The 70,722-nt window shown below is 40.7% G+C and overlaps 3 protein-coding genes and 1 long non-coding RNA gene across 9 annotated transcripts; 2 read left to right on the forward strand and 2 right to left on the reverse strand.

Moving 5' to 3' along the window:
• Positions 1 to 4,168: 4,168 nt before the first annotated feature.
• Positions 4,169 to 4,635, reverse strand: LOC131230527 (uncharacterized). The gene is made up of 2 exons (XR_009164037.1): positions 4,462 to 4,635; positions 4,169 to 4,357 (listed from the first exon to the last, which is right to left on the reverse strand). It is a non-coding gene; the product is annotated as an uncharacterized LOC131230527 (long non-coding RNA).
• Positions 4,636 to 4,653: 18 nt separating this feature from the next.
• On the reverse strand, positions 4,654 to 7,914 carry LOC131227763 (uncharacterized). The gene is made up of 3 exons (XM_058223569.1): positions 7,584 to 7,914; positions 5,187 to 5,247; positions 4,654 to 5,092 (listed from the first exon to the last, which is right to left on the reverse strand). The coding sequence occupies exons 2-3, from the start codon at positions 5,213 to 5,215 to the stop codon at positions 4,654 to 4,656; spliced, it is 468 nt and encodes a 155-aa protein (XP_058079552.1). The 5' UTR covers positions 5,216 to 5,247; positions 7,584 to 7,914.
• A 6,961-nt stretch (positions 7,915 to 14,875) lies between these two features.
• On the forward strand, positions 14,876 to 36,274 carry LOC131237637 (uncharacterized). 2 transcript variants are annotated; one of them, XM_058235520.1, is made up of 11 exons: positions 14,876 to 15,005; positions 16,741 to 16,933; positions 17,064 to 17,149; positions 18,409 to 18,493; positions 21,104 to 21,182; positions 21,810 to 21,946; positions 22,044 to 22,130; positions 22,897 to 23,009; positions 26,816 to 26,946; positions 27,789 to 27,913; positions 36,001 to 36,274. In XM_058235520.1, the coding sequence occupies exons 1-10, from the start codon at positions 14,950 to 14,952 to the stop codon at positions 27,899 to 27,901; spliced, it is 1,080 nt and encodes a 359-aa protein (XP_058091503.1). In that variant the 5' UTR covers positions 14,876 to 14,949; the 3' UTR covers positions 27,902 to 27,913; positions 36,001 to 36,274. The 2 variants fall into 2 exon arrangements, with proteins under 2 accessions (XP_058091503.1, XP_058091504.1); XM_058235521.1 differs by having other exon boundaries at positions 27,789 to 27,902.
• Positions 36,275 to 38,205: 1,931 nt separating this feature from the next.
• On the forward strand, positions 38,206 to 60,650 carry LOC131237639 (acyl-acyl carrier protein thioesterase TE3, chloroplastic-like). Of its 5 annotated transcripts, none has more exons than XM_058235524.1 (6): positions 38,209 to 38,483; positions 50,744 to 50,844; positions 51,966 to 52,075; positions 58,990 to 59,085; positions 59,164 to 59,295; positions 59,620 to 59,950. In XM_058235524.1, exons 1-5 carry the CDS (start codon positions 38,275 to 38,277, stop codon positions 59,281 to 59,283), a joined length of 636 nt encoding a protein of 211 aa, XP_058091507.1. In that variant the 5' UTR covers positions 38,209 to 38,274; the 3' UTR covers positions 59,284 to 59,295; positions 59,620 to 59,950. The 5 variants fall into 5 exon arrangements, with proteins under 5 accessions (XP_058091509.1, XP_058091507.1, XP_058091505.1 ...); XM_058235522.1 differs by lacking the exon at positions 59,620 to 59,950 and adding an exon at positions 60,229 to 60,650 and having other exon boundaries at positions 38,210 to 38,483; XM_058235523.1 differs by lacking the exon at positions 59,620 to 59,950 and adding an exon at positions 60,075 to 60,220 and having other exon boundaries at positions 38,210 to 38,483.
• Positions 60,651 to 70,722: the final 10,072 nt, after the last annotated feature.

Genomic DNA, 70,722 nt, shown 5'->3' on the forward strand with positions numbered 1-70,722 from the left:
TATGTTGTTTCCCTGATAAACAATAAATACAAATTTTAAGAGGCATACCCATCACGTCTGGAAGGAGCCGCTTCTTTGCTAGTAACTGAAGCCCTTTTTCACTCATGTGACCTAGACGCTTATGCCACATGTCAGTAGCTGAATCTTCCACTACGTTCAACTCACCCTTGCACATATTGACATTTGCCTTGTAAAGGGTGCAACACTTCTTTCCTCTGGCCACGATCAATGAACCCTTGATGAGCTTTCAGCGCCCACCAACAAATCAGCTTTCATAGCCATTATCATCCAACCTTCCTGTTGACATCAAGTTGAGGCGAAGGTCTGGAATGTGCCTCACATCCCTGAGAACCAATGTGTAACCCATATCGGTCTTCACACAAATATCACTGACTCCTACGATCTTTGATATGCCAGAATTTTCCATATTCACGGTCCCAAAGTCACCTGACTTGTAGCTAGTGAAGAAATCCCTGTGTGGAGTCACATGAAATGAGGTTCCGAAGTCTATCACTTAGTCAATGTCCTGACTCGTAGCCATGAGACAAACATCATGATCTGCTGAAAGAATAACTACAACATCGTCATCTAAAGTGACCGTAGTGGAATCTAATTCATCTTCTTTCTCCTTTCCTTTTCTTTTCTTGTCATTCTTCTTATTACGACATTTATGCTTGTAGTAGCCCCTCTTAGTATAATTTTATCATTCAACATCCTTCCTAGTACTCGACTTGCCTCTTGATTTATCTCAGGCCTTCCCGCCCTTTCTGTTCTTTCCTCTCCCCCGATCTTGTGTCACAAGGGCCTCTTGTCTCCTCATTGAAGAGATAACTAGTTACATGTTCTATGGACACCTTTCCGTCTGGCATGGAGTTACTCAGAGACACCACTAATGTCTCCAAACTATCAGGCAATGAGCTAAGCAATAACAAAGTTTGTAATTCATCGTCTAGGACCATCTTCACAGCGGAGAGCTGGTTCAATATATTGCTGACCTCATTCATGTGCTCAGCCACATAACCACCATCTTTGAACTTGAGATTCACAAGTTGTCTTATCAAAAAAATCTTATTGCCGGCTGTTTTCTTCTCATACAACCCTTGCAATTTCAGTCATAGGCTAGCAGTTGAGATCTCTGTAGACACATAGTGGAATACAGAATTGTTCTGCCATTGTCTAATAAGCCACACCGCCTTCCGGTCTAATTTCTTTCAATCATCATCTGACATATTCTTAGACTTTGTTGATATACCTAGAATTGGAGCATACAAGTCCTTGCAATATACCAAGTTCATCTTAGCTTTTCATATGGTCCAGTTAGAACCATTAAGACTGATTATCCTTGATGAGCCACCTTTCATAATTCAGAACTGATCCCACTCCATTCAACCAACCTGAATGCTTTGATATTACTCTGTTGGGAGCCGTTGCACAAAACCTTAGGATCTAACCTCACAAAACACCAGAATTATAGGATAATAAAGCAATGAAATAAATCAAAGCACAAACCACACGACACAAGAGATTTTTATGTGGAAAACCCTCAAAGAGGTAAAAACCACGGAACCTCGTCCAGAGCAATAATTCACTATGAAGTAGAACGTCATAATCGATCACAAGCACACATTGCTTGGATCAAACCTTCTTCACTCACGCAGGAGTGAATGAACAATAAGAGAATAAAGAAAACAGAGAGATCTCACCGATCACGAGGACGTAGGAGCACTGAGACATCGACTACGGAATAGATCACCTCTACGAGAAGAATCTCCCTTCCACAAGCTTCCTCTCTCTCTCACCTTTGATAGCCCTAAACCCTTTAGCAAACTCTTGCAGAGCTTTAGGAAACTCTCTTGCATTACCCTATAATAACCCTAGGACCCCTATTTATAGTTTAGGCAACTCCCTTTCGCACCTCTTACGAAACAGCTTCAAATTTACGCAGTCCGCACCAAATCTAGACTGAATCTGCGTAACCTTGACTAGTCGAGCAGGGTTCTCGACCGGTCGAGCGGCCCACTCGACCGGTCAAATAGCCCACTCGACCAGTCGAGCAGCTCGGACTGAGGAGGTAAAATCCTATCACATAGGTGGTCATGACCCAAATACATCATTGATTGGACAACCTCAACCTTTTGATTTGTATCCTATAAATAGATATGATCAGGTAGAGAAATTAACATCCCATGATTTGCCAAAACTTCTGAAGTTATATTCTACTATGATGGATCACTACAAGAAAAGGAGGCTTTAGCCTCAGTTCAAAACTGTAGCTGAAAAGGTTAAAAACTGAGGCTAAAGCCTTTAGCCTAAGTTTTGCCTCAGTTATCCAAACCGAGGTTGAAACCCCCGTGGCTAAAGGCTTTAGCCTCAGTTTTAGCAACCGAGACTAAAATGACTTTTATAGCCTCGGTTCTTCAAGTGAGGCTAAAAGAACCTTTTTAGCTTCAGTTTTCTCGAAATGAGGCTAAATCAAAATTTTAGCCTCCATTGTTTCTAACTGAGGCTAAATCCAAATTTTAGCCTCAATCGCCTCCAACTGAAGCTAAATCTATTTTTAACCTCGATTCCTAACAACCGAGGCTAAAGCCTTTAGCCACGGGAGTTGTAGTCTCAGTTTAGGTAACTAAGGCAAAACTGAGACTAAAGATAGATTTAGCCTTCGTTGGCATCAACTGAGGCTAAATTCAATTTTTAACATCATTTATCAATAATTGAGGCTAAATCTAGTTTCTATCAACAAAAGCTTATTATAATCAACCAATGATTGAACCTATACATGTTTCACCCATTTAACATGCATCAAGACAACAATCAACAAAACAATTAATGGTTTGTTTAAAGTTTTCAAAACACGCAAACTGCCACATAGCCTTCCACATGAACTGTTTCAGCAAGGTCCCCTTCCACATGATTATTTTCTCTCGAATCGGATCAATCGGTGGGTTTGTAGCCTGAGCAAACATCTGCTTGAAATACTCAAATGTACGTTTCTCTCTGTTGGACATCACAGCCAAAGGAGCGTCATTTCCCATTGAGCCAAGAGCCTCAGTACCATCTTTTGCCATGGGCAACAACAGCATCTCCACGGCTTCTACAGTGTATCTGAATAAGGAAACTCAACAAAAGCAATTTCACCCATTGTCAACAATAGATTAATGAGAAAACATTTTCCCATGATGCTAAAACGGCTAAGAATTGTTGCTATTTTAATGAGAAGAGAGAACTAACTCACAATGTCGAGAGACCAGTTAGTTGTCCACCAAATTGGCCACCTAATTCACCTTGAAGTTGATTGCGACTCATGTTTCTACACTCACCACCAATACCATCGTTTAATTCTCAGGTTTCCAATATAAATTCATAATATACTTAAACAAAAAAGGTGTCAAACTTACAATCAGTGTTCAAAGTATTAACAAATTTTCCAAGACAATTGTTTAGTCATGCTAAAATGATGTTGAAGAGAAAATATTAATAAATCTTCCTTCCTAATGTAGCGATTTTCTAAACTGCCCGATCATATCTGCAGTAGTGCCAGTCCCTGCCCTTCCGGTACAAGAAAGATCATAAATTAATCTTTTCTAGGCCATTGCTACCTATAAATAGTAACATACAGATCAAGCACAGAAATATGTAGCCATCATACCAATTGACTAACTGCATTTTGCACAAACATAGAAATATCATAGAAAGTAACATTTAGGTGAATGCCAACAGAACACCCAACCGCAATTAAATTGTGTCGTATGACATCGAACCTACCAATTTAGGTAAGAAAATATCCATTAGGCAAAATGCATTCAAATTACATAACCCAACGGCACAGATAAATAACAACTGATAATATCACCAATATTATCAACTATATTGATGCTACCAGGAAGACTGGTCCATTTTCATAAGGTGGTATTCAGATAACAAAGATATTAGGGCACAGCCCAACCCATGAACCATGAGATCGAAGGATTAGGCTACTGAAAGGTGGTTCCACCTGTACCATTGACAAGTTGAACAAAAGATGCTTTTTTCTCTTAGTCGAGTAGCATAACCCGTCTTCCATCTCCTCAGCCGCAGAATTGGTCGGTTGCATTTGAACATTTATTTCCAATTTGAGTAAAGTTTAAACATTCCAAACTTGACCATACATTCAATAGTCAAATGCGTGAAAAGTAAACCATACACATTTTATTCAATAAGAAACTTTATTGATGTTGATACATTAGATACTATGGATAATTTGTAAGTTAGAAGCTTTCTATACCTGACCAACAGAACTGAAATGGTACATGACATTTTCTCCTGTGACATCTGAAGTTGGCGATGACCAATATGAGTCAAAAGCAACTCCACTAACCTGCCGATCAGCAAATAAAAAATAAAAAAATTAAATATTTGCTAGTCATGAATATACAAGTAAAACAAGTGCAACACTGAATATTTAATAGGAAAAAGAATTACCCATGAGTTGTGTCCCTCGCCCCATGCTACAACCTTCCGATCTTCCATACTCCAAACTTGTACTAGATCATCTTCACCACCAGTCAAAATGTATTTTCCATCAGAGCTGAGAAACAGTACATTATTAAGATTAATTATTAAATTCTGTTTTAAAAAGGTTTTATTAGTTGTTCAGAAAAAAGTAACAACTTTCTATACCTGACCAACAGAACTAAAATGGTACAAGGCTTGTTCGGCATCTTGCAACAACTTGAAGAATCTTTCAGCTTCAGGATTCGGTTCCTCTTGTATTGGCTCCTGTGATGGCAACTCAGTTGGCATGTCATCCACACCTGATATTCCAAACACATCATGCAACAATCCATGCATGTCATCACGTGGAGGCATATCATCATGTGTACTAGTTGCAGGGCCGGAAGTCGATGAAGAAGACGCCTCCCCATGGAACACCCAACGGGTGTAATTCGGCATAATTCCCTCACACACAAGATGATCTACCACTTCTTTATGAGCACGCCAAAAGAGGTTGGCGCACTTTACACATGGACATAAGATCTTCCCCTCGCTAGCAGCATTGTTGAATGCAAACTCAATGAATTCCTTCATGCCCTTAACATATTCCAAGCTCACCCTATATTGTCCAAGGAAACAAAGGGAACTCTTAAAACAATGCAACTTTATAAGGAATCCAAATTCGAAGGAGAGAGTATTGCTCAGCACATTACCTTGACTTTTGCATCCAACTCTTATCCATCACTTGTATCCAACTTTGAACAATGCAATACTCTGCCCAAAATTCATGTCAATCCACTATAGTTATTACTCTACTCAACATTGGTCCTACTACTATCTTATATTCTAGTATAAATTGGTCGCCAAGGCTTCAAGACTCCTCTAGAGTCACCAACACATCCCTTAGCTACTACTAAGGGAGCACGGCACCTAATTAAATTACAAAACCCCTAAACATCCACACCATGAATGATTGCCATCTCAAAAAAACTAAGTGTACATGTGGTAGCTATGTGACATTGAGGTAGCTAAGAAAATATGCGTAGTTACCTAAGGATAGACAACATGTAAGTAGTTCCTCAAGCACTATTACACTACCATAAAGAGAAAAATCAGTACAGAGTATATAGTTAATGTAACAGTTACCTAATTGAATTAAAATCAGCAGATATGTAAACATGTTTGGCAATAGTACACACTGCAAAAAAAATCAGCATCAAATTCCCTTGAATTTCAGTAAGCCGAATTGGCTGGTGAAACTAACGTGGGTGATTCCTGTGGCATTAGTCATTGTCGCTGTTATTGTCATTTGCTTTGTTGTCTGCTATCGTAGTAAGTAGTCGTACCAGTAGTACTAGTTGTCGCCCCTGTTGTTGCTGCTGTCATTGTGCTGTTTGTTTATTTTATCTCTAAGACAGGAGCTTTCACCATCTACGGTTAGGTGTCCAGTCTTGTGGGCCTCTATGTTGAAGAACTGCTGGGTCCTTACACTCTGGTTTTAAATGTCATTTGGTAGCATGTATTTAAGCTTTACATGTTTCGGAGTACAAATTGCCTGGGGACTGAAACTGGTCTTACTTGGTCCGGTCCTGTATCAGCATGGTGGATCATTTCATTTCAGACCAAACTTGATATGAGTTAGGCAATAACAGCGTTGTGACTCGTTTCGTTCAGAACTAAATCCTAATCATCTCAGTTCTGACCTATGTTTAAAACACACCCTAAGGAGATGCCATCATTACCTTGAAATCCATGCCATCCACCCTAATACCATCCAATCCCTTCCAATCCACCCGGCCAAACATGCCCTAAGGAGATGCTGACTGTATCAGTAACCTAATAAGAGACATGAAGAAGACAATTCTTGACAAGTTTCTCTAGCAAATTCCTGAAGTTCTTTAAGAATATTCACAAAACACACAATAGCCTGCAGATTATTGAGTTACCCATGAGATCAAACTCGAGCAGTTGCATTACTATGAACTGTCCCAAAAACATGGAAGGAAATCAGGCGAAGATACTGGATAAGTGCCTTAGCTTCCACTCCATCCAAATCTTTATAGTCAATTAAACAGAAGAACAACCAGGTTAGACACTATACTCATCGCCCCCACAATATTCACGCTCCAAGAATTAAAACTTTAGCTACCAATAAATTAAATCAAGCATGCACATTTCTCCCTCTTTCAATTTTCTCTGAGACAAAGCTCTAACCATCTTGCCCCTACTATGATTACACACCTACAAAAGCCCATTTATACAGTATCCAATATGGGTCCAGAATCAAATATAGAAATATCAATTCATAAAATACAAGGTAACATGTCCACTTTGACAATTAATGTATTCTTACACTGCAACTAAATATTGTATCCAGATAGATGGTGATTGACTTCTTAGAGAAATCAAAACCCAAAATATATGAGATTACTAAAATTCATTTTTTTTTTTGAAATATAACTAAAATTCACATGAAATGCTTAGAAGCAGAAACAGGTAAAAGGATGAAGGTCAATGTACCTTGAAGTGAACCCTCAGATCCGATCCCCTGGCCTTGCAGGCTGAGAAAGCAAACACAATAAAAACCGATTAGAAAACAAATTTCTGAAACCAAAACTTCCTACACGCTTTTGACCTTTCAAGCCTAATCCAAATGACCATGCAAAGTGAAGAATATTAGCAGCAAACTATAAATTGTCAAAAAAACAGAGGAGGAGATGAGGTAGCTGAAAAGAACCCCAAACTCAACGGGAAAATCAACATTGGAAAACAAACACCATAATCTAGGAGATCTAACACGACAATGATAGAGATGAAGAAACCATAGTTCTCCATCCTCACTGAAAATGAGATCAAATTAACTATCAAATCAGACGAAGAAACCCTAATGCTTCAATTTTTTTCAATAACAAGATCAAATTCAATGCCGAGTTTGATGAAGAGTCCTAGATCTTCATGTGCATTACATACACCATCAAATTCAACACCACAACAACCGATAAAAGCCCTAGATCTTCAAATCGAAAGAATGGGAGATCAATTCTAACAACAAAAAGATACGAACAGACCCAAAGGAGCGGAAGGAGCGAAATGAAAAGAATTAAGCTTACCTTGAACTGATTTGGATCTGGATCTGAATGATAAGGAGGTCTTCTAGCAGCTTTCCTTCTTCCAATAGAGAGAGAGAGAGAGAGAGAATGGATTTGGATCTGGATCTGAATGATAAGGTCTTCTAGCAGCTCTCCTTCTTCCAATCGAGAGAGAGAGAGAGAATGGATTTCGATCTGGATCTGGATCTGAATGATAAGGAGGTCTTCTAGCAGCTCTCCTTCTTCCAATCGAGAGAGAGAGAGAGAGAGAGAGAGAATGGACGAGGATATGGATTTGAATGATAAGGTCTTCTAGCAGCTCTCCTTCTTCCAATCGAGAGAGAGAGAGAGCGTGGATCGAAGCAGAGAAGAAGAAGTGAATGATAAGGAGGTCTTCTAGCAGCTCTCCTTCTTCCAATCGAGAGAGAGAGAGAGAGAGAGAGAGAGAGAGAGAGAATGGATCGAGGGCGTGGATCGGAGCAGCGAGAGAGAGAGAGAGAGAGAGAGAGAGAGAGAGAGGGTGTGGATGGAAGCAGAGAGGATGAAGTGAGGTTGGGTTTTTTTATATAGGGCACAAACAGGGCGCGGATGAAGATGAACGATCCGATCAAATGGCTATGGGTTGCACAGGGTTGGCCCATTTGCTTAAATGGATCACATTTTCTGACGAGAGCCTGACCCACGACTGATAAGCTCAGCCCATGCCTAGCCATGGCTACGAGCATAGACACACGTGGACTGAGCCCAGCCGTCCATCCACTTTTGTGAAAGATCTGGAGGGTTCATTAGTTGTGCCCCATATTGACAGAAATTCCATTGAAATGCGACAAGGCTGGCTCCAGTCTGGTTGCGCATTGATTGGACGGTCTGGATGCATTGCTAGAGTGCACAAAAGAGTTTGTAGGGCTGATGATGCATGCTGGATCCTAAGCCTAAAACAAACTTTCCAACGGTCCAGATTTAACATGCGCTTTGTGGCCACCCGATGAGTGGCTCCACAAAACGTTCTGCCTCGATCGCTTTTGAGGTCTTGCCAAGGCGTGTTTTTGTTCGTCCATGGATGAAGTCACATGGGTATCAAGATCCAATGGTCTAGATAATTTTTCAGCGGTTTTATAGGGGATGATCCAAAAATTAGATTGATCGTATGATGTGACCATTGGATTGATGTCCTTCGTGCAACCAGTGTTCGAGTTGTCGGTATCGCTACAAGTTTCGCTAGCCAGAGATAAAGATATAATATCGTTATCGCCGATAATATCGCCGATAACCGGAAATGCAGGAAAAAATGGAGAAATATGGAGAAAATGATGAAATTTTTCTGTGAAACTTCAGGACATAAATGAATACACATATTTACAGATTCAGGAATAAAAAAATTGCAAAAAAAATACATTACATAATAAATTTTCATTTAATGGGACAAAAAAAAGCATGCGATGCCATAAAAAATCACTTTAATAACAACTAAAATGAGTTTATATATTACAAATGAAGCTAGCATACATAAATTAAGACATGTAAAAGTGAATGAATTCAAAGATGCCAAATGAAGGATAGATTGGATTATCCAATTAGTGTGGTTTTTTGCATGATAGAGATGTATGTCACAAATCCACTCCTACCATCTGTTTTGAAAGGCCACAATAGGATAATGTTTTAAAAGTTAGGCAGATCCAAAAATCTAGTGGTGGGCCATACCATTGTTTTTAATGGTGGGCATTTAATCACCACTGTTTCCCTTAGTGTGGTCCACCTGAGATGCAAATCTGTCTCATTTTGGACTCATGCCTTAAAATTATCTATCAAAATAAATGGATGACATTAATAAAATATATATCATTATGATGGCCCCACAGAGCATCGACCCATCAATCCAAAGATACAAAAAAGTGACACATGTGCACCATATAAATCAGTATGCTTATCGTACTGAGTCAACTATGTGGGGCCCATTGTGATTTATATATTTTATCCACCCCATCCATCCATTTTACAAGATAATTTTAAGGCTTGATCGCAAAGATGAAGCATATCCAATGCTCAAATGGACCACACCACAGGAAACAATGTGAATTGAACATGCTTACCGTTGAAAAATCATTAGGGGCCACAAAAGTTTTGGATCCATGTCATTTTTGTATTTTAACTTCATCTATCTCTGTGTGATCTTATGAACAACTTGGATGACAAATAAATACCACTGTGGGCCATAGCTCTTAGGAAGGTTTCAACTTGGATGACAAATAAATCTCCTTGGTCAAGCATGATGTTTATATACATTCAAACAATTCATGGTCCCCTTCCTGCTGGGATGAATTGAAAATAATAATAATAATCTATTTTTAAAAATCAATTTAGAGTATAATCTAAAAAATGATGCGGATTCAAATCTTTGGTGGACCTTCACATGAGAAACAGTGGTGATAGGTCATTAAAACCTTCTCATGGATTACAGAAGTTTTGGACTAACCTAATATTTATTCTTTTTTATATAAAGGTTTACCAGACCTTAGGTTGGATGACAAATAAACATTACAAAAACATAAAAACATTAATGTAGGCTCAAAGAAGTTTTTAATGGTGGAGGTTCAACCAACACTCTTTCTTAAAATATGGCCCAGCTTAGATATCAATCTATTTCATTTTTTGGGCTAGTGTCTTATAATAATCTGAAAAAACCTATGGACGGCGTGCATAAAAAATAAATATATCAATGTGGGCCCTGTCGCGAGAGACGCACCACTGTTTGTAAAGCCCCATAATTGCACAGAGTTCATTCTCTAAAAGGGAGCTTTCGTCTTGGTTGGTGTACAAGTATACTGAGTGTTGGTGTACAAGTATACTGAGTACTAACGTCAGCAAGTTCTATGAGTCCCATCATGAGGTATGTGTTATATCCAAACCGTCCATTCATTTTATGAGCTCGTATTAAGGCTTGAGCTGAAAAATAAGATAGATATAAAGATCAAGTGGATCACACCGCAGAAAGCAGTGGGGGATTGAATGTATACCATTGAAACCTTTTTTGGGGTCACATAAGTTTTGGATCAATATTATGTATTTTTCCTCTTAATCTAAGTATTTTTGACCTTACCAACAGATTTAATTGAAAATAAACTTTATGGTGGGCCCTATGAATGTTTTAACGGTGAAAATCATTAACCACTGCTATTTCTGGTGTGGTCCATTTGACATTAGGTTATGATTTATTTTTTGATTCATGCTCTAAAATGAATTTGAAAAATGAATGAACGGTATGGATGTAATAAATACATCAATTTGGGGCCCATTTAATTTTGATAACCTTTAAACCGTTCGTACAACTCGGAGCTCGAGGAGCTTCAGCACTCGTCATCGCATGACACGTACCCATGGATGCGGATTAGATATTGACAGGTTGAATCGCGAGTCCCCATGGAAGTGACGTCACCAAGTTATGTGGGCCCCACTATAATGTATGTGTTGTATCCACACCGTCCATCCATTTTGAGATATCATTTTAGGGCAGGAGCCAATGAATGAGGGAAATAAAAATCTGTACTGGACCCCGCCACAGAAAGCAGTGGGGAGAGTGCCCACCGTTGAAATTATCCTACGGCCCACCATAATGTTTATTTGAAATCCAACCCATTCAAAAGTTAAAAAATAAATAAAATAAGGGAAAACTTAAATATAAGCTTGATCTAAACCTTTTGTGGCCTTCAGAAGTTTTTAATGGTGGACGTCACTGTTCCCAGAGTTTTCTGTGCTGGGGCCCACTGGATCATTGGATTTAACTCATTCTTTGGATATTGCCCTAAAATGATCTCTCCAAATGGATGGAAGGCGTGGATACAAAACATACATCATGATGGGGCCCACGGAACTTAGTGACGTCACTCAGTAGCTAGTCTAGCTACTCAACCTGTCAGTAGCTAATCCACGCCCCTTTCGTCTCATCTTCACCGAAAGAGCTTCCATCGTTTTTTCCGCCTAAAAAAATTCCGATTATCTTTCCCGAAATTTCTCTCGTTTTTCAAATCGCAACCCAAATCCCCTTCAACCTCATCGAAATTGGGTTTCTTTTGAACCTATTCTTTTCAAAGAAAAAAAAGAAGAGATTTCTTACCTCTGAAAATCCGGCGCTATCAACCGTGGTTGGCCCACCAAATCCATCCGAAAGCCACTCCCACTGGCAGATTTTGAGAAAAAAATGGTAAGAGATTTTTTTTTCTGTATCTGTTTTGTTTTTTTTTAAATAATAGGGAGAGTTGTCGCTGATAATTATTTTTTTTCCGATAAAATCGAAAATATCGCCGATATTTCGTCGACATTAGGAAGAGAAACGAATTTTTGGTGTTTCGGTGTCGCCGGTCCAGCGACACCGATAATATCGGCGATATTATCGATTTTTCGTCGACAATGGAAACACTGCGTGCAACTAACAAGAAAGGATGGTCCAAAATCTACATTAGACAACGTAAACTTTCTCATCACCATTGTTTGTGGGGTGGGAAGTGGACTGGAGTTTTAGCCTCAGTAACTCACCAGCCGAGGCAAAAGGGCAGACTTTTTGCCTCAATTGCTCACCAACTGAGGCAAAAGGGTAGACTTTTGGCTTTAGTTTCTCACCAACCGATGTAAAAGGATAAACTTTTAGCCTCAGTTTCTCACCAACCAAGGCAAAAGGGCAGACTTTTGGCCTCAGTTGCTCACCAACTGAGGCAAAAGGGCAGACTTTTAGCCTCAGTTTCTCACCAACCGAGACAAAAGGGCAGACTTTTGACCTCAATTTCTCACCAACCGAGGCAAAAGGATAAACTTTTAGCCTCGGTTTCTCACCAACCGAGGCAAAAGGGCAGACTTTTGGCCTTAGTTTTCAATAACCGAGGCAAAAGGGCAGACTTTTGGCCTCAGTTGCTCACCAACCGAGGCAAAATGACAGACTTTTAGCCTCAGTTTCTCAACAACTGAGACAAAATGACAGACTTTTGGCCTCAGTTTCTCACCAACCGAGGCAAAAGGGTAGACTCTTAGCCTCAATTTCTCAACAACCGAGGCAAAAAGGCAAACTTTTAACCTCAGTTGCTCACTAACCGAGGCAAAATGGCAGACTTTTAGCCTCAGTTGCTCACTAACCGAGGCAAAAGGGCAGACTTTTCACCTCCGAGGTAAAATGGCAGACTTTTGGCCTCAGTTCTCAACAACCGAGGCAAAAAGGCAGACTTTTGGCCTCAGTTGCTCACCAACTGAGGCAAAATGACAGACTTTTGGCCTCAGTTCTCAACAACCGAGGCTAAAAAGCAAAAGAGAAGACTTTTAGCCTCAGTTGCTCACCAACCGAGGTAAAAGGGTAGACTTTTGGCCTCAGTTACTCACCAACCGAGGCAAAAGGGCAGACTTTTGGCCTCAGTTTCTCATCAGCCAAGGCAAAAAGTGAATTTTTAACCTCAGTTCGTTTACAACCGAGGCTAAAAACCATATTTAGCCTCCTTTTTTTGAACCGAGGCTAAAAAATTGAGGCTAAAGGCCTACTTTCTTGTAGTGGATCCATTTACACGTGGTGACATGTGTAAAGCATTCGATGTGCAAAAATGTAGGCCACACATTGAAGATCTTGCGGTGAGAAGATTAGTCTGGGCCGCTCATCACGTGGACCACCTTGTGTAAAAGCAAAGTGGAGTTTAAGTCAGACCTGGGGAGAATATCATTCAATATACATGTGCATCCAGCCTGATGAGTGGACCATGACCACCTCCTTTGACAGCTTCGATTTCATTTCGTGAACTTTACAATTTTATTTTATGGTCCTTATTACAGTGTCCATACAACCATGAATTTAACATCTGTGGGGCCATCGTAATGTGATCATGACATCCGTTCTGTCCACCAGATATGGCCCATTGATTTCACCCAAGAGATTGGAAGTCAGGTCCATCGGATGCGTACGTGAGCCACACAACAGGACTTCCAACTAACCTGTGCAGACTACCAAAGAAGTCATGCCTTTCTAAAACTTAGGTGGGCCACACCACATGATTTAAAAGTTTTATGCACGGTTTTAAAATGTTATATATGGTGTGGCTCACCTAAATTTTGGATTTTTCTGATTTTTCATGTGTCCCATTTTCATGATGGTTTGCCTCTGATTTAGGGTTTGGATGTATGACAGACGTCACAATGGCGCCATATAAACTTCACAAGGTATCATTGTCCTTTTTTTTTTAATGATCAACCGCCCTTTACAGCTAGGGCTTGGTCCCTAAACTAGGCCTAAAGGCTGGGCCCGGAGCTAAAATCTGGCCCAATGCTCGCTCTGGCCAACCTAGGTCAGGTGATGGACAATGTTAATGGCCCAACTCGTCCATTGGCTCGATCCAATGGCTACTGCTATAATAGTGTAAAGGCACTTGTTAGTGGTTCGTTTTTAATATCATCTGCAGTTTAAAGATGGCCATTTAATTTTGAGGTCGTGTTTTGGCGGTCCAAACCATTTATACGTGGGATTTATAGAAGACGGATGATACAATGAAAATAGAAAGAAAGATTGGATTTATTTCAAACCTTTGATTAAGGTCTGAACTGACCCTCTACCTAACTCTTTATTTTATAGGGTGACCCAGCTCTGTAAGTCTAGGGCCAAGGCCTGATTACAGCTCGGGCTGAAGGGAATAGGGCTAGGTTAGGCCAACTTCGACCCAAGCCCTAGCCCAGCCCATAGCTAGACCAAGCCCAGTCCAATGCTGACCGGGCCTAGCAGGCCTGGCACATTTGGACAGGAAAGGTCTATAATACCTGTTTTAGGCCGGGCGTAAAACAGCCTAGCTTTGTGGGGTCCACCATGTCTTATATGCTAATCCACTCCGTCCATAAGGTGGGAAACATTATTTTAAAGTTAGGTAAAAAATATCAGCTGAAAAGAAAACTCTGATGGGCCGTAGTAAAGGGAAATATGTAAAATTGATACTAAAACTTCTGATTTCGTATGGGGTGGACCACATGATTTTTGGATCAGATTAAATTTTGTATTTTAATTAATGGTGAGATACACCTGATTAACGGGTTTGATGTAAGATACGCTATGGTGGGCCCACAGAAAAACCTATGGTTGGCATGTCATTCCCATCTTTCCATGTGATGTGGCACGTGAGTTTTGCATCTGGCTGATTTTTTTCTCAATAGCTTAAAATCAGAGATAGAACCTGATGGACGGAGTGGATTTTATATATACAACCTTTTGATCCCCACAAGGATTCCCTTCTAAGCCCCTGTGGGGTCCACAATTTCTTAGCTCACGTGATGATCACGTGCGTTGAGTGTTTCATTTCCTCTCCCCTGTTGTCCGGAACTCGAAAGAAGGAAAAGAAAGGCCTGATGCCATTTCTTCTCCGGCGGGGTTTCCAAGATGATGTCTCCAAATCAGATTTCGGAAGATCGGATTTATCGCTCTACTTCACTCAGGCAATAACCCACGTCTCATTCTCTATCTTCTCGAATTTCAAGTTCAAATATCTTTTCTTATTGCTGACATTTTCCCCAATTTCTTCAATTCCATTCCCCCTTTTCTTTTGTGGTTTTTCTGGAAAATCTTCCTGAGTTTGATCTCTTTCTCATTTGGGTTCTCGAATTCTTCTTCTTAGATTCAAAATCCCAGAACCCAAATCGTTGGAAGTTGTTTTTTAAGATCTTGTTCTTCCTTTTTGAACAATCAATTTGTGCAAGTGGGGCCATGTTTGAGTGATCCAAACCGTTGATATTATCGGCCCCACTGTGTATGACACATGGACCCCAACTCGCCCTGATGGGAAAAATGCTAAACCCTTCAACTGGTGGCCAGCAAGTAGACGGTTAAGAAAGAAAATACACCATGAATGCATATTCAACTTATTGGATGGCTGTGATTTTCCAATCTTGGGAATTTTTTGTTCATGGGTTATCTGTGGTGAGGCTCATCGTTTCAACGGTTTTGATCAATAAATGATGGACCCTACTTATACAAATGGAACCCGAGCATGCTTTACAAACACCCATTTGGAGCAATTTATGGTTACTCTGTATGATATGTTTTGGTTGATTTTGGATTTGTAGTTATATCAATTTTGTCGAAGTTTTATACATTGCCCCCCTTTTCTTTGGAAATTTACAGTAAATAAGTTTAATTTTTGATGTTGTTGATAGAATAATTCATCTGGTGGGGTCCTCCTTAGTGATCAATGGTAGAAAGCTTTCACCAATCAGATGGTCTAGACCATCCAATCAATGATGAATGAGTGGTGGAAAATAAATATTTGCTGAGTCAGCACTGTTTGGGAAAAACCTGCTAATTGGATGATTTGGATTGTCCAACCAGTGTGACATCCAGAAATTGGCCCACCCATGATGGCATCCACATTGATATAGGCTAAGAAAACCCACAATTATAACTCTAGATTCTTGAGTTTTGAACGTTTTTAGTAGTCTAATAAGAATGCAACTGAAATGGAAAATTGAGTTTGTATTTACTTGTTAGGCAGATAGGTTCCTTGTATGTTTTTATTCACAAATCAAGATTTTTCTTGAAATGATTTTCCAAATTGATAAAGAGTTGGATACTCTGGCACTAAAACATAGCATATGTGGCATACGAGTAACTTAATTGAACTGTATGAATCATGCGTTCCAATCTAGATGGCTCATGAGCTGAGCATTACACTGATGTGATTACTAAATGACTGATTGTGGACATTTAATTGATGGCAGAGATGAAACTAGCCAGCTGCCCGAATTCTACAAACAAATGGCCATTAATCAGAGGTTAGGATCATTTAATCGATCTAACTTCTGCACATTAACCTGTCTACCATGGCTCCTGCTGGAAGGTTTACTGTCAGTTAATGTATGCCACATGTATAATGTACGAGTGCGTGCATATCAACCATCACACTCTGCAAGAGTATGGAATAATGCTCCTACTAAATTATTAAAGTGTATATACAAGAAAAGAAAAGAAAAGAAAAGTAAAAAACTAAAATGTAGAGAAAGGACAAATGAGAAGGTAAACAGCTCGCTTGAGCTGAATTTGAACTAATTTACTAAACACCTTAAACTTTGCTACCATAAGTCATTTTCGTCTGGGATCTTTCAAACTAATACTTCATGAGACAAGCAATTAATACTCTCTCTCTCTCTCTCTCTCTCTCTCTCTCTCTTTTTGTAGGCACACTCCCTTGCAGATAATCCACGTTATTGGCAACTTCATGAGAATTTGGTCGGTTTACTCCATGTATCACTACTTATCTCAGCAAGGAGCTTCAGCTGTAGTTTTCATCTTTACTTGTTTGGTTCCATCATCCATAATCTTTCTTGCCTTACAAACACCCTGGAAAGGGAGGCCCCTCTCTAATTCACAGGTTAACAAAGACTCTCTTGCCTTTCTCCCATGTCAAAAAAGTACTCCCACATGTGGTTTTGTATTATTTCGTCAGTGTGTACTATAATTTGGAATCACACGTTCTTTTTGAAACAGTGATAGTGTTTCAGGTGATACCTTCTGTAATAAATGGGGGTATAACAGCATTGTACTTCATATTGTGGGGAAAGGGCCTCAAATCATGCGGTCCTCTTCGGTAAGCTTCATCCTACCTCTTCGAAAAATGCATATGATTATTTTGATGCACTCCGTAGTTGGTAGTCCACAGATTTCTCTAAAATTACATAGACTTTATTTAAAAGGAGATTTCTTGTTGTGCAGTGAATATTATAATTATAATCAGTGAAATAACTATACACTAGTTTACTGATCCAAAAAAATAAAATAAAAATCCAATGTATTCATGAGTCTTTACCTTTCCCTTTTGTTACTTTAGAATGTCCAAACATCCATATTACATTAAGCTAGTTAATAGTTTGAATTTGAAAAGGAAATGTTGTACACACAACTTTATGTACAGGTCTATTTCATACGTGTGGACGTACTATGATGATAATTGAGTAAGGAAAACTGCAGGGATGTTCCTTTTCTCATGGCCACAGAAGCAGTTTTTATTTCACCCGTTTTCCTTGCTCTTGTCCCTGCATGTGGATTTGTCCTGATCATTGGTGTTTCTTTGGATGACAAAAACTGCTACTTGTATCTGAAATTCCTGCAAATTGGTTCCTTTTTATACTAATTTGCATTAATGTTGCTCCAACCAGTGGCACAGAGTTACTGGAAAGGAAATGGGTGAACCATACTGATAAAAACTTCGCTCGTAATGTATCAGTCTGTCTTACCAAAAAGAGGTAGACATGATGGTCAAAACAGAGAGTATCAGCAGAATTCTGGTTTGGTTTGAAAGTTTAATGCTTGCTTGTCATGTTGACAAGAGATGATAAAAATATTGATAATGAAAGCTTCCTAGAAATTCATGCTTTCAAGAGAAAAGAAAATTCTTAAAACCCTCTTTGGTCTTTTTTGAAAGTTTTAGCCAAATGATTTAATATCAACTTCAGATTATATTTTATTTAAATTGTAACATCAAACTTCAATGATTTTCGTTGAAAAAAATAATAATCTTTGAATGGTAGTTTGTAATAAACTCAAAAAGCTTCATGTGCTTAGGATTTCATGAGCTTAAAGCATGGTTACTTCTTTTCATGAATTTTGTTAGTAATGGTTATGACTTCTAACAAGAGAAAAAATGGTCTCTTGATTCTTTTGAATGTTTCTGTTGGTTTTGTTGTCTTTCCACAACCCCCACTGAGTAGAGGCAAGCATTTTGTTAGTATACCCACTTTTAGAAATCTACACCCCTTAGACACTTCATCTTTTTCTTTCATTTGTTGTTTGTAATTTTAGATTCACGCACTTAATTGTGATTGACTAAGTTTATCATTAAAACTTTAGAGCTATAATGGCGGAGTATTCAGGTGCTGTTCTTGGAGTTTTATCAGCACTGCTATATGGACGGAGGGGCCACATTTGGAAAAAGGTAATGTTGTTATAGAAAATATGCTAAGTCCTAGCATTAAAGTTAGTCATCAAGTACCGAATCCATCTACATGGCACACATATGCTGGATGTAGACCATTCATTTGTTGGGGCCTACCATCAATGGGGTGACCTCCCAAAGTTACACTGGTTGGTTATCCTAGCCATTGATTATACATCTTAATGATTATGATTATGTGCTTAGAAAAGAAAAGTCCCATCGACGGTTGACATTCAATGAGCACAGAGTCCTCCAATTTGTCTCCAAGACTCTTACCAATTGTATGAATTTGTGTTTGTATCTGCCTAGCTCGGTGTTTCACTGCCGCAGGCACTTACCCCCTCATGAGAATGCACGTTGATTTTATGAGGAAGCCTCGTGCCCAGATTTGCGAATGTTGCTTGCGTGAAGTTGTCTATGGGTGAGCCTGTCTACATTGAGGTTCTTGGAGCTATCTGTGGTTGCGTGTGTTGTATCCATTCACGGTCGTGCATTGGAGTTGTTTGCAGTTGCGTGCACTTGCCTGTTTTTTTGCAAAAGTGCGCGGAGTTGTGTGGTCGCATGTTGGAGCTGTTTTTGGTCGCGCGTTGGAGTTGTTTGTGGTTGCAGATTGTGCCTATTTGTGGCTGTGGGCCAGAGTTGTTGTGGTTACATGCACAGAGTTATCTTTGCTGAGGTGCATGGAGCCTCTTTGCATAGAGGTGCCCTGAGCTATCTTCACTTGCATGCACAGAACTTGTTTGTGCTGAAGTGCTTTATGCTTGTTTGTGTAGAAGTGCGTTGTAGCTATTTGCGCAGAGCTGTTTGAGGTTGCATGCGTGAAGCCAATTTGCGTTGAGGCATGCTAGGGTTGTTTGTGTGGAGGTACATGGAGCTTGTCTACACTGATGTTCATGAAAGCTGCGCTCCCTGAGGCTCGCAAAGGTCACTTGCAGTGAGGTTTGTCGTGTAGAGGTCGTTGCGGAGGTTGTCACGCTCCCACGGTGCGTGCATCAGAGGTTGTTTACATTGCCACTTGAGTTGTTTACATTCCTGGATCCGGGATCTTCGTTGGTTGTGGTCATCACCCTCCTAGCCCTGTGATTCTTGTAAAGTCTTGATGAGGCATCACTACCTTTTTCGAGTTCCAGATGATCATAGTGGTGACTCTAAGTTGAGGTTGCTGCCCTCTATGCCTGATGACCCTTTCATTTATGCGAGCCTCATTGGATGCCTCAAGTGGTGCAATCTCTTCCCTTCTGGCCCTGTGGTTTGTTGCTGTATCTATTGTTCCAGCAAGCTCTTGCGACCATGATTGTTCGTAATCATCGCTCCAGACGCTCAGAGTACAGAGTGCTACCCGCTTGGCCCCATGATCTGCTGCATCTCTACCGTTTGGGTGCGACTTTGCATTCTTGCACACAAGCACTTACAGAGCAGTTGATGCAGCTTGGAGGTTTGTTGTGTGGGTGCGTGCATGTTAGAAATCTTATGGAGCTTGGAGCCACCTCGGGTGGGCCCCTCATACTGATAGATATACCTCATCACTTGTGGGACCCCATGCCACTTATATCTCATTGGGCCACCTCACCCTTTGGTGGCACCTCATTTATGACTACCACGTGTCGCCTCCTCATAGGCTTCTAGGCGCTATGTGTCAAGCACGAATTGGCCATTGGCTAACCACAGTTACCTGCCACCCAAAAAATATGGGTCATTCTAAGGAATATTTAGAAGAGAGCTAAGCAGATAGAAGAGAATTTCTGAAAAAGAAAAGAAAAAAAGAGAGTTTGGAGGGTGGAGTGGGCTTTGCAGCTGGTGGAAGCCGTGCAATAGCTCCCCGCCTCCTGCTCGCTCTGCGCATCGCTTGGGGTAGTTCTGCATCTTGACACGCACTCTTGCTGCACTTTTCTTTTCTTTGTGCTTAGGGGATCTCTATCGCCTACATGTGCATGGAACTCACTTCCTCTTCTTGTATGTGAGGATCCAATCGTCGTGTGTGTGTGTGCGATACTCACATGTGCTTGTTTTTCTTTGTATACATGGAGGTATTGTAGTTGAGCCTATGAGCTCCTACATCCTCTCATTTGTCTTTGCTATATCTAGTTTGTTCGAGGCTGACCGAGCCCCGTCCTGTATGGTGCTTGCAGGTTTAGACATGGACGCAGATACAACCAGGCCCTACCACATATAATAACCTGCCCACGAGACATGGGCATTCATTAGAGTGCGCGTGCGCGTGCTTTCCATCTCTCTCCTTTTTCCCCTTTTTCCTCTTGTGACGCTTCCCAGCACTCACACGTGCGCATCCTACCCCTTAGCAAAGGGCCACACCTAACACCTATGATTTTTTTGATTTGGTCCATCCACAACAGTTCCCAACAGATGAATGGTCCAGATGTCTTATATTTGTGCCATATATATTGAGATTGGATGCTTGATAGGCAACTTAATTATCTTTAGCATTGGATCCTTTCCCTTGCTGGTAATGTAATGCTTCTCAATACACCTAGAGCAGGTTATATACTAAGTAATCATTGAACATATTCTTTGTTTTTTATCTAAATGATCTGAGAAGGCAATGTATTGCTATTGTGAAGCAAAAAGGTCACATGGATTTGGCTTTTCTAGGTGGCTGGACTAATTGCAATGATGGCATCATTCTACTTCTTATCTCAAGGGTGGGCCACGGCGACATTCTCACCATTCTATATCCTATAAAATATTGAAACTATCGGTACTTTTCTATGTTAAAAAGTCATTTAGCCAACTTCGACTGTGTTAGGCTGCACAAGTGAATTGGATTCTTAAACATTCAGTTTAATCAAGAGGAGATGACAAAAACCAATGATGTGTAATTGTTTCCTGGTATCAGTAATGAGGAAGTAGCTCTCAAATTGCAAACACATTCCTTTCAAGTCCAACTAGAAACCACTGCAATTGCAATTTTTTTTACACACCCACTCACGCACACACACCCCTGCACTCACGCCATAGTGGGATTTCACCGCCTATGGGTGCTCGAATCCCGGACCTCATGTTGAAACTCCAGGGAGTCTACCGCTGAGGCAAGGATAAGGACCCACTGCAATTGCAATTTGAAACCCAGCTTCTTAATACTAATGCTAAGTCTATTACAATTTGGTCATCTCCAATTCCACTTTATTATACTGAGCGTTCCCGTTGCAATTCATTTCGAGAGAACATCCAAATGCACCTTAGAAATCATTTTTCTTTTCTGATTCCGAATAAAAAATATTATTTCCTGAATAACCTTTCTATAACAGTTTGGTAAGTGTTTTGTATATTCACCTGTTTGACCTTGACCAAGAAACACCTTTCAAGGATAGCTTTGATACAGAGCTGCCCGTTAAGAGAGAGGAGGCTTTGGGGTTTAAAGCAATGGCTGTTCCCATTGCTGCCGGAATCTTTTCAGCTTTGAGAAGGGTGATTGCACGGCGAGTGTCACTCAAGGTATCTTTGGTCCATTATGAGGAGTCATCCCATGCATGAAAAATTATTTATTGTGGATGGTGTCTCATTGTGACTGGTATCTGCTCTCACTTCTCAGAATCAACTAAAAAGGCGACTTCATGCAATAACCATTGTTTCTGCTACATGCTTTCTCTTTCCATTCGCCATGTGGGATATGATATTAGTAAGTTTAGTTTCATAGCTTTTATTTTCGGTTTCACTTTGGTCATTTTTGGGAATCCTATTAAGGCTACTTACTATAGTAGCATTCTGAATCCTGCAATCTGCATGTGGCACGTGTGAGATCTATGCTGTTCATCGGGTGAAACCCACCACATATGTGCTGCATCCTGAAAATCAGGCCGATCTGGTTATCAGGTGGACCACACTTGAAGGTCACATGTGGACCATTGAATCAATCATTTTTTTACCGTCCATCTTTTCATACATATATGGTCCATTTGACAACTGGTTTAGCCTGGTTTTCAGGCCTCATTACATACCCAATGGGACCCACCTGACAACCTGGATATCTCTCACGGGGAGACGTTCAAAATCCTGTTCTTAAGAAAAACCTTTGCATTAGGAGCAGCTGTATCCGTTAGGGTTGCTTTTGGATGGTGAATTGAACTGAACATAATATGCTTAGTTCGTCTCGGAGAAATTAACAAGTTAGGATTGCACCATTCTAATTCATAGTGACAACCCCCAATTGCAATTCTGTGCTTCAGAACAATAGAAAATTTAGAAATTGCAAGTTTGGGGCTCATCTCTCATTATGAAGGGTATGAGGCTAGCCTTATTGGATTTAACCATTGTGGATTGAACTATTGCAGTTCAATTCAACTGAACATCCAAATGCACCCACTCTTAGGGAGCTGATCTGTGAATTCTCCATGATATTGATCGATGGTTGTTTCCACTTTGTACTTTATTTGGAGTAACTGCAGGGATCAACATCTGATAGCAGCACAGAGATGGCTTCTCCAACATGGGCATATCTGAGCACCATCCTTTTTGGGATCATCTTAGTATTCTATGTTGACAATATTGCTGAAGAGAGGTATCTTGGTCTAATAATCTCTTATCCCAAGCCTTTTAACCTTTGCCTCACCTTTTCCACAAAGCAACCCTTAGCTACTTGTTGATGATTGCCATTGTGCGTGGTTTTGCTTGCAGCAATGCACATGTGTGTGTGCCTTCGTAAGGTATCTGTTTGTGTGCATGCATGAACATATCTACACACATAAATGAGGTGTAAGATATACTTTCAAGTTAGGCTGCCTAGAAATTTCTTTTACCCGTGAGTACTAATTCAACTTATTTCTGTCTTTTACATGGTTTCTATATGTTGTATTTCATTTTATGGATAATCAGCTAGTTCATTGAAAAAGAATGAAAAGATGAAAGATGCAAATTTTTTCAACAAGCCAGATACAAGGAAAAACCCAAAACAAACATGCCAACAGAAAAATCTGCTCCTATCCACAATAATCATAGAAACTCTTGTGGTCCCATCCTTTGCAAGGGTGTCGGCTTCAGGAGTTCACATCATGATAGACATGGGAGAATGATACTGTAATAGAGGTGCACATGTTAATGGCTTCCTCCAAGAGATTTGCCAACCCCAAAGGCGACAACCGCTTTTGCCCCACTTAATTGCATTGTTCAAATCACCTTCGACGATGATGGTATTCAGATTATTGAGCATCACTAATGTATCACCTTGAAGAAGCATAGCAGCTTCTCGTAACTTGAATCATGAATCCACATGGGACCAGAAAACTTGAGAATGGACGATTTGCTGCTGTGATCACAAACAACCCCACTGCATCCTGCCAGACCTGGATTTCCCAAAAAACAGCCACCAAAATTTAATTTGTACCATTCTTTGGGATGGGGTACCATCTTTCCTTAAATCTTCAAAGACTTCAACCTACATTTAATCACTTCATCCCTATTAGACCTTAGCATAGCCTGGAGATGCCAATCGACTTTTTGTTGGCTCTGCACCAATCAATAACCAGTCCCCAGATTTCTTCAGTAACTAAATACATGCTGGGACGTATCCATCAAAATATACAATTGTTTTTTTTTTTGTTTGTTTGTTTGTTTGTTTGTTTGTTAGTTTTTCCAACTGTATGCCCCAAAGAGATGCCTATATCACCATTTTCCACAGCAGTTGGCCAATGGTAGAAAACACATTATTCCACCACCCTTCAAACAGATCCACCATAGACTTGGTAATTACCCACTCAATACCAAAACGCGTAAACACATCTGACTGTATATTCCGTATTTCCATGCAAAAGAACAACGAAGTAAAATATGCAGGACTGATTCTTCCTGCACACAACACATAATGCACAGACTAGGAAGTAAGTAGCCTCTGTTTTTAAGGTGGTTGATATGAGAATTTTATCCATTGCTGCTATCCAGCAAAATGCATTCATTTTTGTAGTTTGTAATGCTATTTTTGCTTGGTTATTACGCCATTGGTCAAATCTTCAATTTAGATGTTCTGGTGGTCCGACCTTGGTGAATCCATTACCCAAGGCATGGGGGCTTCTTTGGGAAAAAAGAGGAAAATATTGCAATGGCTAACTTTGCTGGCTGCTGGTGGTCAATCTGGTGTGTGCACGGCAATAGGGTATTCATCAACAAGTCAGACTTGTGTATAGAAACTTTCCAATTGGTGGAAAGATTTGGCCAATTGGTGGAAAGATTTGGCATCAGTTGGTTGGAGTTAAAATCTTTTTCTAGGCGTTATCATGATCACATCAAGGAAATTGTAGGGGAAGGATCTTTCTTGGATCGGGTTTGGTGATTCGTCATCATTAGATTCTGGGAGATATTGCCCCTTAGCGTGCGGTTCTCTTTGCTTTTATGAAAGAGATTTTTACATGTAGCACCCTCTCTTTTGGCCCAAAGATAGTAAACACCCTTTCTCAAGTGCATTCCCAAATAACATCTTGAAGTTTTCATTGTTAGTATAAACTACCTTGCCAATAATTTCTAGGACGGAAAAACTAACAATGGTTAGGTTTGCCAAACGTTTTGGAAAAAGTGACAGCATAACGCTTAGTTAAAGCTAACCCTTAATAGCAAATTCCCTCTCCCCAAAACCCTAACCTCTCTCTCTCTCTCTCTCTCTCTCTCTCTCTCTCTTTCTCTCTCTCAGTGGGGGTCGAGATTGTTAATCTGGTGGGTTTTAGCCGTACATTTCTTTTGTACAAGTGAGGCCCACTAGATTGGGAAATGGTGGGGTGGTCGGGACTGTGACCAACCAGATTAATAGTCCCGATCACCCTATCGCTCGCCAATCAATGAGATCAAGCCCACAAGATGAAAATTAGGCCCATAAGGCCCAAAAAATAGACACAACATGGGCTTAGATTGGGCTTCAAAAAAAAAAAAAACTACAAGGTGCTAAACTTGGAGATAGGCATGGTCCAATTCCTAGATTTTCTTGAAACCAAGCCAACTGAGCTGGAGGGAGGGAGGGAACGCATTTCTCTCACCCCAAATGGTCCAAAGACTAGCAAGCAAAGCCTTCCTCCAGTTGCCTTTTCCCGATCTGATTGGCATTCCTTCATGCCAAGAAACAAACAACCCTTTCATCGTACATGGCATCATGCAAGGAATATTGAAGAAATTCAAAATACTGTCGCATAGGCTTCTAGCAAACGGCAAAGGATGAAAAGGCGATTCACCGATTCAGCATCATTTTTACAAAGGAGGCATGTTCGGGAGGATCATTTGCCTTTTGTGCAAGTTATCCTTGGTTATTCATCAAAGAAGAAGAAAAAAGCACGAAAAAATGCACATCCCAAATGAATCTTAGCTCCCCATATTTTTTAACTTAAAAAGTTTAGTTCTTTGCATTTTTCTTTTATTTGTGCTTCTCTCCCTCTTGCCAGTCATGAGGGAGAATTTCTGTTTAGTTCTGTGGCTTATGTTATATCTATGGGACATCTATTTATACTTCCATAGATTAACTGTTTATATCAAGTAATTTAAAAAAAAAAAAAAAACTGTTTTCCTCAAGCTTGTCTTTTTGAAGATCTTTATCTATTACTCTTATAGAATGCTAGCCATATCCTTAGTTTCAGAGATGCTTGTTGAATCTGTTTTATGCCATGAAAGTTTTGAGGAATCATGTCTTTTTGAAGATCTTTATCTATTACTCTTATAGAATGTTAGCCATGTCATTAGTTTCTGATATGCTTGCTGAACCTGTTTTATGCCATGAAAGTTTTGAGGAATCATTTGATCCTTATGCGGCAATATCCCTGTGTTCTCAATTTGTTGAAGTGAAGGCCATAGTTCACAGATCCAGACCATTGGTCTGTTGGCCTCACCAAGGATGGACCACGCCCTGAAAAATCACAAAGAGGACTATCCTATCCTTTGGATTAGTGGCCTGCAAATAGCTGGTTAAGAAAGATACAGCAACAATTCATATTCAACTACTGAGCAGGGAAAAGAAATCCATATTGAACTGAGATAAGTCTCAACATAGGTGGACGGCATATTCCAATCTGGGATATTTTGTTAGCATAGTCTATACACAGGAGTTTCTTTAGACCAATGGCCATGATCAATAAACCATGGGTCCCACTTGCCCCAATATACTCTGCATATCCTTGGGTTGACAATCACATAATTTTCTCATAAAGTCTTATCCCTTTTTTTCTCAGATAACTTTACTTTTTCTTGCCAGCATATGCATAAATGATGCAGCTTTTTTGTTTCTGTAAATTGCACATAGTTTTCTCTTATATGTTTTCCGAATCATTTATCATTGAGGGTCTCACCTCAGGTGGGATCTCCTTTGGTATGAATAGTTGCTTCTGTCTTTCTGTGCAGATTGCATCTAGTTTTCTCTTCTCCAAAGCATTTAATGGTAGCTGGAGGATGCATCATTGTCATGGAAATTGCATACAAAATGGACTTTTCTCTACTTGGTTTTCTGATTTGCTCCTCAATTTTGGGCCTTGGTATGTATTGGAAACTTGGCTTTGTTGATGCTCCCTTTTCGTTCTTATCTAAATTTTCCCTATCAATGGTATGCTTTGCTTTGCAACTTCAAGTACCCATTTGGAAGTATCATCAAATTTGGGAGGTGGTTCTCAGATCTGAGTGGAACCAATCTGCTTTGCATTTGGAGATGAGTGGGATTCCATTTTCCTGTTTTTTACTGGCCAAATCTTAGTTCTACAAACCTTCTACCTGGGTGCATTCCCACGTCAAATCATGCTTTGAGGCTCACGCTTCTGCTTCAAATCTTGCTTTGGACTTGCGCTTCTGCTTCAAATCATGCTTTGGACTTGTCCTTCTGCTTCAAATCATGCATCGGACTCATGCTCCCACTTCCTAGACATTTATTCTTTCTAACATTTTGAAAGAAGCACTTCCCCACACTCAGGCGGGCCACAATGTCTGCAATAAATGGATGTATTTTCACCATCTATTTGTTTTTATATACCGTGGCACACCTGATGTTATGAGTGGCCTAGCCTGATTTTTGTGGTAGGAAATCTACTCGATGAGGACCACTTGATGGATGGTATGGTTGTCATGCATTTGTGATCTTGTTATGTGTGCTACCACATAGATGGGTTCAGCAATAAATGCGTGATGGATTAGCAAACCTGTTCCTATTGTTACTATAAAATGGTCAACCGTTCTTCTGTTACTGGATACTTTTAATTGGTATTATTGTGGTCTACAAGTGACAACATGAGGAGCATTCATGTTGGTTTCGATGTGTGTTTCTTCATTAGCATTATTTTGTTTTTCTGAAAGATCAATATCTGATACATTTGCTCGAATTTTCTAGGAATAATTCAAGCAACTTCTTTGGAACGCATGAAGAAAGAGTCTCATGACCATCCCGACATAGCAGATGGTACTTTTGAGAATCAAATGCAGATGTCACCGCTTCCAACTTGAAGTATGTACCTTGTAAGTGTTTAAGGTTATTTTATTTTCTTTTATGTCATCTGAGAAATGCTAAAGCGACTAGCCCAGGAAAAGAGGGGAGAGATTCCAACTGACACGTGCAAGATCCTGGACATGTGATCCTGGACATGTACTAGTGTGCTCAATGTGAAGATACCCTGTTCTGAAGGCTAGGCTGGTCAACTCATCACATGGGCTATCCATGTAGGTTGAATATTGTTGGCCTTAAGTGACTCTTTCTAACTGCCCATTTTCCTCTACAAGTGTGATCCACCTGATCAGTGGATTAGCCTTATTTAGTCCAGGTCATCTTTATGGTAGGCACTACCTAATGTTTAACTTGGATTCATGTGTGTGCTACAACACATGTCGTGATCAATCTCTTCAATCTCTCCTCATGCAGATTGCCAGTAGCATGTCTTGTTTCACTTACTTCAATTCCATAGTTATCTATCTTTCTCTTTGCTTATTTACTAGAGATTGACATTCAGTTTTAGCTTCAATGTTTTTGCAAATTGCAATAACAAATGAGAGCTTTATGGCTTTGTGCATTATGTCTGGTAATTCTTAATAAAAATGAGTCTGGATTTTTTCATGGATGAGCTTAATCAATTAAACAAGAAGACAAATCTAATGTCCTCCAAAAGACATGCCTTCTGATATTAGGGAATGAATCTCTTGAAATGGTTCAAAAACTAAAGAGTAAAAGCATCATCTCTTTTTTAATAACACCTACTCAAACACTGATATGTTTCATTTGGAGTTTTATTTTCTCAAACTATAGTGACCTTTGTACTTCAATGAAGATTTAGGCTCACTTGGCTTGTGCATACAAGAACGAGCTCTTTCTGTCCCCCCCCCCCTTATAAAAAAAAAAATATTATTGTTCTCCACCTCCTGAAATGTCCAGGAACCAAATGCAGTGTAACATATTTTTCCTCGTGCCGAATGTTAAGTGTACAAGCTCATGTGAGATGGAAATAGGGCCTTCGTGGCCACATGCTAGGTCCAAGCTATTCATCATGTAGCACACACTTTTAGCGTGCACTGGATCAAAACTCAGGCTGGTTCACTCATCAGGCAGGTAACACCTGTATGTTGAATATGGAAGGTTGGTCACTTTTTCCCTAACTGCCCATTTTCCCATAAGTATGGCTTGCCTGATGAGCGGACCAGATTGATTTGTTTGCCTGCACATGCTCACAGAGTGTCCTACCTGATGAATGGATTGGATCTCGCTCAAGTGCCTTGTTATCAGGTGAGCTTCTAAGGCCCAGGTCTATCTCATGCAAGTGTGTACACTTAGGGCCTGTTTGTTAAATATGAAGTCTGAAGCCTGAATCTGAAATCTGAATCTAAAGTCTGAATCTGAAGTCAGAAAATTAAGTATTGAGTCTAGAACAACCTGTTTGTTAACTAATGTCCGAAGTGTCTGAAATATGTTAATTTGACACATTTGCTCCTGTCTCCACAGGAAACAGGAATCCCTACCATTAAAAACTTGATGGATTCCACCAAAATTTTATTTGCCATCCAACCTATTGATGAGGTCAAAAAGACCTAAATGAAGAGACCACACAAATATCATCTTAATACAAAGCTTTTGTGGCCCACAAGAAATTTTTAATTGTTATTTACCACAGTTTTGTGTACTATGGTCCATCTGAGGTTTGGATCTGCTTCATTTTTTGGATCATGCCTAAGAATGAGCTTTCGATACGAATGGATAGCATGGATGTAGTCACAAACATCATAGTGGGCCCCACAGTCAGGAATCCCACTCACCTAAGTGGATCCGGATTGCGTACTGACGATGTTAGTAGCCCCTAGCTATTGGATGGTGTTATGGGACCTTAAAAGTTTTGGATGAAGTTGATATTTGTGTTTTCCCTTCATCCAGGTTTGTGTGACCAAATGAACACATTGGATGGTAAATAAACGTTACAATGAGCCCTAAAAAGTTTTTAATGATGGGTGTTCAATCACCATTGTTTTCTTGTGGCGTGGTCCACTTTAGATTTGGATATGTCTCAATTTTGGGCTCATGCCATAAAATGATTTGGGAAAATAGAAGGAAATCGTGTATAAAACACATACATCATGGTGGGGCCTGTCCAATAGCCTGCTCCCTACTGCAGCGTTGGTAGGCAATCAGCATGGGGAGCCAATGAGAGTTGTGTTGACGTCAACAAGTTTAGTGGGCCCCACCATGATGTATGTGTTATATCCAAACTGTCTGTCCATTTGGTGAGAACGTTTTAAGGCTTGAGCCCAAAAATGAGACAAATCCAAAGCTCAAGTGGACCACACCTCAGAAAGCAGTGGGGACTGAACATCTACCATAGAAACCTTCTTGGGGGTCACAGAAGTTTTGGACCCATCTGATGTTTGGTTTTTCCCTTCATCCAGGTCTGTATGACCTTATGAACAGTTTGGATGGAAAATAAACCTCATGGTGGACCCTATGAATGTTTCAACGGTGGGAATCATTTCCCCTACTGCCTTTTGTGGCATGGTCCACTTGAGCTTTTAATATGACTCATTTTTAGGCTCATGCTCTATGCTAATCTCGCCAAATAGATGAACGGTGTGGATATAACACATACATCATTGTGGGCCCCACAAAACTTGGTGACGTCAACATGTGGCGGGGCGGATTTCCTGCAAAAGCCTGCGAAAGTTCCTGCACAAGGATGCTGTGTGGGGCCCACTGCAATGTATTTGAGAAATCCATTCCGTCCATCTGTTTTGAGAGCGCAATTTAGGACGTCCGATAGAAAATTAGTTGGATTAAAAACTCAAGTGGGTCACACGAGAGGATAAAATAGGGAAAGAAATTCCTACCGTTGAAACCTTCCTAGGCTCCACTTTGATGTTTATATGCTATCCAAACCGTTTGTAAGATTATTCCTAATGGGATTAAGTAAAAGCACCAAAAATATAGCCTAATGCAAAACATTTATGGCCATAAGAATGCTTCAACGGTGCTTACTGAATGCCCACTATTTACTCTCGTGTGGCTCACTTGACTGTTGGATACACCTAATTTTCGATCTCTTATCCTAAATTGATCTCTCAAAACGGACAAACAGGGTGAATTTCTCAAAAACATCTCGGTGGGCCCCACCCAGCATCCTTGCGCAGGAACTTCCTTTCACAGGAAATCCGTGTCCGCTTGTGGCACACTACACAATCCGCTTCCCCCTGCAAATCCGGGTGGGGATTCGGTACTTCCTTGTCGGGATCTAGCTACAGACAACAGTCCTGTTTAGGGCTATGCGGGGTCCACCGTGATGTATATGTTTTATCCACGCTATCCATCCATTTTTCCATATCATTTTAAGGAATAAAAACAAAAGCCAGGTAGATCTAAGGCTCATGTAGGCAACACTACAGGAAACAGTGGGAATTGGGTGCCTACCGTTGAAAACTTCTTAGGGCCACAGAAGGCTCTAATCAAGCTCATTTTTGTGTTTTCTCTTCATCCAGGTCTATGTGACCTTATGAAGAGGTTAGATGGCAAATATCCTCATCGGTGGACCTTAGGAAGGTTTTAATAGTAGTTGTTCCATTCCCACTACTTTTTGTGGTGTGGTTGACTTGAACTTTGGATGTGCATATTTTTTGGGATCCGCCTTAGAATGATATAAAAAAGTTGATGGACGGTGTGGATGTAACACATAAATCATGGTAGGCACAGAAAAGTGTCACACGTTAAAAGTTGGGTTGTTTATTACGTAAACAAGAAAATATTTGTTTGCACGGGGCAATATTGGATAAAAAAAAAATATTTGCTGAGCGCTTTCTGGATTCACCATTAAGTGAGACCTCATTCACCGAAAAAATTTAGCATAAAATAAAAGAGCGATTTCTTTGTTCGGTGTTATCAAACACCGCTTAACATCGATGGCTTTCTAGATTCCGTATTAAGTGAAAGTTTTCAGCATTAACAAACGCCCTTAGAATTATTCCACTTTTCCTCATTTATATTAGAAATTAATTTAGGTGGCCAATTACATTGTGTACTTTGTAGAAATCAAAGAATTAAAGGCATTGAGATCTAAAAGAGTCTTTTTGTGGGGTTTGATTGTGGCACATGTATGCATATAACTGGAAATTTGTAGCCTATGGGAGAGATGCATAACATATACATGAATCCTTATGATTGGATGTTTTTTAGTATACATTTTCTTAGACTTGTAGGCCTCAAGGCATACTTCAATGGATATGTGTATGCCTTGAGGCATACCCTCAAGATAACCTCTCTCTAGGGCAATCAATAGGTTGGTCTGGCTGCTGAGCTTCCGGACCCATCTCTCCATATGCCCAGCTGGGTGCTGGGGCCCAGCTTGCTGCATGCAGGGCTTAGAGTTAACACTATTTTCTATTGAGTTCTGGCCTGCGCATGAGTGCAGGCCTGTCTAGGGCTTCCATGGGCTGGGCTTGGAACTAACTTCTAGGGCTGGGATATAAAAGGGATGTGCTTGGGTCAACCTTGGCCCAGTGATGCTCTACTTTCTCTTTTTTGTGAGCATCAATAGGAAAACATGCGCATTGTAGTACTAGTAAATCTTGGAGGTGCACTTCACATGTGCATATTCTTTTAAACGCTGGTCCAAGCTGAAGCCATGTGGCACGATTTGGGTTTTCTTCCTTTAGATTATATTCTATTGTCGAGGTTTCAGAAGAGGTTATCGGGGAGGCTTCACCATTTTCTCAATGCTTCACGCCCATTCCATAGTTTTTGAATCTCGAGTCTAGCAGAGGTACCCTTCTATTTACCAAAGTTCCAAGCTCAGTAGTTTTTCTGGTGTTCCTTCCGACATGCCTCATTCTACCAATTGCTTGAGATTTGGAAGTGGAAGATGATGTTTCTCTCATCAACAATAGCCTAGAAATTTTCGACCCTTGGAGTTGACAAGATGGACTAGTTTAAATTTTTGATGATTCAATGAGCATTGTTGAGAAACCAGCATTGAAGAGCAACGGTACAGGAATTGAATATTAGATGGGCTTAGCCTGCATGATGGATGTGAAGCCATCTGTTTGTTATAAAATCCGGTTGACAGTTCTTTAAGCCTGGCAGCTGATGGCAAATAGTTGGAAGATGAAATAAAAGGAGAAACTGAAGTCTTCAGTATATTGGAACAATCAACTTATGAAGTAGTATCATCTTGATTACTTCGCTTATGTACTTCTGCTGACTATATTCAAGAACATATAAACCCCTTTTATCTGTTGCCCGAGTTGAAGTGCATATTAGTAGGTTTATGCATTTTCTTTCTTTCTTTCTTTCTATCTTGTCTGTTGAGTGCCCCCACCTTACGAAAATCTCCATCTGTATAACATCAAGTTTGGCATGAAGCAACCCAGATGCTGATTTAGTGGTGGAAACATGTCAGATGGGCTTCAAATGCACCCAACCCAAATGTGTTACTGTTTGGATGTTTATCTACATCACAACAGTATCTGACTTGATTATGATCAAGGGTGCACCCAAACAGTACTTAACTAATTAAAATGTTAACATTTTCTTTTGGAAACAAGAAATGCAACTGGTGTTTGGATTCTAGATTTAGAGGTACAATACAACTCTCGGCCAAAAGGTTGTGCCATGATATTAGAAAACGATCATGAATCAGCTGTATCGGCCAATACAGGAAACGTCACCCCCATTACGCAATACCTGGGTGAATTTGTCTGTAATGAAAAAAGGGCCATGTCGGCCCGTATCAGCCAATACATGGCTGGCAGACCCCATATTCTTCAGTAGAGCAGGCGGATTTTTTGCTCATTTTTCCACTTCTTTCTTCATTTCAACCATGAAGGAAGCTTATTAACTAATTTTGAACTAGATATGGGCCAATTTTAATGATCAAAACACTAAATTTGAGTAGAATTAGATGAATTGAAGCGGATTGCACCATTTTGGGAAATAGGGGAACAAGGGATAAACCATCACTTGAAGAAAAAGTCATCTTCTCTTTGTTGTATTTATATGTAATGGGCCCAAATCCATTAAATTATGCTTGATTTGTATTCAATTAGGGCCTATTTGGTCAACTTTTATCAGGTCAAGCAGACACTACTTGATAGACAACATTCTTACAAAGAATACATATTTGGGATCCTCACATTTTTTAGAATCTTACCTAGACTTTATGAGATTTCTCCCAAAAAAAAAAAGCCATTACAGGGCATTATTGGCCTGTACGGGCTGTAATGTATTTGACCAATATTGTTACATAATTCCTTGGGATGTGCAGTACCACAGGTTTTTAGTTTATACAGGTTTGGCAAGTGGGCCCATGGTTCATTCATCCAAAGAAATAGTATTATGGGCCCCACTGTGGATGGCCATTGCACCAAATCTCGACATTGGAAGAATCCTAACCCTTTGATGGGCAGCCAACAGATAGACAGCAAATAAAGAAACACAGCAACAGTTCACATTCCACTGAAGAAAAGGCCACAGCGTATAGCTAGGATCTTCCAATTTGGGGGACTTTGGGTGCATGGGCCATTACAATGAGGCCTGTCCTATCAATTGTTCGAATTGCTGAACCGTGGAGCCCACTTGTACACACTGAAAACCTGAATGGTATTGTGCAACCTTTAACTTGAGCATTGTATAGTACTTCCTAGATTTAGGTGCTAGATAGTAATTTGCTGACATGAGATATGGACAGTGGTGTATGATACCTGCAATTTAACTCAATACTTTCATAAGATTGTATTGAAGCTTCCTTGTTAGTGACATGATTTGTTAAAGTAAATCCAAACACCATTGATCCTTATATTGAGAAGTTACAGATAGACGCTTCCAATTCTGAGCAAAGACCTTACTGTTGATATCTTATGGAATGTTTTAATATAGCATTCAGTGGTCAAATGCCAACATCTGCTGAAAATTGGGAATTTGTAGGGTGAAAAGTAGGAGATTTTGCTAATGGAATGTACCAAAAAAAAAAAAAAAAACTGATAATCTTTGCCACCATCCAATCCGAGGAATGGTTGAGATTTGGACATGGAAACTTCCTTTCGATGTGAAATGAACTTCATCCATCTAAGATGGTTGAAGTGTGACAGCTGAGAAAAGTCATGATGGTGCATTACTTAGTGTGCATGTGAAATTTACTAAACTAGGCGAATGAAGTCTAACGTAGAGCTTTGCAGAGACCACATGCACCAATTTTGGCATGTGGGTGAGATGTTCCAACCATGTCAGGTGGGCCCTGCCTTGTAGAGGACCTCAACAAAAGCTAAGAGTGTCCATCTGTCAGGCAGGCTACATGCATCTTTTTGAATGTGGACTGTTGGCAACTTCATTTAAACTGCATGTTGCTTTTGTATGCATGTTGCTCACCTGATGAATTGACCAACCTGAGTTTTGGGCAAGGCCATCTATAAGGTGGGTCCTACCTGATGTTTGGCTCTGTACATGTGCCAGGTCAGCACATTTGGTTACACATGAGCTTCTGAAACCTTATGTAATATACTATAATCTATTCACTGTTCATCTATTTCTTTGAAATGGTTTGCTAGCAGTACTTTTTTCCCTGTCGCAATATTCTGAATCCAACACTGGTTATTCCTCTGAACTTTACATTCTCACTTTTTGCTTCCAGTGAGTTTAGTGACAGTAAAAGTGCAATGCATCTGTGATGCATGGAGAAGAATGCTAATGTGACACATGCTTTGTGGAGTTCTAAGATGCATGCACCAAAACATCTCCTACTGGACCTGTCGCAATTGAATGTGGTGACTAGGACTGTTTGTTTGGTGGGCCACCATGTTGATGGGCCATATCCAAAGATCACAAAAGATTGGACTGCAGTAGCTTTCTTTTCAGTTGTTTTTTTAATGGTCTGCATTTAACAGGAATGCCAGACCAATCATGTGTGGTCAGAATTGTCCAATCACATGGTGACCCACCAGACCAACAGTCCTGATCACCATACATGTTTGCAGTAAGGGGCTGCATAGATCATACATGACATGCTTGGAAAAATGGCATTTCTCATTCATGAATGATCCTTGGCTTTAATCACCCCATCTTTTATCAACTGATTTTATTTTATTTTTTCCAGTTCTTTTTGTGTCAGTGGTGCCAGGAGAGGAATCGTTGTCCCATGCAGAACAATCAGTTTATCAAAAGAGTGGAGGTTTGGCTGATATCTTCCGGTTCGAATAGCCTGACTAACATCTCATTCCTTTTCTTTCTTCTCTTTTTGACATAGAAAATGCAGTAAATGATTTGTTAGAGCCATTGCTCTGATTGTATGTATAGTAAAAAAGCCAAAACCCCATCTTGGAATGACTGATTACATCTCCACCTATGTAAAATCTCTGTTAGATTTGGAACCTCTCTCTCTCCTTCTTGGGATCTGCTTTCCCTTCTAGTGGCATTGTAGGACGCTAGGCTAGTTTTGGCCAGAATTCCGTAGAAAGGCGATCCAGGTTGTTCGGAAAAAAAAAATAATACCATACAGGAAACATTCCTGGTCATCCTCATGCGTGTGGACAGTTCACTATATTTTGTTTGTAATGATCCATCTGCAGGAAAACATATGAATTGCTACATGAATGGTCTGGATCAATGGAAGATGGCCACAAGCCAATGGGATGCTGGCCTGATGCACGCGGTCTTCTTTCATTGGTCGAGGTGGTTCATTTGGTTTGGAAGACTGAAAGATTTAAATATGGCCAACCTGTTGCTGCAAGTTTGGCCATTCTCTCATTTTCTTTTGTATTTTCCGTCCTAAGATTTCTCTTCATCATCAACTAGTGGGTATGACACCTGTTAGGCACATGAGAGAAATGTTGTTTGCAAGTCGTGGGAGAGCTAAGGTTGTAAAATGGAGTCATTTGATATGTAGGTTGATACTTTGGGTATTTTTGGAACTGTTTGCCTGGCATACTAAGCCAAACCATTCAAGTTTATGGAAATCACATCAGATGTACGTTGATTTCCAAATTTCAAATTCATTTGATCTCTCTTAGCTCCATTTGATCAGTATTTATTTGTTGAATTTGGAAGATTGTCTGATTTCATATGGCAATCCACCAATCAACCACTTAGGAAATCAAAATCAGTATACTTTTTAATTAAAATCTGATGAGTAAAATTGTTCGTTGCTACTTGTGTTAGTCCGGTCATGATAGTGAGGGAAAGGGCGGGATCTGTGTTGGCTATGGGTGAACCATATCATTGAACGATCTTGATTGATCGGAAGTGGGCCACACTTGCTTCGACTGTTAGTAGATATTGATAGAGTTAAAATTTTCAGCTCTCGAATTTCCTGCTCTTCTCAGAATCGCTGCCTGATTGTTCCATGGGTCGCATGTTGGGACATAACTGTGTATTGCATGGACCCTGAATGAGAATGTGTCCCTAATGTGATGTAAAACAACTAATCACGTGCTTGCATGGCGAATCAATCCCTTTATCTCATAGTCTTGGCTCCACGTCCCATAGGTTAGTTATTTGGCTGAATCCTACTCGTGATCCTCACATCACACACGTTCGCCTCATACGGGCTGCTGACCTTTAGTGTACCTCTGCATCCTATGGGCCACCCCACTCGAGCCTGGTGCGAAAACGCTCCTGCATTTCATTTCATTGACTTTACCAGCAGGATTTGGCAATTAACCTATTTGGAGCTTACGGTATGCTTGGTTTGGATGATCATAGAAGTGCCATGGACCACACCAATGTTATGATATGGGTTGCACCACGCTAATGTTATGATATGGGTTGCGAATAGGCCTAAAATGGACTGGGCCTAAAACCCATCGAGTAATATAGGCCTGGACCACACCAATGTTTATGCCATCAAGGTGCCAGTGGCACTGGAGAACCTGCCCAAAGCTAGCTTGGTCCAAACACGGGCCTCGGCCTGCAAACGGTTAAGCCTCTCCGCTCAAACGGTTAAGCGTCGCCCCTATATGGCCCAAGGTCCGCCTAGCGACGGGCCAAGCCTCAAATTGGTTGGGCCAGGCCTTTCCACTTTAATGATCGTAGTCCATCTGTTGTTCAAGTGGCCCCACGTGCACGAAGGGTAGTAGAATGAGACCATTAGTCCAAACGCAAGATGATGAGCTGCCTAGCCAAATAACGTAATATGAAGTCAGGCTCTAGGCCTTACATGCATGGCCTAACCCCGGCCCATGGGCCAAAATAACTCCACGCCCTGTTTAAACGAGGCCCCCGGTCCATATCATTCTCACCCGCGTAGGAACTGCGGACTACAGTTTCTGCCAGTCCGACGCACCACTAAACTCGCATTGGTTCTCACGCCGCGGGCATTTTCTAAGCCAAAATCCGTCTCTGCCTCTCTCACGTCAAGCAGATCAGAGATACAATGCAAGCTCTAGCCTCTCAGGGACGCGCAGCCGTCTCTGCCTCGGCACGTGCCAACACTTCGTCCCCTGCCGCCCATCACACCGTTGCAATCTGTCCTCCCATCTCCGGGCCATCCAATCGATGGAAGTCGATCTCTTTGCCACGTGTCCGGTGGCTTCCTCCAGTAAGAAGCATGCACGGAGCATTTGATTTCCAAGCAGGCAAAGGGTATGTACACCACTCTCATCTCTCCTCTTCTTCCTTTTTTTTTTTTTTTTTTTTTTGCAATTCAGGGAAAATGAAATTTCCAGCCCCCAAAATTTGATATGACGCTCCTAATAAAAGAGTAATTCGGATATGAGGAATGCCAAAGCAATTGGGCACCGGAGATAGATTGAAGAGGGGATTCATGGCATATGTCCCGAGAGGGCGCACAGTGCGAGATCCTGGCTACTTGTTTGGTGGGGCCCACCGTGAACACTCCCGTGGTCCGGCAATCAGGACGGTCCGTTCATCGAATGGGCCACGTGCGTAGGTTGAATACTGACCGTCCGTTTTTTCTCATAAATGTAACACTCACCTGATTTCATTTCTAGAGAAAGATGAGGCAGTGAATGCCAGTCATCATCAGACTGGGGAAGTGAATTAAGGGCCTGTTTGGATATGCGTTTTGGGATGTATTGTATCGTATTAGAAGTTATGATTTGACGTTTACCATGTTTGGATTGGAGTGAATAGGAATTGAATCCCATGTGTGTGAATACAAATTCCAGCCAAATTTTCGAACTGACAGTAGAGTGTTGTCAGTGGGTTCTGTTGCCGTCAATACTTCGTATTCATTGTGCTGTATTCGGCAGCGGATGAAAGTTTGAAATTTGTACGATTACAAGATATCTGGTACCTATGCAGTGTAAGATTGGGACCGTTCATTTGGTACATTTCAACGTGAAAATCATCTGGGCTAGAAATCAGAAAGTTCCATACGTCAAACAGGCAACTCGACCCAATTAAGATTGTACAATACACGGACATAATACGTCCTATCCAAACATTGATCTGTATAACGTATTGTATAATATGCCAAACAATACCTCCTATCCAAACATTGATTAGTATCTGATTGATTTGGATGTATTCTGAAAACCGTCCACTGTATACATGAACAGAACCCAAATACAATACAATACAATACTATACGCGAATCCAAACAGGCCCTAAGTTGTTGCAGGGAGCCTGTGCAACAAAAGCTCTATGGGCCCACCGTGATGTGTGTGTGAGACATCCACTTTGTCCATCATTTGCGGGATGCGGATTGCCTGCAACTGGGAATTGCAGGAAATGCCTGCAATTGGGGGTTACGGGAGATTCCTACAACCCTAAGCTCTGTGGGTCTATTTGGATGTTGTAAGTTGGGTAAAATGTAAGTGACTTGTAGAAAGTCACTTATAGGTGGTGTTTGGGGGAGGAAATTCACCTGTAAGTCATTTACAGGCAACTCTTCCAAAAAACTGCAGGGAATGGGGGGTGAGAAGTCACTTCCCTGTAAGTTACAAGCCCAATGGTTTGTTTTTTTTTGTTTTTGTTTTAATTTATTAATATTATTATTATTATTATTATTATTTGTAAGAGGGGAAGAAGAGGAAACACACCAGTCTATCAACCATCATTAACAACCATGAAGCTCCAACCAATGAAGAAGTTCTAGTGGACTTTGCAACAACGCACCCAATCCAAATCCTATAACACCATTAACAATATAGCTCCATTTACTGCACCAACAACCACCATTGATCAACTATTATTGAGTAGTTTGCTCCTAGCTTTTATAAAGAGGGGAAAGAGGGTTTTTGTCTCTCTCTCTCTCTCTCTCTCTCTCTCTCTCTCTCTCTCTCTGCAACAACTGCGGCTCTTTCTCCCTCTCTGCAAAAGGCCCCCTTTTTTTTTTTGGCTTCTGTAAGTCCCCTTTTTTATTGCTTGGAAACTGGGATCAGGCCCTGATTTCTTATGTGGCCATGATAGCGGGGCCCACCTTAACATTTTGAATGGTATATCCACGTCGTCCATCAGTTTTGCCGGCTCATTTTAGGGCTTGGGTCCAAAAATGAAGCTGATCCAAATCTCATGTGGGCCACACCACAAGAATAAGTGGTGATTGAACATACACCATTAAAAACTTCCTATGTGTAACACCCCGACCCTCCGATACTCGGCTTTCAGATGTCCTTGGGTGTTACATGGAAAACCTTTTGATCTAGCATAGTGTTCGTACATGCATGCGCACACACGCGAGCCCGACATGTAGGAGAATTTAGCATGATCCCAAACCTAGGAGCCCGAACTCAAGCGGACTGAGTGCATAGCTTGCTGGCGGTGCAGGGCCAGTAGTGGGACCTGGATCCCCATCCAATGGACCCTAATGTCCAGCTAGGTAAAGCCTGCCCTAAAGTACGTTAAATTGAATATCCAACTCGACGGTTGGACCGCTCGATACATTTTATCAGTCCCCACCGTTTGGTCTGTTGTATTCTTCGCGTGGGCTGCCTTAGGCCGGAACCTCCGGTACCAAAACTAATGGCTAGCTGCCTTGCTCAACCCTTAATACCCTGGGGTATAGTAATCTAGGCCGATTCAAGACGAATCGGGTTTCGTCAGATCAACCAGCTTGATGAGTAGCCCAAAATCAGGACAGAGTTGGCATCTGTCGGTCTAATCGACATTGTTGTCAGTTTGACCAAAAGCTCTCATTAAGTTGCGAAATTGTTCTGGATTAGAAATACCCATTTCCCCCTTCATTTCATCCCAAGCCCTAAAACAAGAGAGAGAGAGAGAGAGAGAGAGAGAGAGAGAGAGAGGAGGATGGAGAGTTGGGAACCTTTTTCCCCCTCTTTATAGAAGCTGGGAGCCGACCACCTAGTAATGGTTGATCAACGATGGTTGCTGGTGCGGTAAATGAAGATATTTTACTAATGGTGCTGTAGGTTCTGGATAGTCTGCGTTGTTGCAAGGTTTGCTAGAGCTTCTTCAATAGCTAGAGCTTCATGGCTATTAATAGTGGTTAGTAGGTTAGTGCATTTTTGCCTTTCAAAAAATCAGACCATTGGGCGTATAAATAATCTACAGGATGTAAACCGGGAGGAGCTGAAAGCTTTTCTGTATTTGAGACTACCCAAAGGGGTTGAATATATAAAGATTACAGTTATCTATACAAGGAAAATAATAAAAGAAGAATCCTCTACCTATGGAAACGAACTATATAAGGTATACTAGCTATACAAGGTATGTGAGTTTGTCTAACATACCCCCTCAAACTAATGCTGGTCATCGACAAGTAATAGTTTGCCAACTAGAAATGAGTGACGTGCAGAAGTGAGGGACTTGGTGAGAATGTCGGCAATCTGATCATGAGATGCAACATGTAGAAGAGAAATGAGCCTAGACTGAAATTTCTCGCGGATAAAGTAACAGTCAACTTCAATATGCTTCGTCTGTTCATGAAAAACTGGCTTTAGAGGCAATTTGAATAGCACTTAGATTGTCAACATGGAGTGGAGTAGGATTCTGCAAAGGAATGCCTAAGTCGGAAGAAGTCTACGTAATCAGACAAGCTCACCGCACACAGCGGATATCGCCCGATACTCGGCTTCTGTGCTCGATTTGGAAACAGTGGCTTGCTTCTTACACTTCCAAGAGATGAGAGAAGTGCTAAGAAAAACACAGTAGCCAGTGGTAGATCTTCGTGTGAGAGCGCAACCGGCCCAATAAGCATCCGAAAGCACGAATGTCCAGAGTCGCCATAGAGAAGAAGAACAGTGATCGATCTAGAGTCTCACGTAGGTACCGTAGGATGCGTAACACTGCAGTCATATGAAGAGTCCGAGGAGCAGAAACAAACTGACTGACGACTTGGACAATGTAGGGAATATCAGGGCACATCATAGTTAAGTAAACCAGACTCCCAACCAAACGGCGGTATAAGTCGGGCTGTGCAAGTAGATCACCATCGTCACGGCCATATTGATCGTTAAGTTCTAAGGGAGTCTGAACTGTCTTCTGATCCGTCAATGATGCCAAGGCAAGAAGATCCTCGGTATATTTGCGCTGGCTGACTAGGATCCCATGTTTAGAACGTGAAAATTCAAGCCCAAGAAAGTATGTGAGATAGCCGAGGTCTTTCATCTTGAAGGATGATTACAGAATTTCCTTTAAAGCCGAGATGCCAGTAGCATCGCTATCAGTCAGAAGTAGGTCATCAACATAGACGAGAACAACGACAATTCCGTGAATAGTGGTGCGCAAAAATAAGGAAGGGTCATGACCACTTTAAGTAAAACCAGCACCTGTAATAACATCGTGAAAGCATTGAAACCATGCCCGAGGTGCCTGTTTGAGGTCATACAGGGCTTTCTTTAGGCAACATACCTTATTGTCAGGAATTAAAGAACTAGGAGGAGGTTTCAAATAAACGGTTTCATGGAGGTCTCCATGAAGAAAAGCATTTTTCACATCCATCTGAGCAAGTGACCAAGAGCGAATGGAAGATATTGCTAGAAGAGTACGAACAGTTTTCATCTTGGCCACGGGAGCGAATGTCTCATCATAATCAATTCTGTATTCCCGTTTGTATCCCTGAGCGACAAGTCGAGCCTTGTATCGATCCAATGATCCATCAGACTTGATAGAATAAATCCATTTACTACCAATTAGCTGTTGGTCAGCGGGTCGAGTGACAACGTCCCATGTATGATTATCATCCAATGCTGCAAGTTCTTCTGCCATAGCCTTCTTTCAACAATCATAAGTGGCTGCCTGAGAGTATGAAGTAAGAATAGAAACAGTATCCAGAGTAGCAGTCATGGTAGACAGAGCATATCAAGCGATCAAGCGCTCGATGTACACGATCGGAACGACGTATCGAGGTAGGTTCAGAATCTGTAAGGGTATAATAGGTGTGGGTTGAGTAATAGGTGGTAGAGCTGTACGTGGTCGGCGCGAGTAAACCTACAACGGACGAGGGAGAGTACTTGAGGCAAAAGGAATATCAGGAAAGATGGTTAGATCGGGAGAATTTGGGGCGTGCGGAGGAGGAAGAGATGAATGAAAGGCAACATGTTCAAGAAAAACAACATGTTGTAAAACCCGAACACGACGAGAAACCGGATCATAATATCAAAAACCCTTATGAGTTTCTCCAAATCCCAAGTACATACATTTGATCGATTTTAGAGATAGTTTGTTATGCTCACGTGAAGCCAGGTGAACATAACAAACACAACCAAAAACACGAAATGTAGAATATGTAGGATGTAAGCTTTTGAGAACAAAGTATGAAAATTTACTGTTAAGAACGTTAGTTGGCATCCGGTTAATCAAGTAGACTGAATGTAACATTGCTTCCACCCAGAAAGAATGAGGAACACTCATAGCTGTCATCAGGGTGTTGGCAGTTTCAACAATATGACGATTTTTTCGTTCAGCCATCCCATTCTGTTGTGGAGTATCAAAACAGGTGGTCTGATGAATAATCCCGTGACCCTGAAGAAATGTACGAAAATCTGTTGAGAGATATTCCCCCCCTGAGTCAGAGCGGAGATTTTGAACGAGAACCCGAAATTGAGTTTCCACCATAGTGAAATATTTTGAATTTTTCAAAAACCTGTGACTTGGAGTACAGAAAGTAAATCTAGGTGTAACGGGTGAAATCATCAATGAATATAATATAGTATCGTAACCCAGAGAGAGACATAATTGGTGAAGGACCCCAAACATCTGTATGCACTAGTTCAAACATAGAAGATGATTTTGTAGTACTTAGAGGAAAATGAATACACTTACTTTTTGAAAGACAACAAGATGAATAAGGATAATCCAAATCTTTTTTATTAAGAGAAATGTTCTCTAACATGCCAGAAGAAAATAACTGAATTAACTGATAGGAATGTGGATGACCCAGGCGAAAGTGTCACAGTTTCCACAATTTATTTGTCGAACAAATATTTGATGAAGAGGGAGAAAAAAAACAATGAGCCGGAGTGACAGATGGATCAAAGTACAGCACGTACAGACGACCATGCCGCCTACCCATCCCAAATACCTTCCCCGTTGCCAGATCCTACACAAAACAACAATTGGGAAGAAATATGACTAAGCAGTTATTGGATGTGAGTTGACCAACTGAAATTAAATTGGAGAGGTTAGGGACATGAAACACATCATGAAGGGTGAACTGGCGATGAGCAGAAGGAGAGAAAGTCAATGATCCAACTGACTGAATAGGTAGTCAAGTGCCATCCGCAGTAGAAATAGCCTGATTTCCGGTGTAGGGACGAATGTCACGAAGATGGGATACAACACTAGTCATATGATTGGAAGCACCCAAATCGAAGAACCATGTAGAAGATGGGGATATACCTGACATACCGGCTGTAGAAAGGGCCTAAACGATTTGCTGGAGCATCACAGGAGTCAAAGGTAATGGAAGACCTTCAGCAGAAACGGTAGATGCAGAATCACTAACAGATAGCTCGGAAGAAATAGTGGTAGCAGTAGCAGAAAGAGCACGACCATGACCACCACGTCCATGGCCGAAAGAAGATGCATGGGCATGTGTTGGGCAGTCCTGAATACCATGATCAGTCCGTCGACAATAAGCGCACCATTCTTTGCATTGAGCGACAACATGACCCACCTTGTTGCAGCCGCAACGAGTCAATGGAGTGGAAACACGTGTTGGTGTAATGGTGGACACAACAAGCACCATATCAGATGATCCCGAAGTTGAGGAAGGAAGAGAGAGAACTTTTAGTCGTTGTTCCTCAGCCAATAAATTATTAATAACCGAATTCAATGAAGGAATAAGGCTACGGTTCAAGAGAGCAGCCCGACAATGCTCAAATTCCGGACGCAACTTCATAAGAAATTGTTGAACTTGCGCACTCTCGTGCATAGTTTGGAATATCTTAAAGTCATAAGGAAATGTTGGATCCATCATAGTTATCTCTGTCCAAATGGTTACAATTTTGGAGTAAAATGATTGAATACTGTCGTCACCCTGAGTAAGGTTAACGAGATCCTGTTCCAGGCGGTATAACTGGGCCGCATTACTCTGTTGGTAAATTGTCTGGAGATGCTCTCATATTGCCTTAACAGTGCGATGAGGTGTGAGGCCAACAACAATGGACCGATCGACCGAATCGAGAATCCAAGTAATAATTTGTCCATTGTTCATTTCCCAATTAACTAATTTGTCAGCATCTGTGGAAGTGAGGATAGTAACAGATCCATAAATTAGTCCCCACAAACCACGACCCTTGAGGAAGTTCTGAAAATGGATGACCCATAGAGAATAGTTGGTACCATCAAAACTACAATGTGGGGCCTCTGTACGTAATGAGTTCTTGTCCATCGATCCGAAGTAATGTAAAGCACACAAGCAGAAGAAGGTTTTAGATGTACCGTACAGCAGGAGATACCCAAGGGATTGCAGTTTCTGGATTTGGCGGAATAACAACAGCAACAAGGGCTCTGGATCTGGAAAATCGAGATCTGGAGCAACAGGAACAGGGACGCTGGATCTGGATCTGGAAAATCTAGATCTAGAGCAATAGGAACAGGGGCGCTGGATCTGAATCTGGATTTGAAAAATCTAGATTTAGAGCAACAACAACAGGGGCTCTGGAACACATTGCTCTGGAATAGGGGCCGGATGGCGCAGGAGCTCTGGAAAAGGGAGATTTGGAACAGGAGATCTGGACGATGCAGGAGCTCTGGAAAACCGAGATCTGGAACAGGAGATCTAGACAACACAGGGGCTCTGGAAAAGCGAGATCTGGAACAAGGGCCGGATGACGCGAGAGCATTGGACGCGCAGAGGAGTGGTTGGATGAGCAAGGGCGACGCTGTATGGTGGTCAGAAGACACAGTGATGGTCGGACAATGCAGTAGGGGTAGCCGGACGATGCAGCAAGGGTGGCCGGACGACGCAGGAGCGGTCGGACGAGCAGGGATGGTGGCCGGACGCAGCAGGGATGATGACCGGACGCAAGGATGGTCGGATCTGACAAGTGGTGCTGGTTTTGGATTAGTGAAGCTCTGATACCATGTAAACCAGGAGGAGCTGAAAGCTTTTTTGTATTTGAGACAACCCAAAGGGGTTGAATATATAGAGATTACAGTCATCTATATAAGGAAAATAATAAAAGCAGAATCTTCTACCTATGGAAACGAACTATACAAGGTATACTAGCTATACAAGGTATGTGAGTTTGTCTAACACAGGAAAGTGACTTCCCACCCTTGGCCCCCTGCAGTTTTTAGGAAGATTTTCCTGTAAGTGACTTACAGGTGGTGACTTACAAGTGAATTTCCTCCCATAAACACCACCTATAAGTGACTTCCCTATAAGTCACTTACATTTTACCCAACTTATAGGTATCCAAATAGGTCCTTAGGACATGAGTACAAATAGGGCGGAGATCCAAAACACAAGTGGGTCACACCATAGGAAATAGTGGGGATCAAATGGCCACCATTGAAACCTCTTAGGGGCCATAGAAGTTTTGGATCAGGCTGATAATTGTGTTTTCCCTTCATCCAGGTGGGAATCACCATATGAATGCTTTGGATGGTATATAAACATTCAAGGTGGGATGTAGAAAGGTTTCAACAGTGGGCATCTCCACCCTCACTGTTTCGTATGGTGTGGCCTAGTTGAGTGTTGGATCTCCCTCCTGTTTGGGCTATGTCCTTAGATGAGCTGGCAAATTGGATGGATGTAGTGGAAATAACACAAACATCATGTTGGGCGCCACAATGCTTGAGTTTGCAGGCAATGAACGTCCTCATTCGCACCAGCTCATGTGAGTTCTTAAGCCCAAAAATCAGGTGGATAAAAAATTCAAGTGGGTTACACCACAGGAAACAGTGGGGACAAGGATGCCTACTTTTGAAACTTTATTGGGGCCCACCAAAGTTTTGGATCAGGGTGATATTTAGTTTTTCCCTTCATCATAGGTGAGAATCACCTTATGAACGGGTTGGATGGCATATAAACATCACAGAGGGCCGCCTCAGGAAGGTTTCAATGGCGGGCATGGTCATCCCCATGGTTGAATGTGGCATGGCCCGCTCAAGTTTTGGATCTGCCTGACTTTTGGGCTCATGTATGACATGAATAGGTGGGACAAAGGGATGTAACACACATCGCGGTGGGAGGACCCTGCAGAGCTTCATGTTGCAAGGGCTCCGAAAGTTGGGACACACTTGTACCATTAATTACTGAATTTATGGGATTTTATAATTATATTAATTTTATTTTATTTTATCTTTTTATTTATGTATTTATTTATTATTTTTTTTTTTTTTTGAGGTAGAAGTTTGAGGGGTAATTCAGAGATTTACAAGGTTTCATGTTCGACCCGTTTCCTTTCTGTTTGGGCTTTTAGTTTGGACAAGTGGGGCCCACTTGTTCATTATCTAAAACATTGACATGATGGCGCCCGCTATGGATTGCCTGAACGAAAAACCTGTACAGAAGGAAAATCTTAACCCTTCAATAGGTGGCCTAGAGAAACAGACAATCTAGAAAGAGAATGATGCAACAGTTCACATTTCGCATAAGAAAAGCCAGACACTATGCAGGTGAGATCTTCCAATCTGGTGTGCATGGGCTATCTGGTTAAGTCCCATCATACTAACTGTTTGGATCACTGAATGATGGGCTGCACTTGTACAAGCATGAAACAGGAAAGAACTATACTCAGGCAGAGATTTGGGCTTTCAGTTGGTAAGAGTTCTGTCATCCAAACCGGGTTGATTGATGTGCCTTACCATGATGCCTATGCACCTAAAATTTCCGCCATTGGAAAAAAGTATTAACCCTTCTAGGTGTCCATGAAATTGACGGTTAAGAGAGAATACAAAAATGGTTCACATTGGTTCAAGAAAAGACTAAACGTCTGTTTCTCAGATCTTTCAATCTAAGAAGTTTGTGGTGCATGGATCATCCATGGTGAGCCCCGTCATACCCAAGCTTTGAATCACAGAAACAATTCCCACCTACAGACTTAAAGCTGGAGCACTGTCTAACGCATCCAGAAACATGGAATTCACTGAATGCTGAGTTTATATATTATGGCCATTTTTGTTTAGAGAGAGTTGTGGAAAAGAATAGGATTTCCCCTGACATGAAAATCCCTTCTATTCGAGAAATAAAAATGAAGGAAATTCTTTTCTTTTACTAGCTTTTCCTCAAGAAACAAACAGAATTATTTTCTGAAAAAAAGAAAAAAGAAAAACCGTTGAATGTAGATTTCACTGTTTTAAGAGAGCTCTCATTATTTAACTCTTGACCTTTTAACATTTTCATTGAAAACAACACCCATAACCAAACAATAGAATTGCAGTGCAAATGGGGCCCATCCTTTTGTGATTCAAACCATTGATCTTATGGGACTTACTATGGATAGGGGATTCACTGAAACCTCCTAGATTCAAAAGTTCCTAATAATTCGGTTAGGGGTTAAAATAGATGGTTCAGAGAAAAACACATTAACAGTCCATAAGAAGGCCAAAATGCTGATGGCTAGGATCTTCTGGTCTAGAGGAGTTCTGGGTCATTCCTGTCTGTGGTGTGGCTACGGCAAGGTCAATGGTCTGGATCAATGAACCCTGGGCCACACTTCTACAAAATATAACCCTAATTATTATGACTTAGTGGTTCCTTATTTTATGGAGCGTTTGGGTGCATAATTGATCTGAATTGCAATTATTAGTTTAGGGCGTGTTTGGATTCACAACTAGAATGAATTCCGAAAGCGGCCTTCAGTTTGTAGTTACATTCCTTTTGAGTCCAGCTCAAAAGCATAACAATCACAACTAGGAAACTAGCTCCTCGGTATGAATACTAACCTTAACACGATATGGTTAGTTTCCTTCTACAAACTAATTTTTGCTAGTCAATTCAGTAGCGCGTCCAAACACAACCATAAAGAAAGTGCAAATGACAAATTGTGGCAGTGTTTTAAATAGCGGTAGCGTGAGGCGTAGTGTTCAACCCTTCGTAGCGTGTAGCGTAAGCTACACAATACTTCTATTTTTAAATTTTTTTTAAAAAAGAAGAAAAATATGATAAATATTAAATAGTAAGAAAAAAGCAAAATATATAAATGTCACATTCTTCAAAAAAACATACATCATAGTGGATCCCATGCATGTGGGCCATGCCATACACACACCATAGTGGACCCCACGCATGTGGGCCATGCCACACACACACAACAGTGGACCCCACGCATGTGGGCCATGCCATACACACCACAATGGACCCCACGCATGTGGGCCATGCCATACACACACCACAATGATCCCCACGCATGTGGGCCATGCCATACACACACCACAGTGGACCCCACGCATGTGGGCCATGGCATAAAACACTACAGAGGACCCCCACACATGTGGGCCGTGGCATAGAACACCATAGTGGACCCCACGCATGTGTCCCACATGATGGTTGGATGGGTCAAATCCATGCCATACACACCACAGCCCCATACAAAGAAAAAAATTGAAAAAATGAAAAAATAGCACAACATTTTAGCATAAATAAAAATAAAACTCATTAACAATGATTAAAGGGCCAAAACACACCTTAAATAGAGATTTAATCAATTGAAAATTGATTTTTGGGAGCTATGTGTCCGTGCGGCTGCGAAAAGAGGGATACGCGATTTCTCCCTTGTTTGGGCTTCAATGCTCCTGAAATTCCAGCAAGATGATGTTCTTGTAATTCTGATTGAACTCCAAAAATCGGATTTGAGAAAGGGCTCTTCGAAATCTTGGAATCAAAGCTTCAAAAATGGGGAACCTGCGGCTGCTGCGGCACTGCAATAGGGCTGTTTGAAAGCCCTATTGCGACTGTTTTAAGTTACCACCACCTACTCAAAAGGAAAGATGCCCAATCACCACCATTTAAAAACAAGTCTTTAACAAAAATGACTTTTATTTTAAAATTCTTACGGTAGTCCTGAGGCATACGCGATACACGCTACATGCTAAATATGTGTAGCGTACGCTACAGCCCTTGTAGTATACGCTACTGCGTATTTACTCTATTTTATATGCTGCGTAGCGTTTTTTTGTATGCTACGCTACGTAGCATACGCTACACGCTACGCTACCATGCTATTTAATACACTGAATTGTGGTTACCTCACTGGGTGGCAATTCTTATTCAGTCAGGGACTAGGTTTCGAATCACAATCACATTACTTTCAATCTGGACTTGAAAGGAATGCAGTTGCAATTTGAAGGCTACTTCATGAAAAAGTCCTCATTGAAATCGAGTCATATCAATGTTTGTGATTGAATTTAGTTATGCATTCAAGAGTTCCAAACACCACCTTACTGATTTCTTTTCATGGTTCAGGTTTGATTACCTGAAATCAGTGCTGTACAAGTCTAATTCCTTCTGTTTATTTATCTATTGCTAGGATGAGCGGTTTCTTTGATGTTGAGCTTAAAGTCCGCGACTATGAACTCGATCAGTATGGTGTTGTCAACAATGCCGTCTATGCAAGTTACTGCCAGCATGGTGAGGTTTATTTTCAATTGATTTGTGGTTGAGGTGCTGTTCGGAAAGGGCATCAATGGTAATTGCTCCCTATCAAAATGACCCCCACTTTAAATTTAAAATAGCAGTGTTTGGGAAGTCAGAGACCCCATTTCAAATTGAATAGAATGGAGAAGTCCATCAAGCCAGTTCCAAATGGTTTGATTGAAGAGTGGAGCTTATCTTTTCATTTCAGCCAATGGCCACTCCAATTGATGAAAATATAGTGACTACCAAACACGCCCTAAAGGGGTCCTTACTGTTGCTCGGGTGGTAGACTCTCAGGAGTTTCAACACCTGATCAAGGGTTCGAGTACCCATAGGTGGTGAAATCCCACTACGGCGTGAGTGTGTGTGGGAGTGTGCGTGTCTGTTTTTTTTTTCCCTAAAGTTATTCACCTTACATGAGTATCATTGATTAGTTGGATTACATCTTCTTTGGGCAGTTCTTTAAACTCTACTTGATTTCAGTATTTGTTTTCATGTTTTTAAACCCATTGAAGAAAAGTTTGGTTTTCATGGTCTTGGGTGTTTGTTCTGGGACTCTCTGCTTAGTGCTTATCCCAATTTCAAACTCATATCAAGTTTCAGTGTTCTTGAAGAAATGTTATTTTGGCCATTTTGGTATTGAATCAGTTGTAACTTTTCAATGAAAACGAAAGTAGCATTTCCATGTTATCCACAGTTTGTTTTATCCATCTAGGCATCTTCTAGTCATTGCCATTATACATTGAGTGACTGGCATTTGCTCGACCTCTGCATATAGGGCTCACCTTTTTGGTGGATGGGAGATGCTTTAAATTGCAAACATCCGATAAGGACCTTATTAAATGCAGACCATTGATCATAGTTGTTCATTTGATTATTTGGTTAGGATTATCTAATAGGGGAGATTTTAGGGCATCGACCATCCTGTGATGGAGCCCACCAGATCAAGAGTTCAGATTATCAACAATTGCACAAGAATTCCTTTGTGAGCTGAATCTGTCATCAAACTACATTATTAAACCACTGATTTCTTGATGATCCATCTCTTTTTCATCTCCTTCAGAACAATGGATTAGTGCATTCTAAATCCTTTAATAGTTTGGTGATTTTGGCAGGTCGTCATGAACTCCTTGAAAGGATTGGCTTGAGCGCAGATGCAGTTGCTCGCACCGGTGATGCACTCGCACTGTCGGAACTGTCTCTCAAATTTCTCGCTCCTTTAAGGGTACATATATTTTCCATTTCTACACCCAAATGCACCAACATTCCATGACTTGTACAGAACTAGCTCTATTGATTTGTTTAGAGCTACAAATGGGTTGAGGGGAATCCCAGACCATACCTGTTTAGTAGTCGGGTCCTGGGTTGGACATTTTTAAAAGCAAGTATGGGGGGACTGTAAGTGGAAATGCTGAAAATATGCTAATTAAAAAATTTTCAGGAATGGAATTACCTCAAATGCGTAACCATGAATGTCTTCTCCACCACATGGAAACATGCATGGAAACAAAGGAAATCCCCCAAAAAATGTGGAACCTTAATTACCAGGGAAGATAATACTATACACACTATGGGATCTTTAGATTTGGTGGACGGTTTTCTAGAAGAGGAGATTTCTCTTGAGTTAGGGCCGAAGAAGGGAGAGGGGTGTCTCAAACCACTATACCTATATTTATAGACCTCCATCCTAGAGGAATCTCAAATAGAGATTAACTTCAACATTTCTTGAGTTATGGTGGCAATGAGTTTGTAATTTTTTTTTTTTTTTTTTTAAGTAACTGAAATTATATTGAAAAAGAGAAGAAGAGACAAAACGGGGCTGCTGAGGTAGCAGAGCCGAGAGCCTACAAACCTAGAAATAAAAGATTACAATTCTTAAAACCCATAATATTAACCACCCACTCAGTAATCAGATGTTTAGCAAAAGAACCGACAGCTCGGGCGGAGTTGTGGATGTCATTGAAGCATCTATCATTTCTTTCCTTCCAAACAGCCCACCAGTTGGCAAGAATGGCCATCCTCCAGATACAGGATTTGGATTTTCCCAAATTAAAACCATGCCAGTAAGCTAGCAAAGAAGAAAAAGAATTTGGCATGCATCCACTAAGATTGAAGCGGTTAAAAAAATCCGTCCAAATTTGGGTAATAAAAGGACAATGAACCAAGAGGTGGTCCACTGATTCCTCACTTCTCATGCAACAAAGGCAAACGTTAACCAACTGCATCCCTTTCTTCCTCAAGTTGTCAACAGTTAGGATCCGTTTGTTAACCACCAGTCAAGCAAAACAGATATATATATTTTTTTTAAATTTTTTATAGGGATCTAACCGAGAAGATTCCAGATTTATCCTTATTCCAGACGATGCTATCTGGGGCAGTTGGGTTCATAACCACATTAGACAGACAGTCCATCAGCGCCACATATTCGACAACCTTCCATTCATGAAGATTTCTAACACGGAACGTCCCACACCACACCCCTTGAAGTAAGCTTGTACCGGCTGGCGACCATACTTTCTTTATCAGCGACAATATTAAAAATATTGGGAAATCTGTTCTTGAGGGTGTTGTCTCCCACCCACTGATCATCCCAGTAGTTAATTGCTGCGCCATTCCACAGACTGAAATGAATATTATCAATGACCGATTTTTTAGAACGAAGAATGCCTCTCCAAACAAATGAAGCTTTGTAAGTAGAATCCTTGGTCCACCATCCACCTTGAGACAAACCATATTTACCTTTGACGATCGATTTCCAGAGAGCATCCCCTTCGGACCCTAGTCTCCAAGTCCATTTACCCAAAAGCGCACTATTCATGGATCGAAGATTTTTTATACTCTCACCCCCTTCTCGAAAATGAGTACAAACATCTTTCCAATCCATAAGGTGGATCTTTTTCTGGTTCTCCTTGCCGCACCAAAGAAAGCTTCTTCGAAGATTATCAATCTTGCATAGAACTGAAGAGGGGCATCGGAAGAGAGACATGAAATAGATTGGGAGGTTGGATAGAGCAGCCTTTATGAGAGTTAGCCTACCCCCCCTCAACAAATAACGACACTTCCACCTTGCGAGGGACTTATGGAATTTTTCTATTACTTTGTCCCACATAGATATTGGAGGTGGACCAATGGAGAGAGGAAGACCAACGAAAGTAGAGGGGAAAGTGGCCGACAAGCAACCCAGAGATTCAGCGAAAGAGGAAGACGCAAGATCCTGATCGAATATGTTGATGCCATACATCTTTGATTTGGACATGTTGATTCTCAGGCCCGATACAACCTCAAAACATTTGAGGGCAGTGTTCAGGTTATCTGTAACCTCAGAATTGGCTTCCACCATGATTAGAGTATCATTTGCAAATTGGATGAGGGGGATGGGATTAGCCATACCAGAAAAGGAAAAACCCTTGAAAAGACCATTGCGTTGACCATTGAGGAGCATATGTGATAGAGCTTTAGCAATAATGAGAAACAGAAGAGGGGACAGGGGATCCCCTTGACGTAAACCGCGTGACGCAGGGAAGAAGCCTTTTGGGGCGCCATTTAGAAGGACCGAAAAGTGAGCCGATGTGACACAGGAAGAAATCCAACATCTCCATTTTCCACTGAATCCCATACGAATCAGCATATATTGAAGGAATTCCCAATCGACATGGTCGTAAGCCTTTTCTATGTCCAGCTTACAGAAGATATATTGCTTCCCGGATCTGTAGCATGAGTGGAGGGATTCATTTGCTATTAGCGCACCATCAATAATCTGACGACCCTTTATAAATGCATGTTGATATTTGGAAATCAGCTTCCTCATAACTGTTGCCAGCCTAACAGATAAGATTTTGGCCAGAATTTTATAAGGGCCTCTAATAAGGCTGATCGGCCTAAACTCCGAAAAAGTAGTAGCACCCTGAACTATAGGGATAAGCGTGAGAAAGGTCGCACCTAGCCCTTCTGATAATATTCCTCTCGATTGGAATTCATGGAGAAATTCCATGAAGTCAGAGCAGATAAACTCCTAAAAGACTTGGAAAAAAAAATTGGGAATCCATCAGGCCCTAGAGATTTATCTCCCTCTAAAGCAGATAAAGCTGCTTTGGTTTCTTCTTCTGAGAAGGGGACCTCAAGCAGATCCGCCTCTTGAGTTTCAAGAGCAGGGAAGGCTATACCATCAAGGCAAGGTCTCACCCAGCCATCCGACAAAAGAATGGATTTGAAATGGGCAATTGCATAGTCAGCAATCTCTTTCTTATCCTCAATCTACGTACCGTCGACCGTGATACTGTTAATGGCTTTAGCACGAGCTCGAATGTTGGCTAAATTGTGGAAGTATTTAGTGTTTTTATCTCCTTCTGCTATCCATTTAGACCTTGATTTCAACTTCCAAGAGATTTCCTCTTCCATAGGTCTTGTCGTTAAAAGCTGGATAATCTGGATACGCCTGGATAGAACAGGTACCGGAAGAGACTGGTCAGCGACAGAGACGTCAATCTGCTGGAGTTCTGAGAGGAGGGCTTCTGTTTCCTGCTCTCTTTTACGGACTTCGGCTTCCTTGCAGGCTTTTATCTTTTCTTTGAGAAGTCTAAGCTTGCATAACAATCTATGGCCAGCAAAACCCTCCACCTGAAAGGAGGACCACCATTTAATAATTTGTTGGCAAAACCCGTCAATTTTGAGCCAGGCTGAATCGAATTTAAATGGCTTGGGATCCCAGTTCTCTTCTACTGTAGACAGCAGGATCGAGCAGTGGTCGGATGTCGTTCTAGGAAGGGCTGATTGATATGAGGATGGGAACTCCTCCATCCAGTCCGATGAAAGGAGAAATCTGTCAAGGCGAGATTGAATAGGGCTCCTTCAACCATTAGACCAAGTGAATCTAGCTCCAGAAAGCTGCAGATCAATCAGTTCTTGAGACTGAATCCAATCCGAGAAGTTCTCCATGGCAGGAGAAACTCTTCTTTTGCGAGAATGTTCCTCCGCAAACCGCGTGATGTTGAAATCTCCCACAAAACAACAAGGTCCTGAGAATGATAATCTATTAGTAGTCAATTCATCCCAGAAGGATGACCTATGGGAATCATCGTTAGGCCCATAAACTACAACAATCATACAACAGAAACCAGACAACTTATCTTGAAGGGTAACTGTCGCCAAGAAGGTCCCAGTTGAGGAATTCTACAGGACCCATCTGGAAGCTTTCCAAGCAATTAGGATGCCTCCTGAAGAACCGATAGCGTCCAGGGTTAGATGTTGCGCGTCGATAGCCCTCCAAATCGAAGCGAGAAGACTATCGGTGAATCAGGGGACTTTAGTCTCTTGAAGGCATAGAATATCTGGGTTTTTTCTCCTGATTGCATCCCTGATCAAGCTCCTTTTTTGTTTAGAGCCGATTCCCCTAACGTTCCAAGAGAGAATGTTCATTGGGAAACTGATCTTCCCTGCTTTCCTTTCCGTCCTCGTCTAGCAGTAGACGGGGAGACCGTATCCGATGTTGTTATGAGATTTGACAGTTATCTGTTGTGGGGGGCTCGCGACGCTTGTCTGGCTGGAGATCGGGAGGGAGGAAGGGGTCTTCCCCTATTTTTAAGAAACTGAAAGAGACCCATGTAGTCTTCAGTCCTGTTGCCGAAAGATAGGCCTAGAGATCTGCCGATATGGCCAACCGCATCTCTGATCCATTTTTTGTTTGACATCTTGTTGAATATTTCATCCCTGTTTAGTCCTTCGGTATTGATCCTCATGTTCTCTGACTACTTGAGATAGGTGAGCATTGAGATGTCCTCCTGTTGTTGATGAGTATCATCAGCGCATATCTGGGTAGGCTCTGCTACTATAACTTCCGTGGAGGTGTCTTCCTGAAATAGAGTAATGGGTCCCAAATCGGCCTAGTCCCTGGGGTGCGGGTCCGACTTTGCTGGAGAAGGAGTGGATACCAGGCTCTGAGAATCAGACATCTGACTTTCAGTAAAATCTCATCTGGAAGAATCATCCCCCAAAAACTCGGTCGTACAGAAGGAGAGAGACGTAGAGGGGCAAGGTTGTTGACGATGTTGAGTGGCGGGCTTCGAGAATCGGGTCGGGGTAGAAGAAGGAATGGGGATAGGATTTGTGGGTACCGATTTGACAATGTTAAGCGTACCCAATTTCGCAGGAGATAGGTGGATTTGGGTCCCGAACGGGCCCACCTCCACTATCCCGAACTCTAAATGAGTTGTACTAAATTACCACGCTCATTCACAATAAGAACACCTAATTTAACTCAGCTGAATTTGTATGCATGGGTTTGAGAATGCACACCAAAGTAATGTCACGTCATTTTGACTTTGTCATGTAGCATAAAATAATTAGGACACGAGGCCAAGGTACAGCTGCAATAAGGGCTCGGTGTCATTATGTTAATAAAAAATGGCTCGGTGGTATATTAATGAATTGTTCCACTACAGAAACGAGACTTCATAAGTTCAAGGACTTTGAGAGCGGAACAGAAGACGGGGAAATTCAATCGTCTCCCGAAAAGACTCAATTGAATCAAAACAACTCTAATTGGAATTCAAAATCAGATTGATTGATGTTTTGTTCGAAAAAGTCAAGAGATTTGATTGTTGCATCGTAATAGAATAAAAAAAAGAATGGGAGAAGAAGAAATCCGTTTTGGCCTTTACAGTCCCTTAACGGCTGTTACGGCACACCATAAAAGAGGCATCGACGGGACTCGCATACTCGCACGACATATAGGCTGGATCATTGTTTGTAAGTAATTGGTCTTTTTCCACAAGTGGTTTAATACACACATCGTGAATGATCAAGTGTTCGTTGTTTATGTGATCATCACGTGGGATCCATTCAATCAACCACTGACCCATCGCCACTGCCATGTCGGCTTACACGATTTGACCGGGCATGTAGCTGATTGTGAAAATCTCTAATAAAATCTCATTATGATCATCTCATAAATCTGGGTGGAGGTAACAATTCATATGTACATGCCTCTCAACATTCATTACTCTTGTTGTGCAGACCTATATAATGGTCTATGTCGTGTGAGAAGTGGACCAGGCCTTTAATTGACGAATGTTGGCTACACCTCATTGTGAAGGTCAATCTGAATATTTATATGCATGCATAATCATGAAATGGTCACATTCATATATATAAACTCAAACATTGGAAATTCTTAATATAATTCAATGAATTAATATGTACATGTGTCAATAACTATCTGATGGGCTACACAAAGTCTGATAGGAGCATGTTAGGTTGGGTCAGCTTCAAGAAGTTCCAAACCCAACCCATTCAATAATTGGTGTGATGTTTTGGTCATTGATCGGACCCAGTGGGTCCAATTTCCAATCTCGTCCCATTTATTATCTGCCTATTTAAAAAAATAAAAATAAAATTAAAATTAAAATTTGTCTGCATGTGTCCGATGACCCATCCAGTTGATCCAACCCATTTGAACCCCTAGGCATTTTGCTTCCATGCTTGTAAATATCTGTTTCGGAGTGTAATGTGCTAGGGGATGAAAATAGTACAACTTATCCTTTATCGGTGTATATCAGAATGTTTCGGTCGGTTTTAGTCCCAGTCTGGTGACTCATTTCATTTCGGACTAAAACTGATATGATGATAGTGAGTCATATTTGACGAATTTTTAAACCATGGTTGCTCAATTTCTTTGATCTAATGTTCAAACCACATTATGGTGCTTGGCTTATTTGTAGTTGTAAACCAAAGTGGAGTGATGTTGAACTATTGAGCTTGCTATGCCTACTAGAGTAAGACTCAGAAATCCTGCTCTTCCCACACGTGCCAATGTATGTGAGATCTACGCAATTCAATAGGCGACCCCGCCTTGTGTGTGTGCCGTGGCCTGAAGACCAGGTTGGTTGTCATCAGCTGGGTTGCACGTTTGCCATGATTGTAGGCTACTGATTGAGTTATTTTACCAGCCATATGTGTGGTCCACCTGATGACCAGTGCAGCTATATTTTTGGTCCACTGCAGATACACAGTTGACAGTTGGCGATACCAGAACAACTGATCATGCCTGCGTGGGAAATGTAGTATGTGGAATCTTATCCTCACTAGGAGCCATCAGATTTCTCTTGGAACTGTATCTGTTCTAATAGTGTCTTGCATGGCCAGAGTGGTGATAGGTTTGTTGTGAAGGTGAGGGTCTCCGGGTCCTCTGCGGCCCGCTTGTTCTTTGAGCATCTCATCTTCAAGCTACCGAATCAAGAGGTCATAATTACCTTCTCTTCTACCTTTGACTGCATAATCTTAGTTACTAGTCTTGATGATTATCTATTCTTGTTTCAGCCCATTTTAGAAGCAAAGGCAACAGCTGTTTTTCTTGACAGGGATTACCGGCCCATCCGCATTCCGTCTGAAATCAGATCGAAGTTGGTTCAGTTTCTTCGATGTGAGGAGTCCAACTGATTTCATTACATGGTGAGTTTTGGGTAAACCCAGTTTCCTTAGGTGATATAGTCAGTTGTGGACTCGATTCCTCAGATCATGATCTGGGCTGGACCTGGACCTGGACTCAAAATCCTTAACACATGGCTTGAATTGGGCATGCTTCGCCCCGACCAGCCCAGACCATTATCCATCCTATATTTAGTTCTACCAATGAGTGATCCAATATATATGATCTTCAGCCCAGGATGGTCTGTGATCCAGGTTACTGAAATGATGCCCCCACCTTGGACGTACCATTCCAAAAATTCTCCACATCTGAAATCCTAGCCATCTAAATGTTGGCCCTTTTTTCAGTTAATGCTGGGCCTTTTGCTGTTGTTCCTTCCATGACTGTCTACTTTCAGGCCACCAATGAAGGGTTAGAATTGTCTCAATGAAAAGGTGGTTTGTGTATAGGCCATCCAAGCTAGGAGCCATCAGATAGATGGTTTGGATCACCCAACCATAGGCCGCAGTTATACAAATTGTCCGCCAGTCTGGAAGAAGATGTGCACTTGATCAAGGGTTGCTTGATGAATGTCTATAGTTCATTTAAAATGATCGCTACCATTTCCATACGGAGGCTTTCCCCGGCCAAAATGCACCTCTGATCATGCCAATGCTGCATGCCTGGTAAAAAATATAAGCCCAGCATTCACCATGTGGACCATGTGCACATGAATGTGGACATAGGCAAGATCTTTCATTTTCTTATTGTCCATTGATTTTAGGTGTGGCCCACCTGATGAGTGGACTGTCCTACATTTTAGGTGGATCATCTGCACGGGGGGCTCACCTGATGCACTGGTTGAGTGCCAAACATGAATTCCAAATGGGCACGTGTGGTCAAAGTAGAACTCTTTCCAGGAAGTACTTAGCCATGAAGCTCCATGTTCTCCTAAGATCTTGTGACATGTCTTACAGGGCTTTAGGTTTCATTTAAAAACGCTGCCAGGGATGCTGTCATCCGGGAAATAAAAGTGCTGGGTTTGGACTGATCGCATCCAGCCCATTGCCACCTTGATGGCTGCGCACCATTGATCGGCAATCAAGCTGTAGATGCACAGAATTCTAATATTATCAAGGTTAATATAAAATGGCTTTGAAGCATAATTCCTTTTCCTTTGATGATGATGCACATGGCAATTTTTTCATATCAATTTCTGTTGTGTTGTAATTTCGATACTGAATCAAAATCATAATACTACTTGGTAAAGGTGGAAAACCATGTACAAGAACAGGATTTTCCTTGATATGATAGTTTTCTCTGTTTGAGAAACCAAAAGAGAGGGAAATCGTTTTCCTTTTCCTCAAATTATGAGTAAAACCATTTCCAAGGATTTTTATTTTTATTTTTGTAAAATGTGGATTTCTGAGGTCATAAGAGAGCTCTAAACCTTCTAAAATTTTTATGGACAACTGCACTCCAAACCAAACCAAACCAAAGCAACGGAATCACTGTTGGAATCTACCATTTTCCATTTGTTGAGGAATCTATACGAGTTTTCCATCTCCATGTTTTATATTTTCTTTATCCAAACAGGCGGACGCATTTGATTATAAAGAGAAGCTATGTTGTTTATATTATCAAAAGCTGCTACCACCAAATTAAAAGTAGAGGAGTACATGAACCGAGCTAGATTGGTTAGCTCGACTTGGCTTGACTTGAAAAAGCTCGATTCGACTCGGTTCGAAGTTGAGTTCGAGCCAAGTTGAGCTGATTTTTTTAGCTCGAAAATGAGTTCGAGCCGAGTTCGAGCTGGCCCCAGCTCGACTCGACTCGGATTGAACCCAGCTCGAATTGAACTCGGATTGAACCAGTTCGGTGACTCGGTTACTTTGATATTGATGTTGCTCACCAAGTGTTTGATGAAATGACTCAAAGAAGTGTGGCGGGTGGCAATGAAGGTATGCATATGAAACCAACATCTTTTTTTCTTGATTTTTATATTGCTTAGAAGGTGTTTGATAAAATACTTATAAATTCATTGTTGTTGTCTCAAATATAGTAAAAATTTGAATGTGCAGTCGTTGCAATGGCGAACTCGGCTCGAATTGGCCTGAGCTACTGACCAAACTGAGCTGAGCTCGCCAGTCAGGCTCGAGGACCGAGCTGAGCTGAGTTCGAGCTGAGGTCAGCTAGTGGCCGACCCGAGTCGAGCTGAGGCCAGCTCGACTCGGTTCGACTCGATGTGCACCCTTAATTAAAAGTATCATTGAAGTTAAAATTAGCATGTCCAGCTTCCCACCACCATCAAGTTTAGATGGTGACGAGTAGTGTTGAAGTATCGATATGGCTACAAGTTTCGTTGGCTAGAGATACAGAAACAATATTGTTATTGCTGATAATGACAATGTAGGGACATATTGGGGAAACAATGGAATTTTTTCAGTGCAACTTTAGGCAATGTTGAAAGGCACTTATTTGCATATTTCAGAATAAAAAAAAATTGTAAAAAGAATGCAATACATATTAATAGGGGCCTAAAAGCATGTGATGTCATAAAAAGTTAATCCAACCATCCCAATCATTTCTACCATTCATCCAAACATCTATCGATATTCCAAAATATTAACAACATGGGATATTTCGTTAAAAAATCATCGACAATTGAAAACGAAACAAAAGACTGAGGTCTCGATATCATTGTGATAACGTTAATTTTGCAATATAATTGATATTATTGTCGACAATTTGACGATGTATATTGTTGTAGAATCAACGCTGAGGAAGTATCTTAATTTGGATTGAAACAAACAAAATAACAAAAATCCAAACAACCTCATAGAGAACACACGATTTTTATATGGAAAACCCTTGTGGGAAAAAAAAAAAACCATAGCACAAAGCAATGATCAATCTATTATTCAAAGAATATTACATGCATGGAGAGAATTTACACACAAAAAAAAGCTCTCTCTCTCTCTCTCTGAGGCTTTAAAAAAAGAAAAACCAAAGCCTTAATCATATTAACGAGCATATATACCCTCATAAGAAAATTGACTAAATTAACTCTTTTGCAAAAGGAAATTGAATAAAATTCAAGGCATTCAGTCAACAATCTCCACCATGGCTTAAATTTTGTAGCTACCTTCAAAGATATACTGTAACCTCCACCTCCACTATCTACATTAACTCTAACTTCATCCCCCATCTTAATTATCTTCTTTTAAGTATCACCATCACCGCTACGTGCACACTCTATCTATATTCATTTCTTGCCAAGCATATAGAAGTCGAGCAAAACTTGAACTTCTCTACAAGAACGATCTTCGTAAGCATGTTCGTTAGATTTCCATTGGTATAAATCTTCTCAAGATTAACATCTCATTTTTCTAGCATCTGTCAAACAAAGTGACGATGAATATCAATGTACTTAATCCGAGAATAATATACCGAGTTCTTCGCTAAATTATTCGCCCTCTTGTTGTTACAATACACATGCACGAATTCATGTAAAAACCTCAATTCATTTACCATTCCTTTCAATCAAACAACTTCCTTAAATACTTCCGTCATTGTCATGTATTTAGCTTTAGTAGTGGAAAGTGCAACAACAGACTGAAGCTTAGACATCCAACTGATAGCTTCACCTGCTAGTATAAATGAGTAATTGGAAATAGACATTCTATTGTTCACATTACTTACACAATTTGAATCAACACAGCCTATGAATCTCTCCTTTGAATCTTCGAAACATGAGATGTGCTCCGTCGTACTTTGTATATACCGAAGTAACCATTTTACCACTCTCCAATATTGCTTGCTAGGGTTTGACATGCATCTACTCACAATACCATGTGAAATATCCGATCTCTTATAGACCATGGGATACACAAGACTATCAACTGTGCTTAAATATAGCATACGAGACATATACTGCTTTTCTTCATCTAACGTAGGACATAGTTTCAAAGAAAGCCGGAAGTGAGCATCATGGGGAGTGCTAACTGGTTTCATCTTTTTTAGTCCAAACTTGATCAGAACCTTCTCAAGATACTCGTGAGACAACCATAGCTTGCTCCTCTCCATATTCCTGTATATATCAATGCTAGTAATCCTCTTTGCAGCCCCTCAGATCATTCATTTCAAACATCTTGGATAACTGAGTGTAACGCCCTAAAAATTGGCACCCGAGTACATAGACTCCGGTCCCGAGTTCTCAGGAGTTAACTTAATAAAATGCACATGTGTCCTCATTCAAATTCAAATTTATTTCACATAATTAGAGTTGCACTATTCAACTTAACAGAACCAAAGCGAGACAGAGATAACAAAAATTTATAAATATAGGGCTAAAGGTCAAAAATACAATTTCAATACCGATGATCGCTCAAAATGAGGATTATACAAGCCACAATGAACATACAATAAAACTCATACATAAAGTATAACTTTAACATATACATGCACAAAATTAAGTAAACGAATGGACTTCCAGCTTCGTCCGACGCTCTCAAGGTATCACGACAAAAGTATAAGCTGATCCAAGCCTATCCACTGGAGGCCTTGCTAGTATCTGCATCAATAATATTGTCTGGTTGGTGTTTTAAAATACTATCCCAGGTGGGAGTGAATAGTTAACTCAATAGTTCAATTAATTTTAAGTTACACATGTTATCGACTCAATCAGCACATTAATGATAAAGAAGACATCAAGCATTTCCTAAATACTCTTGTTAAGTGTATGAATAAGATTATGAAATGATGCATGCACCTTTCAATCCAACACTCCCTCACACGCGACTTCAACGCCTATTTCGCAAATGCCAACACTCCCTCATTACGCGACTCTAACGCCAAATTGTCATATCTTATCTAATGCAATGCGATTGATGCATATGTTAGCTAAGTAATTATTAAGTTCCATTCATACAGCATATTGGCGAAGTTAGGATACCGACATTATATCACGAGTCCTTATCCGAATCACGTGACTCGTTGCTACACGTAGCGGTTCCTTACTAATGTTCCTTGATCTAACTTTAGGTATCACCCGTTTATCTCACCAATCAACAATTTCAAATGTACGGCATAATACCCAAAGGTATGAGGATCAACTCGGTATGGGTCGTCACTTAAACACCGAGTATGATCACATAGTTCTGAGGTGTGAGATTGTCACATAAAACTAAAAACATATAAAGGAAATGGCTCGTCACCCTATTCCATTCACGCCTGGGTCATTCGAACGATACTCTGGCATAGAACCATCGGCCGGGTAATTTGACGGGGGCTGTTTGAACAATGACCTATTACCTCCATTAGTGCTCAATGGTCACTATGGGGAGGCTCGTCACCCCAGCGTAGGCTAATAGCTCGGACACAGTGTCTCATACCACCATGCTTGACTCATGAGTCTTAAGGGATCGTATCACACTAACGGTTATGAATGGATTATCCATTAGGAACGTAGTATCCTAGATTCAATTTAGTTGTGCCATATATTATGAACATACATGATCAGTCGGTTAGTGGACTAATTTGATTGACCTTGGAGAACCCCGATGCAATCGACATTGGGTGTAAGCATCCTGTGTAGTCGGGATACTCTCGGTCATCCGTGTTCACCCAGGTCGATCAAACAAGCATAGGGCGGCCGACTTAACTAGGGTCACCCATTGGTTTGAGCGATTTACCAACTGACTCAACATTGGAAGCAACCTAAGCATCACTATGAACTTAGCAATTCGTCATGTCATCAACATAGATTCAACGACACAACCACATAGGCATTTTATCAAATGTGAAAGCATATATAGAATGCTCATCTCACCTAGGCATTTTATCAAATATGTGAGCCTCTATGGAATAATACATTCACTAGAGCATTTGATCAAACATATAAGCATTAACAAATCAACACATCAAATCAAGCATTCGACCAAACATGTGAGCATCATTATAAGAATGCATTTAATCACCTGGACATTTTATTAAACATGTAAGCATCCATAAACAACCAATGACACATATTGCAATCAAACTCGAAATCTAGACATGCTATCTATTTACAAGCCGCTTAGCACAAGACATCATTAACTGAGCCACTCAAGGGTCAATAAAAAGCAACCTAGAAATAATGGTCCACACCTTTGCAATGATTCGTTCGACTTAGCGACTATAGGGTTGGGGTTTTAAGAAAAAATATCAATTCCTAATCAAATCAAAGAAAACTTAGGTAAGATTCATAGAATCTAACATGAGATAGTTTAAATAGGAGGTGAGAAGCATTTCTTACCTTGGATCATGTGTAGGGGTGGATTCGACGGAGAAAAACAGTAATGGCTTGGGTTTTATCAAATGAATTCCGGTTCAAGCAAGCACCAAGGACCTCACTCTATTCCTCTCTTCCTCTCTTTCTCTTTCTCTCTCCCTTTCTCCCTTCCTTTCTCTCTTCCTCTCCAATTTCTAGGGAAAATTCGTATGGGTAGGAGGGGGTGTGAAATATATGGGTATTTATAGTACTAGGTGTGGTGTAAATAGCCCTAATGGCCATTTGTTCATTATTCTAACCCTAAGGGAGGTTATTTTCCACTAATGGGACCTATTGGGAGGTGCAAGGGTTAATCTAAGTCATGTAATATGTATCTAATAATGCGATCTCTATTTGGACACAAATATATGATGATCGGGCGTACCGATCAATCGGGAAGGCCCGAACTTAGATCGATGGTCATTGATGATCAATCGGGGTCGTGGCTATACGGATATGTGTGGAGAAATATCTTTAATTGGTACTCTGAATTTGACTATGAACCAACGGTTTGAAAGTTACAACTTTGCGAAAGAGCAATGAACTTATTTCACTTAAGTTTTAGATTTTCATATAAGATATTCGCACAACTCAAGCACTCACCTTGCGAGTCCAAGTTGAATGATTCGACATGCGATCTCGGATCAATGTCCCGTGATGGACGTCAAACCCACTAAGACGAACACGTTTATATAGCATCGAGTTTATTGGTTCACTGATGAGCGGCCTAGAGCTTGTTTGGATAATCAGGGTATTTCTGTAATGAATTAGGAATCGAGATTTCTTATGCATGATGATTAGGGTGTTGAGGGTCAAATATTGCATATTAGATCCTACTTATTACCTGGATTTACGAACATGATACTGTTTAACGCCCTATTTTAATCGTGTTTGTGTTGCAAGGTGAATTTAGGTGTCTGGACTGAAAAATGGTATTAAAAGCATGTATTTAACGCTCTAAAATTATTAAGGCAAGGGAAGGACCCCAGAGGACCAAGATCAAAGAATTTACAAGCCAGAGATCCGAGAAAATCAAGTATTTCAAGCTAAAGAGGCCCGAAATTCATCCAGAATACAAGATCACAGGGTTTCCACCATTCATTCGGCTCAAAACTTTATATATGGCCTAAGGACCATAAATTAACTGTACAAGTCAAATTTCAAGCCTATGAATTGTCAATCTAGGGCCCACTTGAGATCTAGATATGCTTCAAATTTGGTCTCATCCCGTTTTATGAGGTGAGAAAATAGATGGTCGGAGTAGATTTCTCAAAACCATCATGGTGGACCCCAATGGAGATTGTATGTGCACGGTGCACATGTGCATTGGAAGTGCATGGCAAGTCCAAGACGGTCAAACCGTCTTGGACCCGCCTCTTCTCTAAAAATGGCAACTGTCGTGTTGCTGCTTCGTAACGGACGGATCGCGTCCGTTTGTGGAAGACGGTGGGCCACCATCGAGGCTCACGGGGGCGATCCAAGCCATCCATCTTTTCTAAGAACTCGAGAAGGTCAAAACCACGTGTACCTCGTACACCCAGGCACACGCAAGTACCTGATAAAGTGGTCACAAGAATATCATTTTGCAACGTCCAAAGCAATTATAACCTAATTACTTCAGTGGGCTGCATCAAAGGATAGCTAAAACCAACCATCCCGCATCGAATTCTCGCCACGAGTGCAATAGACGGTGTGGATTTCCCAACTGACCTCAATCATGGACCCCACCAATCAATTAGCGCAAGCCGACATACGCAGTTCCCTATTTTCGCGTCCGAACGCAACCCAGCTTTTGCGGGTTATTATGTGATCTCAATGACGATCGGATCGATGATCCAGACCATTCAACCTCTTGAAAGGGTGGTCTTAACTCTATCCATGATGTCAGTTTCGAAAAGATTGGACATTCAGTCGAGCAAATCGAGTTCAAAAGTAGGGTGTTTTCACTTCTTTTTGTGCATGCCGCTTCTCTGCTGCGTAAGCTTCTCACCAACTGTTGCTGCAAAAGCTCTCCACCGCCCCTAATATGTTATAAAGAGAGAAGAGAGAAGAGAGGTGGATCTTATCTGGGGGGTCGTCTGCACAAGAGAGAGAGATAGTTAGAGTTTTTTATTTTATTTTATTTTATTTTATTTTTATGTTTCTGTTTAAAAGAATTAACCTAATCATATCAGGCTAAACCTCTTAACTAGGGCTAAGAGGTGAAGCTTGTGGCGTGATGGGTGATCCCTACGGCTTGGATTCGTGCTAGTTGAATTACTTTTGATGTTAGTTTGATTTTGAGGAATACCTTTAGTTTTTAATGGTTTGTTGTGACTTACATTACAATAGATCTGCGATGGCTTTGAGTATTTCCTTTTCATTATTGTAATTATGCAGTTAGGAAGCCCTGTTGTTCACCATCGCCCCTTGGACATGGTTGGATGACAGAATCCTTCCTAACATTCATACATCTCTCCGATTGGCTTTAGATTGGTTTAATTCTGTTGTTTACTTTGTCTCATAAGCATAGTCTTGTGATGGAATCCATTCTAATTTATATCTGTCTTATCTCTTGAAAACTAGATCAAAAGAAGTTCAGAATTGATTTTCATGATATATCTTCCAACTGGATGAAGATGGGACTCGAAGTCTAGATGAGTTTATGAATCAAGTGTAGATCTCCCTGATCTCTACAAGTTGATCCTTGGCACCCTAGTTCCCTACCTTTTAATTCTCTAAGTTTTAGATTACTATTTCACCATTATTCCCTCATATTTAGTTGATTTTCAGATTACGTACAGGTTTTAGTCCCTGTGGATTCGACCTCGGTCTTACCGAGTTTATTACTACATCACAATCCTATACTTGGGGTGTGAAAATAGGGTTTGGATTAGGTAAGTTCTTAGTATTGCCTAATCATAACTACTAAAAATGGCGATTCGATCATAATTACCCTAAACCATTAGTTCTTAGGATAAAGGAGTAACTAAATTGATTTGGTTTGTTAATTAAGGTCTGAACTCTAGTTGTCTTGACTTTTGGTAGGTCTTTATTTAGTTAAAGTTGTCTTGATTAGTCAATGATGGGTTAGCTAGATTTGGGCCCTTGATAAACAAATTACAAGGTTAAACTCGATATTTAAGTAACTTAGCATATTCATTGGCTTCGTACGGTTGATTAATTGGTTTTGTGCAGTTCTTTACCGGTACCACCTGCATGTAGGCTCACCTTGAGCATCAAGGGTCAGTAAGTGACAAAGTAGGTTATTTATAATGAAAATTTTCAAAGGTTTTTGGAAATCCAAAATGTCAAAAATCTAAGACGTTACACTAAGCCTTCAACGTGTTGATTTCAGATATGTTATAGCTGGAAATAAGTATATCATCAACTTATAAAACTAGAATGATGAATTCTCCGCCTCTCATTGCTCTAAATAAACATAATAATCAAATTCACTTCTAATAAAAACTCTAGTTTAATATGAAAGAATCAAACTTCTTATATCACTGCGTAGGTGATTGTTTCAAACTATAATGACCTCGTCAACTTACAAATAAGATCATTCTTTTCTTACACTTTGAACCCTTCCGGTTGCTTGATGTAAATCTGTTCTTCTAATTTTCCATCCAGAAATGCAGTTTTAACATCTAACTGTTCCAATTCCATATTATATTAGGTAATCCAATTCCAGATTGTGTTGGGCAATCAGAGACAGCACAAATCTGATAGATGTCTATGTTACCATTGGTGCGAAATTCTCACTGAAGTCGACACATTCCTTCCAAACATATCTCTTCGCTAACAATCTGGCCTTGTACCTAACTGGTTTCTTTTGAAATATCCACTTGTAATCGATTGCCTTCCTCCTAATGGATAACTCAATTAATACCCACATTTGATTTTTATATAGAGAATTCATCTCTTCATGCATAGTTACCATCTACTTTTCTGCATCTTTACCTTCTAAAGCTTCTTGGAAAGTAAATGGATCCATTTCATCTGTAATGATAACAAATGCAATATTAAAATCATCATTGTATTTCAACGGTAACCTGTGATTCCTTGGTGGGTTTCTCTTGACAGTTGACGGCTCCGCCTCTTCTTATTCCTCAATTTGTCGCTCAAGTTCCTCATGTGTCTCACCTTTGTCCAATTCCACATTAACAAATGACTTTTCTGTTTTGTTTTGCTTATCTTTTGAAACAAGGAGCCCTCATCAAATTTGACATCTCGGCCAATAATGATTTTCTGTGAAGCACAATCTAACAACTACCTTTCACCCCATCACCATAGCCAATAAAGGTGTACTTTTTTGCTCATTGGTCTAGCTTATATCTCTCAACAGACAATACATGAGAGTAAACATTGCAACAAAACATCATCAAACTCGAGTAATCAACTGCCTAACCACTCCATACTTCCTCAGAAATTTTAAAACTAATAAATGTAAATAGAGATATTCACCAGATAACAAGCTGTAAAAACAGCTTCAGCTTAAAGCTTTTTGCCCAACTCGGAATTGTTCAACATACTCTACACCCTTTTCAGAAGAGTCTGGTTCATATGTTTTGTCACACCATTCTGCTTTAGCATATGCCTCATTATATTATGCTTGGCTATTTCCTCATTCTTACAATATTGATCAAATTCTCTTGAAGTAAATTCTTCACTGTTATCTGTCATCAGAACATTCACTTTCCATCATATTTGTTTTTTCAATCATTGCTTTTCACATCTTGAAAGTAGCAAATACATCGAATTTATGTTTTAAAATATAAACACAAACCTTTCTAGAGAAGTTGTCTATAAATGCGATAAAGTAAGATGACCATCTTCCAAAAACAAAGGGTGATGACCCCCACACATCAGAATGCATGTAATCAAGTTGCTCTTTACTGACATATTTTTCAATTTTAAAATGTAGCTTCGACTATTTTCCATTTATGCAATGCTCACATACATCTAAATTAAAGCTTTTAAAATTGGAAATTAACTTATGATCAAGAAGTACCTTCATACCCCACTTGCTCATGTGGCTTTGGCGCACATGCCAGAAATGTGCCGACGTGGAATCCACTACAAAATTACAGCTCCACCAGACATAATATTTTCGATCAACTAGTAAAAATTGTCGCTCCATTGTGCCTTTATTACTGTAAGAGCCCCCTTTGAAACATTC

The sequence above is a fragment of the Magnolia sinica genome, chromosome 2, assembly GCF_029962835.1.
Source record: "Magnolia sinica isolate HGM2019 chromosome 2, MsV1, whole genome shotgun sequence".
Taxonomy (NCBI): Eukaryota; Viridiplantae; Streptophyta; class Magnoliopsida; order Magnoliales; family Magnoliaceae; genus Magnolia; species Magnolia sinica.

Coding starts and splice junctions, on each gene's coding strand:
- LOC131227763 (XM_058223569.1), bottom strand. CDS start 5,215: ATGGATAAGAGTTGGATGCAAAAGTCAAG. Junction 5,093..5,186: donor AGTTGGATGCAAAAGTCAAG/GTAATGTGCTGA, acceptor TGGACAATATAG/GGTGAGCTTGGAATATGTTA.
- LOC131237639 (XM_058235524.1), top strand. CDS start 38,275: ATGCAAGCTCTAGCCTCTCAGGGACGCGCAGCCGTCTCTGCCTCGGCA. Junction 38,484..50,743: donor GATTTCCAAGCAGGCAAAGG/GTATGTACACCA, acceptor ATCTATTGCTAG/GATGAGCGGTTTCTTTGATG. Junction 52,076..58,989: donor AATTTCTCGCTCCTTTAAGG/GTACATATATTT, acceptor TTGCATGGCCAG/AGTGGTGATAGGTTTGTTGT.
- LOC131237637 (XM_058235520.1), top strand. CDS start 14,950: ATGATGTCTCCAAATCAGATTTCGGAAGATCGGATTTATCGCTCTACT. Junction 15,006..16,740: donor TATCGCTCTACTTCACTCAG/GCAATAACCCAC, acceptor CTCTTTTTGTAG/GCACACTCCCTTGCAGATAA. Junction 23,010..26,815: donor GACAATATTGCTGAAGAGAG/GTATCTTGGTCT, acceptor CTTTCTGTGCAG/ATTGCATCTAGTTTTCTCTT.